Here is a 72,089-nt window from a genome sequence, read left to right as displayed (position 1 = left end):
TCACCACCACCCTAAACAGTTAGCTACCGTGAGAAAATCTTTGTTTCAGAGAGCACACGGACTCTGTGATGACAGACACCTTGCCGCTGAGCTTCAACACGTCAAGCAAGTACTGCGAGACAACAAGATGCAGGAGTATACGAACTAGATTGTGACTGCGGCCTCTCTTACATCGGTCAAACCAAACGAAGCATAGGGACCCGCGTTAAAGAACACATAGCTGACGTGAACACCGCCGCTCAACGAAGTCTGCAGTCGCCGAACATGCTGAAGGTTCCAGCCATTATATTAGATTTGACCAACCACTGATCCTCGCTAAAGAATCCAAATTCCTACCTAGGATGTTTCGCGAGGCTATTGAGATTAAAAAACACCCTAATTTCAATAGAGAAGATGGCTGGAAGATGTCACCTACTTGGGATCCAATAATAAATAAACTCAAGTCCAAACCCAAGAGCAGCGCTGCAAGACATCAAGACACAGTGAGCTCATACTGCGTAGGTCGGACCACAAATAATTAATTAAAATATGAAGGTAGAACGAGCAACATCTTCTGTCAAGACGAACGCCATCTCAGTCTGCCCGTGACCATGATACCTGCAAAGGTTTCGAAACGTCGGGAACTAAAATCTAAAATTAAACCGCGATAAAATCCGTAAAAGTAGTTTCATTTCAAGGTGGACATAGGATCGAAAATGCATATTTAACTTCAGAACATTTTTTTTCGTATAGGATATTTAACGCTGACTAATATTTATTACTACAACTTTTCAAAAAAACTGCTCCTTGAGGTGATTAAAAAATATTGAAAAAAAAAAATTTATGGAAGAAAATCTTTTTTTTTTTCTCCGTTCAGTATCAAAGTATAGCAACCAAACCTTATATTCTGGTAAGTACTTATTTTCCTTAACACGACAACATATAAATTGCTTGCGTATCTCTTCGGCCGGGCCTTGGCGCCTAAGATGCTTCGAAGTTCAAAATTTTAATTATGAATAATCTTATTATAATTAATGAGTTTTTGTATTGAAATTTATCCAAAATATCATTTTAAATAATAAAAGGCCACCGCGCCCCCCATCCGTCTATTAGGCTCGCCCTCTATTACTTGAAGCCTAAATATAACTGGCGAAATAACGATGAATAAATAAAGCGTAAAGGATAAATAAAGCGTGATGGTATGATAAAATAAACATTTTAGCTTATTTTTTTAATATCTTTTTATTTTCATATTTAATAATACAGACAAACTGAATCCTAACAATAATAAAATCACTAAATCTAACACGTTTGTATTAATGGATCATGTTCAGGCTGCAACTCCTGCAGGTCCATTTTTTCGGCTTCTTCTGTTATTACCTCAGGCAACAACAAAAGCTCTTTAACATCAGGAAATAAATCGAATTGCTTTGGGTTGCTGTATTTTGGTCGAATATGGAATAAATATGGGTCTGAACTTATCAAAAAATTATGGAGCAAGTCCTCGTTGGTCTTCATTCGGTTAAATTTTCTTGTGTGATATTCCCGAACTCTTCGAAATTCTTTATTTCTTGCTTCTCCCGCTTCTTCGGAAAGAATGCCAATTCGTAGGAGGCCCAAGTGGTGGCAAATGTCTGCACCGTGTATGAGTAGCTTGTGCACACTTGCGGGCATATAAAACCATGGGTATAGATGAAAAAATATCTCAGCTGTTTCTCTACAATAAGTCCTGAATTTTTCAATATCTATGGCACATCCTGATGAAATCGTTTGAAGAATAACCGCAAAATGCTTTAGTAGGCCTTTCTCAATTTTGGTTATTTCGGCAGATTTCTCATAATCTCTAAAAAACCTTCTGGCTGTGTTTCCGTCGTTTGTGGTTCCAAAGCCTTGCTTCACAAAATCCACCAGTATTCCCATTTGCTTTTTGAATTCTTTTTGTGTCAAATGTTTCTTCGCAGCTTTAAGTTGCTTGTTAGCACCTCGTGCAGTCCATAGCTCAAAGTCCATGTTGTAAGATATGTGTAGAATACACTCCATACAACGAATCCACATATGAAGAGTAGAAAGTCCATATTTAAAAACATCTTCCCGAACGGGTCTTGAGAATACTTCTGATAGCTTGTTCATCTCAGTCGGCTTAGCAAGGCAAATATTGCAGGTAGATGCAGATGAAGTATCCGTTATAATGGTGGCCACTTTTCCGTCGATCATTGTCATATGAAGCTCGTGACTAATCTCTAGCCCTGCCCATTTTGTAGAATCGATGTTTTTTATTTCTTCCTTCAATGCAGCTTCTTCTTGCTTGATGTATTCTGCTGTCTCCTTACAAAACTCGAATTTAATGGGCCTGCAATAATGTGTTGAAGAAGGTGTTGGGATTTTCCATATGGTACTATTATTTGAAACTAATTTAAGAGGGACAAGACTTGACATGAAAACCGAAGAATCACTGAAGTCTACATCTTCACTCCTTTGCTTATAGGTGCTTTGTGAAGAACCTCCATCGAAACCCCATTTACTAATTAACTTCAAACCTTCAGCTGACGAATCTATCGGGGTCCCGTTAATTTGAAGAATCTTCTGGACTGTCAGATCCAATAGGGCTTGAAGCTTCACTCTGGCTCCTCTCTCACTAATTTCTAAATCATGTGGATAGCATCTTTTTTTAGCTTCAAGGAGTTTGTGATACGATGGTAACACTGGAACTTCACAATCTAACAGCACTTTCCTTAAACACAAGTATTTCCATTTTGACAGGTTCAATGATGTATAAAGAAAGACCAAGAGCATGATCTTCGTCAAAAATTTTTTTTCTGTTTTTTAAACAAGATGGCTTGAACAATAGCAACACTATCAGGTTTCTTCGTTATATGGTCAATAACACAAGCTAAGTCATTCGTCCTGTCTATCTTGAGTCTTTCGACTAATGCATAAGTAAGTTCTTCCGGCGAATAGTCCAAAAGAGACTCCGAACGTCTTTTCTTCTATTTGTTGCTGAGATCAACAAAAGGCTTCCTAATCTGAACTTCGGTAGATGTGCCCACAGTTGTTGTACTAGATGTCGACGGAATCACAGCTTCTGTAGTATCGATGTCAGCTGAAGTATTGAGTGACGATATGTTTTCAATAACCTCGTCTTGGACCTGAAAAATATCGGATAAATTAAAAGTAGTGCAATTTGGCCAACTAATGTTTGATTGTAACCATGCAGCATGTCCATTCATGAAAGTCTTCTGATTTCTAGAAGCACTTGCCCATCTGCGACTGATATTACTGATGTAGTTCTTCAAAAAAGTCTTGATTAGTTCTAAATCTTCTGCACATATTTCAACTGGGATATGAAGAATAATAGCTTCATAGAGTCGTACCCAATTTTTCATGTCTCCTTCAACACGGAGGAACATAAAAATGTCTAAGTTTGTAACAAATGCAGCCATAACGAAACTCACAAAACTTTCACACAGTACGGATAATTGGGTATGTTGCTTCCTCAAGGGTTGAGAAACAAGTGCCCTTAATTATTTCATGCACAGATATTAAGATATTAATAGCAAACACGCGCGCAGGTAGTGACTGACAAAATTAGTAGGTACCACATCGCCAATAGCCAATCAGCGTCGTCGATATCTTCGGTGGTGGGGGTAAATGTTTCCTTATCACATGAGTAGTCTCAGTCAGTTACAAGTAGGCAACGAACGAATCCGCGAGTGTCTTTAAATACATCACTAAGAGCTAGTTCAGACATGGCGGAATCCGTGCGGATGCAAATCGCGCGGTTCTAAACGCAAGTGTTCAGACAGACGCGGATGTAAATGCGGAGTGCCGTAATCCGCATAGAGTGACAGCGTTCTAGTCCAATCATGGAAGTCGAAGAAGCAATATGTGTGTACTTGTTGCTCCGTAAAAAAGAAAGAAAGAAGAAACGGCAGTATTGGGTGCATCCAATATTACGTGATCGGCTCACCCATGGTCAGTTTCAGACTTTATATCCAAAATTAAGAAGTTTTGAACCAAAATTCTTTAATTATTTGAGAATGTCGATAAATTCATTTGATGAATTATTAGAAATGATCAGTGAACAAATTGCATCTAATGATACCCATATGAGGTCAAGCGTGGCCCCAGAAGAAAAACTCGTGATTACATTAAGGTAAGATATTTATTTTATACATCAGAATATATGTTTTGTACTATAGAAGACTGTGAGTCGTCAGTGCTATTGCATGATAAAGGCGATGGAGACTCTCCTGGTACGATTGTAGAATATCCTGTAAAATATCCTTGTGGGTTTGAATATTGTTGGTTTTGCCAAAATACTTCATTAGGCGTGTTCTGCTGGCTCGTGATATGAATAGGCGCTGGTAATTTCTGCCCTTTCTGTATTACCTGGAGTAATTCAATTTTAGTAGCCAAACGCTTATTTTCTGGAACTTTTTTAACTCTTTATACAATGACATACAAAAAAGCTTATCATCATCATCTTGCTTTGACATACTTTCTTGTAATTGTCTCTGTATTTAATCCCTTGATTCAATGCTATTTTCTAATATGTCAGCCAATCGCTCTTCTGAAGTAATTTTAGTCTTCTTCCTTTTATTGGGTACTGGTTGTATTTCACGTGCATTAACAAAATTATCTTGGCTTTGGTCAATGTTTTGAATTCCTTCATTTTTGGCTTCATGTATGTTTGATGTCGTTTCTTTGTTTTCTACTGTCTTCTGAAGAAAAGAAAGCCGGTCAAAATACATGTATTTTGAACCTTTACATGCACCAGAACCAGAAGGAATTGATTTGCCTTTCTTGAATTCCTTATTATAAGCATCCCGTATATTCTTCCACTTTTTTTGTAATGTTACACCTGGAACAGAAATCAGTATTTTTAACAAAATTGTAGACTTATAAATACAAGAGCGGTCAAATAATTGAAGACACTCAAAAATTTGAAAAATTTTAAATAAAATAATTGACACTCATTATTTTAAACTAGCTGGTGCCCGCGACTTATAATTAATAAATGAAAAGTTTGCAACTTTTTTAACAAAACGATACAGATCAAGATTATATTGTTTCAGATATCTGGGTACTGGTTGTTCCTTTGGAGAACTGCATTACAACTTTCGTCTTGGCAAATCTACAATTACAGGAATTGTCCGTGAAGTATGTGAAGCTCTGTGGGAAAAAGTCGCAAAAAATGTCATGCCTGAACCCAGCGAAGATATATGGAAGAAAATAGCTACAGATTTTGAAAAATATGCAAATTTCCCCAATTGCATTGGCGCCATAGATGGCAAGCATATAAGGATTACAAAACCCAATGATTCTGGATCTTTGTATTATAATTACAAAACTTTTTTTTCCATAGTGCTGTTGGCACTTTGTGATAGTAACTATTGTTTTTCTTTCATAGATATTGGATCATATGGAAAAAGTAGTGATTCTGCAATTTTTAAAAATTCGGTATTTTATAAAAGATTAATAGAAAAGTCATTACACATACCAAAACCTAAACCAATATCTAACACAGATCCTACGCCATTGCCATACGTCATAGTTGGCGATGAAGCGTTTGGTTTATCCGAAACTGTAATGCGACCCTATGCAGGTAGAGGGCTATCATACGAAAAAAATATATTTAATTACAGGTTATCAAGAGCTCGACGTTATATTGAATGCACTTTTGGAATTCTGGCAAACAAGTGGCGCATTTTTCATAGGCCTATAAACGTTAATATAGACTTTGCCGAAGACATAATAAAGGCCTGTTGTGTGCTACAAAATTTTGTTAGAACTAGAGATGGTATACAGTTTGAAGATACTTTATATACTGGGCCAATGAGTAATCTTAATACATTACATGCAGGAAGGGGTACACCGTCATCAATATTAGAGACAAATATGCTAATTACTTTGTAAATGAGGGTCGTGTAGAATGGCAAGACACAAAAATATTAAAACTTGAGAGGTGTCAAGGGACACCCGGATAGAACGAAGTTGACCTCACTGGAGGCGAGTAGCGAGGCGCGGTATTTGCGTGCGTGAGAATCGTGAGATTTTTTTCCGTCTAGCCCCCTTTCACAACGCGCGATAAGGAACTTCGTTCCAAAATTAAAATTTGTTACAGTTCGCGCCAAATAACTAAACTCAAGATGGCGTCGCGTCGGTTGCACATAGTCACTAGCTACTCCGTTACTATGCTAACGTGATATTTTTCCCGCGCCCGATACTTACCTCCAATCACAATAACAACATTTTTATATAGTTTAGTTATTTGGGGTGGACTGTCAATTACAAAATATGTAAACTACCCTGATAAATGTAAAATTAAATACATACTGACCAAAAAGAACCTTTTTTTCCAAAGAATCCTCATTTTCTCCAAAAATCTCCACCAGCTCCTGCCAAGCTCCGTTTCTAATAATTTTATTGGAATATTCTGCACATTGGATGTCCCACAAAGCCAGTAACCAGTCCACCTCATCGATGAATAGCTCGGTGTCGAAGCGATCCATTGTCACCGTCCGATACGCGCGGCTTCCGCAGAGCAACTGAACGCGCTCTAGGTACGTCAAGTAAATAGATCCGAGCGGCAACCGGGCGAATTCATTTTCTAGCGGTTGAGTGGCGGTAGCCGCGCGGTTTGTCAATCCGCGCGGACAGGTATGAACGAATTTATAGGCGCTAATGTAAATAAGATCCGCGCGGTCTAACCGCGCGATTTGCATCCGCACGGATTCCGCCATGTCTGAACTAGCTCTAAAGTTGCAGACTTTTATTGTATTTTTTTATTAAAATATAATGAATAAATACTTGATAAATGCTTGAATGTGAATATTTTAATTCTTTTAAAGTCAAAAATGATATTTTAACTTCAGCGTAACTGAAAAATAGGATAATAATTAATAAAAAAACCCAATTGAAATTTTGAACTTCGAAGCATCGTAGGCGCCAAGGCTGCAGAGATACGCAAGCCATTTATATGTTGTCGTGTTAAGGACAATAAGTACTTACCAGAATATAAGGTTTGGTTGCCATACTTTGATACTGAACGGAGAAAAAAAAAATAGATTTTCTTCCATACATTCTTTTTTTCAATCTTTTTTTTTCACCTGAAGGAGCAGTTTTTTTGAAAAGTTGTAGTAATCAATATTAGTCAGCGTTAAATTTCCTATACGAAAAAAAATGTTCTGAAGTTGAATATGCATTTTCGATCCTTTTTTCAGGGAGCAATGAGTTTCATCACTACAGCTGTACTTTTAAGCATTCCGGGTTTGCTCCTAATCCGTCACGGATTCATTAAAATGTAACACTCTGCATACTTCCTTCGTGTAAAGATGCGCCTAAAAGTTCTGTTTTCAGAAGAGGATCGACAGAAAAACAACTGGTTATAGTTAGTATTTTTACGATCCAGAACGAAAAATTTTCGTAACATACTGGTTCGTTTAACCCTTTACCAGGCCTCGGACAAATCGTGCAGAAATAATGTTTTTTTTGTAGATTTAGTTGAGTTATAACGTTTGATATGAGATTTTATCAATTATATTTAGAAAATTTGCTGAATATCTTAAAAAAAAACATGTGGGAAAACCTATTCCCATTGCCTGTCTAGACAACGGCTTTTATATCTATATATAAAATAAAAAACGATTGTCATTTTGATAGCAATTTTTATTTTTGTTACAAGTTCAAATGAAAAATGTAATAAGCACGTATTCTTTATTAAAAAAAAATTGAAAAAAGAAAGGAAAGAAAGAAAACCACAAAAACCAAAAACCAAAAAATTCTAAAATAATTAATGGAGAATTTCTGGATTCTGATTTTGGTGGTACAATTTCATGCAAGGTGTGATGCATAATGCTACCTTACAAATTTCACATTCATACTTTGACCGCTTTTCTTGTTTCCTTGTGCTACAAAAGCGGCACCGTTTGTATGTGGACAATGCTAAAAAATGACTTCCTCTTTGCCCCAACCTTATTTCATCCGGGACTCCAAAAACACCCCCTTTTTTGTTTTTGTATACCACCGGATCTTGTTTTTTGTTTGCGATGTGGTCCGATTTTAAACTTCTAGCTAACCGTAAACGGAAATCGCGATGTATGTTTTTCCGATTTGGATTATTGTGTTTATATAAAATATACGCGTTAATAATGGCACTCTCAAACAAGAACCAAAACATCCGGAACCAGGATTTTTTTGATCTGCGGCCAATTGAGTAGGAACTTCGATAGTGATCAAAGTGATCCACACCACCCATACTCCTTGTGTACTCCGCGATCGCAGTAGGACAAAACATGTCTTTCTTTTGCCCGTTCTTTTGTGTTCTCTGGATCACTTCCACTTTAGTTGGGTTAACTGCGGTTGTTAAGACATAAACTTCTTTAGTGTCTTGCCATTTGATTACAGCACAGGGGTGGCAAAAGCGGTATGTAAACTCCCCAGGATCCAATTTGTTTTCTTTGACCTGTCTTCGTTCTTCAGGTGTTTTAGGTCGTGATGGACGCAGATCTTTAGGTAGGCCTCTTCGATTCATTCGCACTGTTCCAGTTGCCAAAATACTTCTATGATAAAGAGCTTCCATGAGAGCCAAAGAGGAGAAAAAGTTGTCGAAAACCAAATGTGTGTTTCGTGGTAAATTCCCTCCAAGTTTCATTACAACTCTGTAACCTAATCCCTCCTCATTGGCTTCTTGGTCTTTGCCTGTGTAAATATCAAACTGATATAAATATCCAGTCTTGGAATCGCAACGGCACCACGCCTTGAACCCTCTCTTTATGGGCTTGGCCGGCATGTACTGTTTCTTACTGTCGCGCCCATTTCTTGAAAAGCATTTTCTTGAAAAGTCCTGTTGAGACAATCTAATAGGGGTCTTATTTTTTGCAATTTGTCGTGATCTTTGTGATTCTGGGGCAAATGAGTTGAATTGTCGCAAACATGTAGATTTTCTAAATTTTTTTTAAATCTCTTGCATGTCATTGTACCACTAATCTCTATGTTATTGTAAAAAGGATCTGCGCTCCAATAAAGCTCTATATCAGACTGAGGATTTATTCCCATTAGAATGATTATAGCTAGGAATGCTTTTAGTTTTTTTACATTGGTGTCACGCCAGAATTTGCTTTGTTTCATGCGCGCGTATTTATTTGTGTATTCGACGATCATTTGAATAATCTCACCTGGAAATAAGTTACTGAAATATTCAATGGGGAGACTCTGCAGGCTATATGGTTTAGTAGGTTCTAGTAATTTGTCAAATTTGAACTCGTTAAAATTTTCAACATCCATGTTCTATTTCGTACTTGCAAATCAGTATAAGTTGGCACGTTAGCGGGTGAGCTAGAGGATGGTGCAGGCAATCGAACACAAGGTGGCATTTGTTCGTCAACAGAAGGAGTAATCATTTCAGGGTGATCAGGTAAGTCAGGCAATGGTACAAACGAAACACAAGCTGCCCTTTCTTCGCCAATAGAAGGAGTAAGCATTTCAGGGTAAGCAGGTAATTGAGGCAATGGTGCAAACGGAACACAAGCTGCTCTTTCTTCGCCAACAGAAGGAGTAAGCATTTCAGGGTGAGCAGGTAAGTCAGGCAATGGTGCAAACGAAACACAAGCTACCCTTAGTTCGTCAACAGAAGGAGTAAGCATTTCAGCCAAGTCACGGGATGGTGCTTGATGTGCATTTTCGTCTAACATTTGTAATAACTGTCGGTTTGACATACCCTGAATTTCGTTCAGTCTTTCGTTGAATGGTTTTGGGACATAATCTAAATATGGGTCTTCATCTTCTTCTTCCTCCGATGAAAACATTTCGCTTAGTATGCTTTCTAGCTGTTGATCGTTCATTATCTGAATAACAAAAAATAAGAATAGAATAACTAAAATAGACTGACAAATAATGACGAACAAAGTTTACCACTACCCACATTTTATATTTTGATAAATGACCGTCAGTAAATCCTAAATAAAACCCGCGGTAAAAACCTAGTATAAAGTAAAGTTTTCAATTCACCGGGCAATGGACATAATAACTCCCACAAAAATTAGGCATTCACAGGCTTAGGTCATATGGTTCCCCACATATTTTATTTCGTTATATTATGATATTTTAGAAGTTTTTACCTATAATTTATGGACAAATCACTAGCAAAACTCAAATTCTACAACATATCAAAAAATTGTACGACTTACCTTTCTCCGATTCGCCATAATGTTTAAAAATACGGTGCACTTGTCACAAAAATGTTCGTTCAGAGACTGACCACAGATGAAATGGCTGCAAAAGTGACATTTGCGTTTCGTTCCACTTTTTTTTTTGTGTTATTATTGGTAATATTTCTGTTTGCGTTTTTGACAGATTGTGGGTAGATTTTTTACCAAAACCTGTTAAAAATATTAAAAAATCTACGTGGGAAATGCTCAATCCATAGCCTGGTTAAGGGTAGGAACGAAAGGCATCGTAAGCCGAATTGAACATATGAACTGAACCAGTACGCTCTAGTTTAAAATTATTGTCGTGACCTTGTAAGGTATCCACAGGAAGAAGGTATTCAAAGTGAAGGTTCTGGCCTTCCAGTCGTGGGAGATCATCTGCTCCATTACTAGCGTCGAAAAATTCATCATCATTATGACTATCGCTAGCTTTCTCTCGTTCAGCGTTTCTCTCATCATCTTGCATACTCGTCTGTCGTCTTCTTAATACATCCGTCGCCAAAATTACTTTACTACTTAGACTTCTCCGTTCTTGGTTCAATGTTCACATTGGAGAGGTTAGTGTTCATAGCTTACGCTCTTTGGGGCAGGGCTAGCCATTCTTGTCGATGGCGTAGTTTGTAAAATATCTCTCCATTTCTGTATAGTAATCCCTTTATGTCAGTGACCACAGTGTCACCACCCCTTTTTCCTGGACTCTTTATTCCTATGTATGCTTATATCTTTAGCTTAAAACTCAGCACTGATTTCGAGGCTGGATTTTTCAATAGATCGTGATTCAAGGAGCCTCCCCCTTATGCTACGAATAAATGGTTTTATGCATATGATATGCCAAAATACCCAGCGGAGCGGACAGGAACGGGTAGGAAAATATATGATAGATACCAACATTAAATATTTACTTAAACTGAAGATGGTCACGAGGCGACGGCTTGATTATCTCTTTAAAAATAATGCAATACAAGCAAAAAAGTAAACTTTATCCCGTTATACTTAATATTAGTTTAGACTTAGGAAATTCTGGGAATGAAGTCACAAAGTGCTAATAATATACCTACTTATACCTATTCTGATTAACATAAACTTTATTTATTGTGAAGTAGCGTTTAATAGCTGGATCTTAAAGTCCTGACTTACTACAGACACTACAATATCAAACAAAAATAATACGATATGTGTTAAATCTTGCGCCAATGCGACGAAATTTATTTCGCTTTCAGCATATGGATTCGATGTTCCCGACACGCTAGAGTGGGCATTGTCGTCGGTATCTGTATTTTGTTTCATTCGACGTAATTCCTTATCTGCCTCTTCGTATGTAGGTATAAAATTTCTCTTAAAAACACATTCGTACGAGTTCCATTCTGGTCCTAGACTAGAATGACGGTCTTTTATTAATTTACATGCATATTTTATATTTTTCAGTGGCCAGCGGATAATCCCTTTCGATTCCCACAGCGTGGGTATGATGGTCAGTTTAGGTACATCGTACTCGATTGTCTGTACTATTTTCAAAGCCATAATATTTCGTTGAAAAAAAAAACTAAATTCTCACACAAAAAATGTCCAGCTTCAGACTCTTCAAATGTCGTAATCCCTTGTATTCGTCGTCTAGTGGCGATTCAATGTCATTGAGTTGACGTAAAATCTCTTTTATTTTTTTCAAATAGACTTCCATTGAACTATTTTTCGACAGCTTAGCTCTGAAGAGGCTACGCAGCAAAGCTAGTCTTCTGCTCAGGCCACGTCAATCGTAGACGTTTGGCAGTATTTTCTACGCTTCATGTGCACTCTTCTCTGTACGAAGTTCGATCCCCGCGTATCCACGATTGCTTGTTCTGAGTCTGGGTGTCTTTGTGCATGTGATTTGAATGTTTGTGAAACCTCCGGAGATACAAGGATTAAATTCCTTAATGCAGGAGTCGTGTTATTTAAAAACAAATCATTTTATGTACCTTCCTTAATTCCTTAATTAGTAATCTAGTGTAGTTTACCCTTTTTTCATTTACTTGTTGTTATCACAGAAAGATAGTTTTAAAATCGCATCTTTTGTGTAATGAACACACACACCGTTTGAAGTGTTTGAAGTACAAGAAAAAAAAAAGATTTCCATTTTATAGCGTACAAGAAGTGGTGAAAATGTTTGGGTTATTCGTCAACTGGACACGCGCACTGGACACACGTGTGATCAGTTGGTGAAACTCAAAATTAATATAATTAATTCTTTCGTCATCTGGACACGCCACGTTTTTAAGCGTGTCCAGATAGTGTAAATTAAATTAAATCACAGTTGACGAATAACTCTTAAATGAGAAAACAAATATTTATAGATAAAATTTTCATTTATTAAGAAATTAACTATTATTGAGTCAGGGAAATTAAAAAGCTTTCTTACATTAAATACACATCAATTTCGCTTTTGGCACCTTTCCCCACAAACTATCAAGTTTCCTTTTTTGTTAGTTATATTATTATAAATGATCCACGCTTTAACAACATAGGTACCAAAAAAAACTCATACGTTTTCCGTAGAACTAGACCCATACACAAAACCGGTATGGAGACTAATTTATATTTGGGATGCGCCAAAATGTAGACTTTGGATTGCTTTATGTGTCTTGCATCATTTCAAGTTCCAGTTCTTATTTCTCCGTTCTTAATTTTCTTGCTTTAAGTGTTCTGTTAGAATTTATTCCTAAGGGCAGCTTCTTTCTGGGTATTTTTCAATATGTTTTTAAACAATTCTAATTTGTTTTGCAGAACTTTATCCTTCAAAGATATCTTTGGTCTTCTTCGATGCAGCCATATTGATGTTGTGAATTTAAACAAGTAGGCTAACATCCACATCCATAGCAGAAAAACCCTATGAAAAAACAGATAGTGCACCATACGTAACACATGTTCAAAAAGAAGTTTCATTACCTAACGACGCGCGAAAATTTGCCGAAGGTGATGGATGCAATCCTATCACCTTCGACAAATAAAAAAAAAACATTCTCTGGGCTAGTTCGAGGAGTCCCAGCAAAATGGTCTTCAGGTTTCACCGTCCAACGCTGCCTCTTTTCTTAATACTTTTACCCTTCCCACCAATCATGGACTGTATAAAACAGTGGAATTATCGCAGCCTGTTCAGCAAAAACTAAAGACTCACCGGAAGAACAGTGGTCAATATTTGTCCCCTCGCTAAGCGTATTTAATGGGGAAAATAAAAATATCTTTCCGTACGTCCCGGCGTTTTTCTTTACTTTATGATCGTACCAGTACGTCCATTGCAGAAACAGTAAAGTTCCAGGACGTCCAGTGGAATTATTCGCTTTAGAAGTAGAATATGTCTCCTGACGCACATATGGCTCAGAAACCTATTAGTGCTTTTCAAGTGCACGTTTCCTGAACCATATGTGGCTCAGTGGACAGTGAACAAATGTATCAATTGTTCCATTTAAGCGAAGGCAATGGAAAACGGGTGAACCTTGAAGGTTTTGTCTGAAGTCTGGGAGTCAGCATAGCGAATCTTATTCCATGTTAGTTCCCCAAGTCTTTGGCATTTCAGACCCTGTTGCTCTAAAATTTAGTCGGATTTGCTCTAGGTACAGCAGGCTCACAATCTTTAGTTGACGGTGAGAATATATCCCAATTATTTTTGTTCTCCTCAGGTATTTCAGTATTGGGCTTGGGGCTCTCCAGACCAAATCGCCGGGTTTATTTTCATTGTTATTTGGGCTTATCATATCATATAAGTTTTGTATCATAATCTCCATCCAGGGTCGTTTCTTTTTGCTGGGCGAGAAGGTGATGATGAGTAGCATCTGCTTTTGGGGAGATTCTACCCGGTGATGATGAATAAAACTGATCACTTGCTGGTTGGATTGAATTTTCTTCCGATGACGATGATGCATGTCTGGGTCGCTTTCGCTTAAACTGTTTAGTTGGGATGTTTCGTCTTTCGGAGCCAGAACTAAAATAAGTTATGATTCTATTTTTGTGTGACTCTACATCTGTTGTCAAAGCGTCTGATATCTGGAATAAACAGACGCTCTTAGTGACTCCACTGCCCTTTAGAATATTTCTGCTTGCTGCGACGTATCCAGAACCCCTGCGGATGGTATGCAGGGGCCTGGAATCAGCGCCCACAGTACTAATGACGACGACGGAGCCGTCGAGATCCCCCGCCCAATTGGGGCGAGGGGCAACATAATATGGCTCCGCCGCCACTCCGATATCAATGCTCCACTGCGCCAGCGACTAGAGGAAAAGATCCTGTGCGCCGGCGCAGTGGTTCAGGTTCCCATGGAGGAGGAAATGTGGACGGACGTTGTCCATTATTGTTCGTCCATCCGTTCCTCCTCACAGTGGTGCGCCTGTGATGTGACCGCATTGGGCACTTTCCCCAACGCGGCCATTTTCTTCTTTATTAGTGCCAGGGGAGCACATCTCCGGCTGCCCATCTGGTGGGCGGCATTACGGCCGAGCTCGACGCATATGGCGCAGTTGGCTGGCGCCTTGCAGTCCACTGCCTTGTGCCCGGGCATCGCGCAGCGGTAACACAAACCGCTGCGGTCCGCGGGGCACGTGCACACTGGTCTTGTGTGGCCTAGTGCAAGGCAGCGGAAGCATTTCATGGGCCGTGCATCGAGTTGCACGACCCGCGCCGAGCTCCATCCCACCAGAAACTTCTATGTTTTGGAGGTGACAAGCCTCGGGGCCACCTCCAAAGGGCACTTTAGCACGGTGCTGAACTTAGCACCGGGGCTGGGCCTCAGCTCCCCAACCTTAATTTGGTCAGGAGTACACTGACCTTGACGTGTGGCGACGTCAAGGATGTCCTGATGGGTGACGGACTCGTCCAGGTTCGTTACCCGGAGCTCCGCGCACCTGACAGGCGTGGTGACCCTGACGTCGTCACCGTATTTGGCCCGCACCTGTTCCGCCATATCATTAGCCGCCTCCCCACCAATGTTCTTGGGGAGCTAGGGAAGCATGATGAGGACGACGGCAGCAGTGCGGGCAAGACGCTTCCGTCGTTGCTCCCTTTTCCGCCGCGTCCTCCCCGACTCCTTCTTCGGCCCCGTCGGCTTTCGCTCCTCCTGCTTCTTGGTGGGAGGGGTTTTCTTGGCCGGCTTCACCGCCGGCTTCTCCGGCGCCTTAGTTTTTGGCGCCTTTTTCTTCTTGTTGGAAACTGTGGTCCACCCTTCCTCCACAGTCTCGGAAGTGCCCGCTACCGGCGCCTCTTGTGGCGTCGGTGCCAGAGCTGGCGCTTCTTGTGGCGCGGCCTGCGGGACAGTTTTCTTCGCCTTCCCCTTGGCCAGTCTTGGCGCCGGTTTCGGTGCTGGCTTCGGAGCAGGGGCCGCCTTCAAAACCTGGTTGTACCCAGGCTTGGGCCCACGGCTCGCAGCCTCCGCCTCCGCGCGTCGTCTGTCCGCCGCAAGTGGCGGACGCATGATCGGCTCTGGCGGGAGTCGGCTCATAACCCCCGCCAGTCTCGCATCCAGCATGGTGCCCACTGAGACCATCACGCGCTGCATTGCCTCATCGTCGAGGGATGCTGGGGCAGTCCGCCTCTCCACGGACTTTCCCTGCGCCTCCTCAAGCGCGTTCAGTCGCTCCGTGAGGCGTTGGTTCTCCTCAAGCAATCTTTCCAGTCTCTTGTCGCTTGTTAAGGCACGGACACCGCCCTGGACGCCTCCACCGCATCCTTGAGCTTCTTGATGAAGCTGCCCTTTATGTTCTTGGAGCCGCGCGCCACCTCCAAGACCGCCATCAGGCCGCCGTCAATTTGCTCCTTGGCGGAGGAAGGGTCGAGCGGCTTGAGTCCAGATTTCATAAGATCCTGGACCGCCGTCCTTTCGTCTCTCTTCCGCTTCTCCTCCTCTTCTTTGGTCGAGAGGTCGTCGGAGGGCTTAGCCGATTCAGCGGCCAGCCTCCGATATTCCTCCCGCTGTCGGTGTAGACCGACGTAGCGTCCGTGGGTGACGCAAGCCCGGGACCGCGATGACGAGGCTAATGAGACCTCGCTCTCACAGTCCGAAGCGGCGTACGCCCCCACAGACCTTTCCTCTTCTGAAACGTCCCGCCTGGGACGCTTCCGATCAGACCGACCGGATGAGCTGTCGCGGGAGTGACACGACAAGTGTGTCTGCTCTGCGACCTCCACGGACTCCTGCTGCCGCAGAGGCGACCTCGTCACCAAGACTTCTTCTGCACTCAGCCCAGAACTGGACCGAGTCGTCCTCCTTCCTCTCACGTCCTCCTTCAGTACGTCAATAGTACCTAATCGGACATACCTAATCTTTCGCTAGAAATATTATAATTACGAAGCAACATATTATGGTTTCTTTTACATAATTTACATGGACCATATGAACATTCATTTGGCAAATGGCTATCGGTACGAATACAATTTTGACAAAGTTTTTCATTTTGTACAATTACGTATCTATCATGCACAGACTTATTTAAAAATTTAGGACATGAATACAAGTACTGATCACCGCCACCGCAGTCAACACGAACACGTCTTTGTTTATTATCCGAGTTATATTTATTATGAGCGGAATTAGTTAAGTATGAATGTGTGAGAGGTTGCGAGTTTATGTTGCTAGATTTATTAACGTATCTTTCGTTTTGATTGTAACTTGACTTACTGGAATCATTATTCTTGTGCTTAAACGATGAAACAACTTTTACATTATTTGACTTTATCATTTTTAACATATCGGCACGATTTCTAAGAAATTCTAGTAGATTATCTAATTATATGTTATTTGAATCATTTTTAGACAATAGGGAACCTTTATGAGTTTCCCACTCGCGTTCTGTGGACTGATCAAGCTTAGAAACAATTAGGTAAACGATTTACGTGTCCCAAGAATGGGTTGGTTCGTTTAACGACTTAAGTGCACGTAAATTACGTAACGTTGAATCTATCAATTTTCTAAGGTTGGTCTAACCTTGGTAGCATAATTACTTGTAAATCAGCTGAGTAGTAACATGTTCCATTGAATTGTATATATAGGTAATGAATTCGTGCTTTTTCGTATTTTTCTTGATGGTTACGATATCGATATGGTATAACTCTCACATTGCTCACACTCTTCATTACCCAACTGGGCAAAAGATATGTTCATATCAAAAGATATGTGATATTTAAGAATTTCCTATAGATCATAACGCTGACTGAATTCAATAGTAGCTCAAGACAAAATTCAATAATTTGAGAAAACGTGCAATAAAGATTTGAAAACCAGATCGCGCGCACAAAAAAGCTCTTACCAACTGTATTTTATGGAATACATAATTCATGTTTGGTTTATAAACATCTACATTATACATTATGCAAAAGGTTTTGAATTTTTGCTAGATATTTTTGGTGGATTCCGGTGAAAAAACTTCAATGCAATGAATTCCTGGTTTCTGAGAACAACCTTTTATTTTAACCAGTCTTTCTTTGAATTTTACTATTTCCTTTTTTGTTTGTCTTCGTTATGAAAACCCATTTGCATGGTATGGAACGTTTACCATCTGGCAGAGTGGTAACTTCCCATGTGTTATTATGACAGAGAATTGTAATGCTCATGCATTTGGACCTGAAAAAGCTTATTTTGCAGTCAGTGGATCTGGAAACTCCGTAACAAACATGTTATTATTATCTTGCGTACAGGAAGTTTGAGTTGAAAAATGACGTAGAAAGATGAGGAAATTGAAAAAAAAAAAACAAAAATTGTCTCGGAAAGATCAGGGCTTTGTCATAAAACCCTCAAATAAATAGCTTTCTATCTCGTCTGTGTCACTAGTATTTATTATTTGTTTCTAACGTGTCCACAACTCTCGCTGAAAATCGATAAAATTGAAATACATGCGGTTATAAAATACTTTTTCTTGAAAAATTTTACTACTGAACAAATTGTTTAAGTGTTACGTGAGACATTATTGGAGTGTGTTCCTTCGTATTCAAAAATGGCTCAGTGGTGTGCTGAGTTTAAACGTGGTAGAACATTGGTTAACGATGATCCGTGCACGGGCCGCCCTTCGACGTAATAATGACTTTTTTTTGGGACAGCCAGGACTTGATAATGATTGAATACCTTGAACAAAGAGCCACTAGTTCAAGTAATATCTGCGCAGAACAAATAAAAGAAAACACGTTAGGAAAGCGACGAGGAAAACTGACGAAACCGTTTTGTTTCATCAAGACAGCGCGCCATGCACAAGCCTGCAGTATGCGTATGCCTGCGTGTTTTATTATCAGTCCCTGCCTAAATATCAATAGGTACCTAAACATTATTTAATAACTTGATGACACTTAAGTCGGTAAGTTGTGTGGATTAGGTAGGTTGTGGATGTTTGAAACTTAATGAAATTTGGCACAGATATAGATTATTTATAGTCTGGAATAGGATATCGGTATTTTAGTCTGGCAGTATGTTCCGTAGGGATAACGCGGCAGAAAGCTGCTGGCAGAAGCTGGTACGTTATATATTTGTGATAACCTATTCGCGGACGGATCAACATTATATGAAAAGTACCTACATATGCGACAGTGCGAGAGTGCGGCTTGGAGCAGACGCAGACTCGGTGAAGCCCAGTAGCATTAGAGGAATTTAAATTTGATCATTTTGAAAACAGAATCCGTGCACATGGTGACACAGCTAGCTGTAGAACGCGTTGCATTGACTATTGGTCGACGGTTTATTGGTAGGTAATAAAACAAGAAGCTCTAACAAACTCGGCTTATGTTACAATGATCACAAGGTTGAATAATAGTAATAGAACAAAAATGGACAAAGGCATTTAATGTTTTTAACTTTGCCGAGCACTGCAAGCTGTAACAGCCCCTACGAGTACGTCACTCGACGTGAGCTGTCTTATAATTGTTTTACATAAGGACTTACAGTACGATCGACATTACCTTTGCGATGAATCAGCATATTTTGATAATGTTCTCTTATTCCGTTTTAATTTGTTGAGTTGGGCATAGGTTAGTAGGTTAGACAGGAACGCATTGACTTCTTAAAAACTGAACCTAATAATGAAATTAACTTTTGTTAATGTTAGAATGCTTTTACCTGTAACTATTTAAATGGATTGTCCATTTTTTTGTTTCAGGAGGATATTATTCAAAATAGGAACTTTCGTTTACTATCAAAGTATCACGTTACTGTAAAGAATACGACGAAATTCCAATTGGTCAGCCTAATATAAAAACCTACGTTACATCTACAATTATATCCGGATTATAATTGTATACGTACGTACTTGGAAACAAGAAATACAAAAACGGAACCTACTGGGATAATTGAAAACGACAATCACCAAACTAAAAATAATAAAAACGCAATTCAACCTGTTGAGCAATCTACTGAAATTTTAAAAATACCATCGGAAAAACACATACTTTATGAACACAAAGACATGTCAGCAGCAGTTCCTAATAGCGAAAATATTTTTGAAAACCAACATTGGCACCTGAATGAAGTAAATGGAGATATTTATTTAGTGGAATTGAGAAATGTTACACTTACTAGAATAACAAAGAAAATATGCATTTTTTAAATCAATGGTTCTGCCTGCCGTTCAACTTCCTTCTGTTCAGTAATAGCCAACCGGCGTGGTCGCTGAGCTACAGTTGCGTATTATAATTCGCAACTGAACTGGCGAATCTTTAACTTTCTGCGGCTTATAGCTGTTAACAAGATGCATCACTTGGTTGGTAATATGTTTATCAATATCGCTACCTATTGTATAAGGAATATCTGTAAAATAACAAGTCATGCGTCCTATCCAGTTGTCATCTAATGGCAAAAACATTATATTGCCGTTTTTCATAACTAATGTAACATTTTTGAAGAATTCTTGCCCTATTATCACACCATACGGCATAGAAACACAGTGCCGGTTTTAACTCTACCAGCGCCCTGGGCGAGATTTCTACAGCGCCCTCCAACTGCAATTCAAAGCCATACGAAAAAAAGGAAAGCATATAATGAAATAACCATTTATTAAAAGAAATAATTATGTATATATTACAAAAAATAACTAATAAAATTTTACTTTTCTGGCCTTTCTATCAGCGAACTCTTTTATAAGGTTGTCAATTGACAAAGTTGCTAAGTTTGTCAATCTGATATTGTTGATCGAAGATAGGGTTTTATCAGTTTCAGCTTTGAAAAACTCTGCTCCCCACTAGCAACCGTTACAGGTATAGTCACTAATATTCGCAATGCTATCCATACATTTGGATACAATTCTTGTAATTTACGATCTTTGATAAAATTTAACAAAAATGGGAGTAACATTATGATCAGGCAAAAAGGATATCAGTTTTAAAAGTTCATCACACAACATACAATCATCTATGTCTGATTTGGAATCTACAGTTAATTTTAATTGGAGATCACTACAGACCTTGATCGGGTTTTTCTGGAATCCGTTTAATATTGTACAAAAAAGACCAAGATTTCGAGTACTCATTTAGCTGTTCGAACCTTTCGTTGACTGAAATTAATGTAGTGTCCAAAAGACAGTTGAAAAATTCAACCTCATTGTTTTTCTGGAGAAATTATAGTGTCATCGCGTGCAATTTCACCAGCTTGACGCTTAATACGTCGAATTCTTGTTGTAGCTCGAAACACAGGTCTTCAGCCTACTCCTTCGCAGTTAAAATATCGCTTTTAAAGCCTGTATTTCTGTAGTCTCTCAAGAAATTTGTGCATTTTTCAACATTTCTGTACATTTACCAAGATCCATGTCTGGTGACTGTAGAGATTTACTCACGATATTTATTTAAAAAAGTATATCATACCAAACAACCAATGAGACTATGAAGCTGAAATCTTTTCGCTATTCGGCTAGAGTGCCTCATGAGACACTTGAACATCAGTTTTCTGAGTTTCAATCGCCAAAGTAATTAAAGCATGTTAGCAATTAGAGCGTGTTATGGCGAATCACCCTTATGTACATTCCGTGAATCTATTATGTCAGCAGTTTAACAACACGTGCTTTTTAAAAACTTTTTTTATATTGTTTGTTTATTTTAAGAGCCTCTGCAAGCAAAAGCATCACGCAAAAGAATAGTGAATATAACCGCCGAAGAAAAAACTTTGTTGGTACAACTGATTAAAAAGAGACCAATTGTGGAATCGAAAGTAACTGATCGCAAGTTGGTCGCCAATAAACAGGCAGCATGGGATTTGATTACACAGTTTAATTGTAATGCCAATGACGCTGCAACGCCCATCCACAGCGGCTGCATCCCGTTCCGCCGCATCTATGTTCTATGTCGCCACTCTAACCGCATCCGTATAAGTGATTGAGTCGGCTTCCGCGAATACCCGTTGACGAATAACATCGCTTCGTAACCCGCACACGAATGGGCCCGTAAATTTTCGTTTAAATTGTCGTTGAATTTGCAATATCTTGCGAGCTTCTTAAGCTCGGCTATGTACATGGCTACGTTTTCATCGTTGGCCTGCCTTCGTTGTCGAAACCGATTAACGTTTCGCTAGCCCTGATGACGTTGGCTCCAAATGCTGATGCAATAACTCCAAAGCCCTCAGATGCGTCAAATCCGCAGGTTTTTTAGGACTAGCCAGATCACTCAATAGTCCATACGCCTCATCTCCCATTACGGCTATTAACGTAGGTAATTTAAAGGCATTGTTAATTTTATTTTATACTTTAAAGTACATGTCCAACCGTTCCACATACACCGACCACGATTTTGTAGAAAGTTATCTCTGGATCTTTCAACCTATCTTTGAGATCTAGCAAAACGTCGCGTCGAACTTGTGCGTAAGAAGCAGCTCATCCTGGATAAACTTAATAATACTGACTTACACATCCCTCAAACATTAATTGAACCATTTGCGACGCAACTGCCGAAAATGTTCATGATACAACAGTTTTTGAGCCTTCTCCTGGTCCTAGCGCATCATCTATGATCATTTCAAATATTCCAGAAGCTTTAGATTTTTCTTCAGATGATGTAGATAATGATCCCGATTACGTCCCATTATCAAAATAACAAATTTACAGCCTATTGCTACTCCATTTGAGTCTATTTCTAATGAAAACGTGGAATGGTATGTGAAAAGAGAAATTGAGCCTGAAGTGGCCAAAGAGTCACGTACAAGAAAAAGAAAGGCTGATCAAAGTTCGTGGGCAGTATCAATTAATAAGAAAAACAGAATGTTAGGCAAAGAGTACATAGGCTTAAACAAAATTGACAACCTTATTCAGAAACAAAAAAGACCTAAAAGAGTAATAGGTACTAAATGCATTTCAGCGTTTTGTAATAAAAGTAAAGTAATGTTTTGCTCACAATTAACTGAAGATTTACAAACGCCTATTTTTTAAGATTTTTGGAGTAATTCGTGGCAAGAAAAAAAAGTATTAGTTAGTTCAATGATTGGCAATGTACCTGTTCGAAGAGGGAAGAAAGGACAGAACTCTAGACGTTCTAATACTAAATTTTACTATCTACAAGTCAATGGGAGGAAAGAGAGTTTGCTTGAAAACGTTTTTAGCTACTTTAGGTATAAAGGATTGGACTGTACGCTATTGGCTAGGCGAAGGAAGAGGTGATGTTCGCTCTAATACAGAACTTACAGCAAATTTAAATACTACCGCTACTCAAGATTACAGTATAAGCAAAAAGTCGACCGGACGGTTCGGAGTCTGGTGCGATCGTCTGTTGTGTAGATCGCACCGTGCAGTTCGTGGTGCACTCCGCACCAAGTTCGATCGTCTATGAATACTTTTAGACTCAAAGTGACGGGCGCCATTACTACTACATGTGCCAATCAATGTTTCTAATCAGAAAATTTAGAATGCTATCTCCAGTACCAAAAACGTGGTGCAAATCAGACGCGTTAGAAGAAAATCAAAAGTTATTGATGGTTTTCAGGTGACTCCCACTCTAACCGTCTCCTTTACCTTTTTCTGTCCAGTCTTGCCCGAATCCATAGATCTCAACAGCTAACTGTTTTGAAGTAAAGCAGTATAATCCACCAGTAAAGCAATGCCTGCGATATCCAGGTATGGCCACATCGGCAAATTTTGAAAAAACTTAGAACGTTACTCTATATGCGGTAATAACCACAATTTCAAAACATGTACCATTAAAACTAAAAACGCCATCTGCGTGCATTGTCAGCGTCAGCATATTGCCATATCAATAGATTGCCCAGTAAAAATACAATTACAATACAATTTATGTCTCTCTTAAATTCAGAAAAAGTTCTCGACATTTTACTGACTTCAATAGTTAAAATCATATCACTAAACAAATTAACCAAAAAGAGATTAATTCGAAATCTATTAAAGACGTGCTGATAGAAACATTCAATGTGGAAAAACATAACCTTCAACGACTTTTGTCCACTTAGTCTTAGCGTCTTCGTTATCTATGTTATGTTTCACAGAAGTTTTTTTTCCCATTTAATCCACTCTGATTCCATTCGGTGGACCGATGACTTGAAGAAAGTGGCTGGTAGCGGATGGTTGCGGGCTGTCCAGGACCGGGATGGTTGGCGCTTTTTGGGGGAGGCCTACGTTCAGCAGTGTACGGCAATAGGTTGAGATGATGATGATTCCATTGAAAATTGCATTATCATACAACTGTAGAGTAGGCAGGAGGAATAGCGCTCACTGGGCAATGGCGCTCACCTCTGTATCTCTGTCTAAACGGAAGGTAGTAACACGCCACGTCGCGTAATGTGCGGGGGAGGGGGCGTCTAACAGGCAGCGCTGCAAACGGACAGTGAGTCAGTGAGCTCGCGTCATTTGCCCGTGAGGTACGTTTCTTTGTTTGCGGCCGCGCTGATATAATTTTTTGGTTACGTGTTTTTATCAGTAAGTACAAACTCTTATGCTGATTTCATTGTTACTTTAACTTTTTTGACAGTAAAACATTGTGTATGTTTTTTTTTAATTTCAAAATGACCCTTTGGGGTTGTACCGGTCACGTGAGCGTCATTACCCCTTAGTGACTTATTTTTTTATTGTTGTAGATATGCCAAGAAATCTTACAAGGACCACCGTTAAAGCGGCTTGGACCGAGCAAGATCTCATATATGCTAAATCTGCGATTGAAGGAGGTATGTCGAAAAGAAAAGCCGCAAAGCCTTGAGAGATCGACTTAAAAATGAAGACATGAGCAACCGAAGGCTAGGGCGCAAGCCTGTTTTCACTCAACAGTAAGAAACGGAAATTGCTGAACAAGTTGCTGGGTTCGCTATAACTACGGAATCAATGTCACAGATTTGCGTAAATTTGTTTATAGATATGCTGAGCTCAACAATATTAAAAACAATTTTGATCAATGTAGCAAAACAGCAGGGTTGGATTGGGTACACGCCTTTATGAAACTAAATCCTTCAGTTTCTATACGCAAAGCTGAAGCGACAAGCTTAAATAGAATTTCTGCTTTCAACAAAGAAGAAATAACACATTTCTATGATAAACTTGGCGAGTTAATGAAAGTAAAATTTATTTTACGATTTCACATCTAAAGCGAAATGCATGCTAAAGAGTCAAGAAATTATTGATAACGATGTTAAAGTATGTAATAAGACGTCTAGTATTAAATTACCCACTATTACATTGCCTTCCTTCGACGGTTCATTTGAACAGTGGTTAGAGTTTAGAGATACCTACATTTCCTTGATTCATAATTCTAAAACTATAGATAATATTCAAAAATTTCATTACTTACGTTCCGCGCTCACTGGTTCTGCTAGTCAAATAATAAAATCGTTGCAGTTTACCGCTGAAAATTACGCGATAGCATGGAGTTTATTGGAGAACAGATTTAATAATAATAGATTACTCGTTCAAAACCATGTTAAAGCTCTGTTCTCATTACAGTCATTACACAAAGAATCTGCATCTCATATTCGTAAATTGATAGATAACGTACTAAAGAATATTCGCGCCCTTAAAGGTCTAGATGAGCCCACGGATCAATGGGATACGTTAATCATATTCCTTATAGTTACTAAGATGGACTCAGCCACCGAGAAGGAGTGGGAGAACCATAAAAGTGCACTCTCTAAGTTACCAAGTCACGCTAACAAAAAATTAACATTAAACGATATGATTACATTTCTTACCGATAGGGCGGACATGTTAGAATCCATACAAAGTACACATGAGTCTAGTAAGCAAACGTCAGAGGGATTCGTAAAGAAAACATTATCCCATCAATCTAAGCATGTTAGCTCACATAGCTACACCGCAACGCGTAATAATAATAATAATTCGTATAATAAATTATCGCAAAAATATAATTCTTACAGTGATTCCAAACGTCAGCATAGGTGTAATATGTGCAAAGAAAATCATCCACTTTATTCGTGCAGTAAGTTCAGTGACCTTCCTATGAAGGACAAGTTATTATTCGTAGACGAAAACAAGTTGTGTAAAAATTGTTTGCGTGGTGGACATGCAGTGTCTCATTGCTGGTTCGGCCCTTGCAAGCTATGCAATCGTAAACATAATTCGCTTCTTCATGGTGAGTGCTGTGATAACAGCAATACGTCAAAGTCTGTAGGTCCGCAGGACGCGCAAGCGCTAGCGTCCGCAACGTGTGGCGAGTCCGAAGCGACGACAACGTCCAGTGTACACAGTACCGCGCTACACAGTGCGTCAACTTCAACGCGTTATCAAGTTGAAAATGGGTATTTATTCCAAGAGCCCGTAATTCTTTCGACTGCATTATTAGATATTTTAGACAGTGATAACAATTATCACACTATTCGTGCAATTTTAGATAATGGCAGTCAACATTCGTTCATTAAAAAATCGTTATGCGATAAATTAAAAATTCGTTTGATACAGTCCACAGTACAAATCGCAGGGGTAGGTAATTCGGTAACCCAATCTACACAATCTTGCAAAGTGCAGGTGCGATCTAAAAATAAAGAATTTAATACGCATTTAAATTGTCTCGTCCTTCCTTGTATTACTGCAACGTTGCCTTCTGTTGCTCATAATGTCGCAAAATTGATGATTCCGAGTAATGTATCACTCGCCGATCCTACATTTTATATGTCCAAGAATATCGATTTATTAATCGGCGCTGATAGATTTTGGGATCTTTTAAGTGAAGGATTAATTCGCCTTACAAACGGCCCATACCTACAAAATACTAAGTTAGGTTGGGTTGTATCTGGTGTCGTACACACAAAAGGTTCATCCGTTAATCGAGTTCAATGCAATTTTACGCACACGTACGACCACGTAGATATTCAATTAACGAAGTTTTGGGAATTAGAGGAGATAAGTTCACAAACTTCGAACATGTCTAAAGAAGATAGTATTTGTGAAAATTTATTTATAAAAACAACTACACGTGATAATGACGGTCGTTTCTCTGTGCGGATCCCATTAAGCGAATCAGCTGATCAACTAGGCGACTCGTACTCGCAAGCCGAGAGTCGGTTCCTCGCGCTTGAACGTAAGTTAGGTCGCTGCACACCGAGTTATAAGAAATTATACTTTGATTTTATGCGTGAATATTTAGAACTCGGTCATATGACAAAAATAGATACTTATCCGTCTCCACATTATTTCTTACCGCATCACGGTGTATTTAGAGAAAATAGTACGACTACAAAATTACGAGTTGTGTTTGACGCTAGTGCTAAAACTACTTCCGGTCAATCGCTAAATGATATCCAAATGATTGGTCCGTCTTTACAAAATGATATTTTTTCCATTCTTTTAAGATTTCGTCAGTACACATATATTGCCTGTGCAGATGTCGAAAAAATGTACAGACAAATACTAATTCAACCCGATCAACAATATTTACAATTAATTTTATGGAGAGAAAACCCGCTCGATGCACTCGGTGTATACCGCCTTAACACAGTTACCTACGGCACGGCGTCCGCGCCATACCTAAGCATGCGTTGTTTGCAACAACTTGCGTCGGAATGTACTGATAACGACATCGCTACTATTATTTACAAAGATTTTTACGTAGACGATTTAATTACGGGTTGTGATGATAAAAGGGAATTATTAGACATTTGTAACAAAGTTTCTAACGTGCTAAATCGGGTTGTTTCTATTTACGAAAATGGTTATTCAATTTCGACTTGTCAACTTTGAATTTAAACGCATCAAAGAATTTATCTCTAGGCGAGTCTTGTCAAAGTAAAACTTTAGGTTTAGGTTGGTTTGCCAACACCGATGAATTATATATACGACTAAATTTAAATTTACCGAGAATCACGTTACTAAGCGCATTATGTTATCGGCAATCTCACAAGTTTACGATCCATTAGGTTTATTAGCACCTATTGTAATACTTGCAAAAATATTATTACAGAAATTATGGACTTATAAAATCGGATGGGACGATCCGGTACCTCACGATATTTTAATTAGTTGGAAAAAATTCGTTGATACTCTTGATTATTTGGATAAATTACGTATACCACGTCAGGTTATAAATAGTAAAATGCAATATATAGAATTGCACATATTTACGGACGCCTCTCAGAATGCGTACGGCGCCTGTGCCTACGTCCGTATGTACTCGGGTAACAATAACAAGGTGTCCGTAGCCTTATTATGCGCTAAGTCGAAGGTCGCGCCCGTCAAACCTATAACTATACCGCGTTTAGAATTGTGCGGAGCATTATTAGGCGCAAAGTTGTACACTAAAATTATTAATTCACTTCGTTCGAATTTCACTACTGTTTATTTTTGGTCGGATTCCACAATTGTGCTAGGGTGGCTAAGAATGTCACCTAATACTCTTAAAACATTCGTACAAAATAGGGTAGCTCAAATTAATGAGCTCACAGGTAGTTTACCATGGTTACACGTAGGAAGTAAATCCAACCCAGCTGACTTGGTGTCACGCGGGGTCACGCTGGACGCACTGCGCACAGCTGATATTTGGTGGCGCGGCCCGGCATTTTTACACGAACGATTGTGTAATTTTAGTTATGATTATAGTTGTCATAATGTTAATTTTAATGAGTTGCCCGATACTAAATTAACGACCACACTGTTAGTACATCAAGTTAATAAGAATACATTTCCATTTGAGAGATTTTCTTCCTTTATTCGTATGAAACGTGTATTTGCTTACATGTTACGTTTCATTGATAACGTTCGTCATAAAATAAAGTTAAATCGTAAATATGGCCCGCTTCAAGTAGATGAGTTAAACAAATCTATTATTAAATTAACTCGAATGTCACAAATTCAGTCGTTTCCTGATCTTGATATATCTTCAAAGGGGATCTTAAAGGGTAATCGTAATATATCTGGTCTTAATATATTTGTTGACAATAATAACATTATTAGAGTAGGAGGTAGGCTAGATAATTCTTTAAGTTTTTCATACAATAAAAAGCACCCCATTTTGTTATGTAGTAAACATACTTTTACACGTTTATTATTTCAATATGAGCATATACGCCAACTACATGTAGGTCCTCAACAACTGTTAGCTGGTATACGAGAAGAATGGTGGCCCCTCAGAGGTCGTAATCTGGCCAGAAATGTTGTACATACATGTGTGACATGTACACGTATTAAAGGTAAAACTATGTCAGTACAAATGGGTAACTTACCTATAGAAAGGCTAGAACCAGGTTATCCATTTATAAGGTGCGGTGTAGATTATGCAGGACCCATGTTTATTTTGAACCGTAAAGGAAGGGGCGCTAAATTAGAAAAATGTTATATTTGTTTATTTATATGTTTCTCTACGCGTGCAGTTCACTTGGAGTTGGTGACTGCTTTGACAACTGATGCATATATATTAGCATTAAAACGCTTTATGTCTAGACGGGGTAAACCCTCTGAAATATTCTCAGACAACGGTAAAAATATTGTTGGAGCTATGAAAGAACTTACACATTTTTTTAAGGAATAATTGTGATAATATAATTGAAGTTTTAGCTAATGATGATATAAAATTTAATTTCATACCACCATATACACCGCATTTTGGGGGATTGTGGGAGGCAGGAGTTAAGTCTTGCAAGTACCACATACGTCGTGTTATAGGCAACGCGAACTTAACTTATGAAGAGTTTAGCACGATATTGGCTCAAATCGAAGCCGTCCTAAACTCTCGACCCATGTATCCACTGTCCGCAGACCCAGCTGACCTTCTTCCCCTCAGCCCTTCTCTGTTTCTGATTGGCCGACCGCTCACCGCACCGGCCTGCCCAGGCCTGACGACTACAGCTTCACATCGCCTGTCCCGCTACGACCGCGTGGAACAGATGCGGCAGCAGTTTTGGCAGAGGTGGTCAAAGGAGTACATCGCGGAGCTTCAGACAAGAACGAAGTGGAAGACACGCAGAGAAGAATTGGTACCTAATACTCTTGTACTAATCAAGGAGGACAATTTGCCGCCTCTCAAGTGGCGCTTGGGAAGAATCCTTCATACTTTTCCAGGGAAGGATGGCCTGTCACGAGTCGCTGACATCAAAACGGCGACAGGGACGGTACGAAGGGCATTCTCTAAAATATGTCCTTTATTATCGCAAGAAGAAGAAAAAACTACGAGTTCACAATAATCATGCAGTTATCAGTACTTCGTTGGAAGCAGGAGCTTCCAAGGCCGGGGGCATATGTTAACGCTACTGCTAACGCCATCTAGTGGAAAAGGATTAAGATACGAGACACCCTCTATCGTCTGGCGGACGGAGACGCGGCGAATGATTGTGAGCGTCGAACGAGACCGGCGTGCAGCGAGCAGCGAGCTCTGATTGGTCGCCGAGGAACTTCAATTATTCGCTCCTATCGATCACTTCTTTTTGACATCCTTCAATCAGCAACTGCGGTGGTAGTCGGTACACCACCGTAACATATTATTCGCCTTACATAATATTTTTCTGAATGTACTGTATCCATCATAATAAAGTATTTTTATAAGAAGCCTAATAAAGAAAAAATTCATTGAAGAGTGACCTGATCCTCACACACAACACACAACAAATAGTTTTGAGAGAACATACACTATATGTATGTTCAAGATGGGATTCAGCAGATGGATACATCTGTGATTTATGCCTCCAAAAGTAAAATCTTTCTTTTTCTTGTTTGTCTTACCTTTAATAAAAATAATAGTTTTATATTATAATAATTGAAACTGATTAGACATCGGAGAATTTACTATGTATAATTGTTAATTGAAAAAGGCTAATCTTACGTACACATGGGGATAATTGATGCTAATTTGTGATTGTAGACTTTACTTTTATTGTATAAGATTGATCTCTTTAATATTGCTTTAATTAAAATGTGTCTTACTTGTTATATTCCAGTAAACATGTTTGTGCGTCATTACCCCGTACCCCCCTGAGCGGCATTACCCAAAGCCAGGGGCAATGCCGCTCAAACATGTTTTTTTTTAAATGTTATCTTATTACCAGTAGCTCAAAAATGTATGTTTTTGTTGTTAAATTTTTGATTACTAGATAACTCAAGACTTTGTTAGTTTTCTTTATTTTGATTTATAATAAGTAATTTAAAAAATACACTATGTTTTCCTTAAGTGAACGCCTTTCCCCCTCCCTACCCTACCAGTTAACACTAGAATATTCTAAAAATTATTCCAAATTTACAATTGCTATCTTTATCAATTGGAAACATCCACATTCTTTGTTGAAGTCCTTAAACCACTCAAACGCTCACTCACCATTTGAGATTAAACCAGTGAATTTTCAAGCACAAAGTCGTTTGCAATTTTACCACAGTTTGTGTTTCAGATTTTCTTTGCTTTTCATCGAGTAATATCTCTAGTGGTTTCTTCAATGTTTTATTTGAGCTTTTAATTAATGATTTTGGATCATTATCTCTTCCAGGTAAAAATCGTTAAACTGTGTATTTTGCTCTTCATCTAAATATCCCCTTGATATTTCATCAGTTAAAGTTATCCATATTTTCCTTTTTTATGTCTTTTATTCAATGTTTTTGTTATTACGGCATTGTTAGATGTATTTGTTATAAATTGTTGTGAGCCTCGTTTTGTCGTAAGACTGTTACAAGCTGATATTCGTCCGTATACCAAAAGTTAGGCCATCTGCTGTTCCTATTGAGATTATGCAAATAATGTTTGATTTTCCATCTGTTGTTGTACACAATCATCGTAATAACTCTCCTTTTTTCAATTTTTTTTAATATGGCTGAGGTGAAATAAAGACGTACTTGCTTTTTCACATCAAAGATAAAGATAAAGATAAAGATATATTTATTTGTAGAAACATATGTAACATTTTACATGGAAATGTAGATGGTTAAATAAGATTGTAGTTTCAATATGTTTTGCCATCATTGGCGTCTAAATTAAATAGTGCATTGTTGTCAACACAGGTTTAAAATTAATAATAAAATTCACAAATAAAAAATAACAACATTATATCTATAGAACAACTTAAATCTATTAACAAAAATTATTAGACTTTTTCATTTAAAAAATCCTTTATACAATAATAACATTTCACATCACAAATTACACAAGTTTTAATTCAATGAACATATTTTAAACAGAATAGCGTGAACTCAAAAACCTCAAATGTGGAGTATGTTCCCACCTCAAATATCTGGGTATGGACAGTAGAAGGAATAGAACTGCTAATAAAATAATTGCTGCATTTCATTATAGATAGTATAGATTTTCTTTTTCGGATCAATAAAGAGTCAAGGATGCTGCAACGTAAACTCTACTCCAGATGGGTTTGAAGCAGTATTTAGCAGGCCTGTCTAGAGGCCATGTCCCTGGAGCAAATCGTGAGGATTATTGCCACGCTTTGCATTAAGTCCTCATTCTAAGTGGGACTAGCAAAGAACAAATAAATTGCGAGCTCTCTGAGATTCCGGACATTGAATTTACAGCTCTTTTAGACAAAAACGACCCCCGAATAGTTGGGGGCTACAATTGTTGGATATTTTGGTGGAAAGCAAACAAACTGTTATAGATTCACAGAGATTTATTTAAAACCGGCAAGAGCACATTACAAGCTTGAGAGAAGAGAGCGATGAGTGATTGACAGCTTGCCAAAGTGAAAGACGTCATTTGACGTATGACAGTTAGGAATGCGTTTACCAAGTACGTTACAATACAAACAAATAACTATACTCCAACACTGGCCCTTAAACACATACATAACGATTTAATATGAATTTAAGCCTATCATATCAATCATCAATAAAATGCACTATAAAAAATACCTACTGTGTACTTATACAGTTAAACTAACTGTTACATAAGTGTTACAGAAGTACATAACAAAATAGGTTAATCCTTACAAACTTATTAAATTTTAAAGTAAATAATTACTGAACAGTTTTTCATGAACACTAAATACATGAATCTGACCCATACACAACATATTATAACATTTTATACTACAAAACCAACAACTACTAGTTTGAAATATAGTTATTTTAACATTAAGTTCACAAATTTGCAATGTGTCTCCTTACAAAGTGCTTTAGTTAAAACATCAGCTAACATATCATTTGTTGACAAATATCTCACTTCCACAATATCATTGTTAACAATTTCTTTAATAAAATGATGACGTATGTCTATATGTTTGGTTCTGGAGTGAAACATAAAGTTTTTACACAGTTTTATAGCCTAATTAAATATACATATTTTAGGCGTGATACCAAACAAACAGTGATTTCTAACATAAATTTCCTTATAAATAAAGACTTTACACGTGTCGGACAGCGCCATGTACTCCGCCTCTGTGCTTGATAGAGCAACAGTGCGCTGTTTGCGACTTTCCCTAGATACTATTGAGTTACCTATACAGAACACATACCCAGTATACGACCTGCGATCATGATAATCTGATGCCCAGTCTGCATCAGCGTAAGCAGTTATATTCAACCCGCTTTTATAGAATGTAAGACCTAAATTGATAGTTCCCTTTAAATACCTTAAAATCCTTTTAGCGGCCTTCCAATGACTTTCTCCAAAGCAGTTGTTGAATTGGCTGAGGTAACTGACTGCATGACTGATGTCCGGTCTTGTTATAACAGCTACATACATCAGTGAGCCAATCAAACCTCTGTAATCATAGGTATCATTATTTTGACTCTCCTTGGTTAATTTTAAACCAGTCTCCTGGGCGTACAGGCTTGCATTCCTCCTTTCGGTATTTCTTCAGTAATTTTTCTATGTAGTTTGACTGATCTAGTGAAATATTATTACATTTTCTAGATAGTTTTATTCCGAGGATGTGTTGGGCTGGCCCTAGATCTGTGATATCAAATTCATTCTGCAATTTACGTTTTATTTCCTCCTTTCCTTGGAATTCTGGAGAAATAAACACAATTAAATCGTCCACATACAGAGCTACTCGTATGATCATCATTGATCGATTGTCATTGTTGTCATATGTGAAGTATTTTATTTTATTTTATTAGGTTTGGAAAACATACAGTTTTAACAGCTTACAAAAACAACAAATTAGGGAACTATTAACCAATTACATGTTTTCGCATTTAAGTATCTATAAAGAGCATGCTTGAAAGAGAAAAGGATATAAACTATAAACTTATTTAGTATTTTAGTACATAAAAAACAATAAACATTTACACTATGATATTACTAGCGCAAGATACAACAGTTGTCGAACCAATGTTTTGTTAGAAATCGATTAAATACATGAGGCTTAGTAACGAATAAGTCCAGTTCAGAAAAGTTGATGAGCTTATTATAAGACTTTGCGCATCTTACAAAGAACGAATTCTGTCTGTAGTTCGTGTAGCAACGGGGTACGCTAAGAAGCAGGAAGGGTGTTCTAGCAGATCTAGTAGGAGCGCGTAAGTTAATCTTGGAGATAAGTTGCGGGGCGTCGATATAAGATTGTGCTAATTTGACGAGGAGAGAGATGTCTGATATTTTTCTTCTCTCCTCAAGAGGTAGTAAATGGTATCTTTTGCATCTCAACTCATAATTAGGGTCATAGGTTTTGCACTTGTGCTGCAAGTATCGCGTAAAGTTTCGTTGAACAGATTCCAGTCTAGAGGTATAGATGTCATACATTGGATTCCAAACCTGCGAACTGTACTCAAGTGAGCTACGAACAAAGGAGCAATATAATATTTTAATTATTTTGGGATCTTTAAACTGAGAACAAGACCTTTTTAAGAACCCCATGGCCTTGTTAGCTTTATTTACTATCTGATCTATGTGCTTCTCATAGGTCAGTTTGGAATCATGTATAACACCTAAATCTCGTATATAGTCTACTCTTTTCAGCTGGTCATTCTTTAAAGAATATATGTGGGTCGTGATGTTGGCTTTGCGAGTAAATGAGATTGTGTAACATTTAGACACGTTGAGTTCCAAATTGTTTATCTTACAATAATTTTCTAGTCTCTTAAGATCCTGTTGTAAATAGTAACAGTCTCCGACATTATCTATGCGTTTAAAAATCTTCATGTCGTCTGCGTAAAGCAGGAATAATGAATTCTGAAAGCAAGTGTGGATGTCATTTATAAAGATGTTAAACAACAAGGGACCGAGAAGCGATCCTTGGGGTACTCCTGAGGGGACACAATACCGCTTCGACACAACGCCATTGACCACAACAGCCTGGGAACGATTTTTTATATAAGATGTTATCCAACGATATAAATTACCATGAATACCTGCGCAGAGAATTTTTTGTAAAAGAATATTATGGTCAATACGGTCAAAGCATTTACTGTAGTCTGTGAAAACACAATCCACCTGTCCTCCATCGTCCATACTTGCTGTAGTGAAGTCGATAAAGGACAGCAGGTTGGTAGTAGTCGAACGGTTTTTAAGAAAGCCGTGCTGTTGCGGAATAAATGTTGCAGAAAAAGTGCTGTAAACTTGCGTGTAAATGATGCGTTCAAGTATTTTACCAAAGAGGCACAGTTTGGATATAGGTCTGTAGTTTTTGATGTCACTCTTAATTCCATTCTTGTATACAGGTGTTACATACGCAAACTTCCATATACTGGGGACAGTTCCTTCCGTAACAGAGCGCGTGAAAATAATCGTCAGAGGCTTAACTAGTGCTTTGGCACACTTGACGATAAATAGTGGCGGTACGTTGTCGGGACCGGCGCCTTTTGTGAGATCTAAAGATTCTAAGTGCCTAAGCAGGTGGTTTGGATCTATTGTGATTTTGCCTATGTTTAGTGCAGAGTCAGTATATGCATTGACTGGATACGGGGTAGAAAAATTTCGGTCTGAAGCGGAAAGGAAGTTGGACTAGAAGTAGGACGCAAAAGCGTCACCAACTTCATCATTTGTGTTACAACAACGACCCTCAAAAGATATATTGGAGGGGATAGTGTAGGCGCCCTTTTTGTTGGATTTTATGAAGGACCAAAACATTTTTGGATTTTTTATAATGGAGGCTTCAGTTCTGGTTATGTACGACATATAGCAATCTTCCTCGATTGCTTTAGCTCTGGCGCGAAGTAGTATATAAGAATTGTAGTCTGATGTGTTGTCATAAATGCGGTATTTACGAAGGTATTTGTATTTTTCCTTAAGTATTTTTTTTCAAACTTGAGTTATACCATGGTAGGTAGCTTGAAGGATAAATAGTTTTGTGAGGTATATACTTAGTAATTAAACTCTGAAGGTATTTATAAAATAAATCAACTGCATCGTCTAGAGAGTTGCCAAGCAAGTTGTCTTCCCATGAGTGCTCGTCCAGTAAGGTATTAATACGGTCGTAGTCCCCAGATTCATAATACCATTTCAATCGGGGATAAGGTTTTAATGGTAACTCAAAGTGGTGTCTCAGTACGATATCAAGAGATTTATGATGGTCATCTTCCGGAACAAAAGGGCTGGGACAGGCACTAATACTTAAATTAACATTTGATAAAACTAAGTCCAAAATTCTTCCCTTGGATTTGTTACAACAATTATTGTACTGAATTAAGTTGCACTCAGAAAGAATGTCAAAAAAGTATGTTTGGGATTCACCCGTTATACCTGAGGGTTGTAAACAGTTACCAATACTTGACCATTCTACATTGGGCATATTAAAATCCCCTAGTACTATGAAGGTGTCATCGGGGTTTGAGTTAACAATAAGTGAGAGACTATCAGAAAAGGATCGCAGTTGTGTCTCGTAGGTGTTCCCCAAATTTTGCTTGCAAAGGTAAATAACACAAATGTTTATCTTATGTACAGTGCGGTTCTTCTTTTTTAAACTAATTGTAACCCAGAGATCTTCGGCTGGTGACGACCAGTCGGAACGAACTTCAGCCGATAGTTCTCGTCGCACGGCCACCATCACACCACCTCCTAAGGTTTGTTTAGTTTTACTGTAATCTCTGTCCCTACGCCAAACTAAGTACTCACTACCAATCAGTTCAGAGTCGCTTATACTGTCCAATAACCAAGTTTCTGTTATCGCGATGATGTCATAAGAATTTAAGAATACATTACGTTTGAATATATTTGTCTTTGTTCGCAAACCCCGCGTATTTTGATAATATAATTCAAATGAGGCCATTTTTATAGACGAAAAAATTTAAAAGATTAAAAGCTAATAAAAGGATTGTAAGCCTACGCGCAATTATGTATAGATTGATAGAAATCGCCCCGAGAGAGGAACAGTGAGTAATTATGCTAGAATGACGTTCTAAATAACGATATAACTTAAATATAACACCACAACCAATAATTAACGTAAGCATTAGAAAAAGTATGCGCAAGTAAGGTAGAATTAAATAAGTTGCTACACGAACCGAACAATAACTTTTAAAAACGACGGTAAATAGTAAAATACATTCGCCAGATAAGCGGCTCGAGTTTGCGGTGACGCGGGCGCAAGCAACAATGGCACCTATGTCGCGGTACAATACGCGCGAGTGAGTGGTAAATTGCGTGCGCTGCAGTAGATGACTACGGTCAAATGGTTGTTCGACTAATCTGTTGTGAATCACTCGAAACGTTAAGTAAAGGTGAATATTAAAAGTTATAAAGAGGTTAAACATGGTTCTCAAACTGTGCACAAGTGTTCTAAATAGATGTGAGATGACTACAGTTGATGATTTGCAATTTTTAAAAGGTCTTCCTCGCATTTTATAAAAAATGTAGACGCAGTGTCCGACCTTTTTGCCATGATCTTGCAGTGTTTTACCCAAATATATTTAAAATTATTTTCTTTCGCAAGGGCTTTTGCCTTGTTTAGAAGTGACTTATTGCTGGGAGTTAAATGGTCATTGACGTAGAAGTTGGCAGCCGAAGAAAATCCTAGATTGGATATGTTCAGCAATTTACTATTGCGCGCAGAAGCCACGAATTCCTCCTTGGTATAGCGACTGTTAAAAGCAACTACGATCGGCTTATCTACGTTGGAGATGGGAGTTGGTATACGTGCAATATAATTTATGTCCTCCCTTCGTATAGAGATGTTGCAAAGGTTTCCGATCTTCTGTGCTATATCATACAAATTTTCATCTTTTTTCTGCGGTATTCCTTTGATCTCGGCATTATTAGCTCTTGCCCATTGGTCTCTGTCACGCGATTCTCGGTTTAACCTGTCAATTCCCTCTTGGAGTATTGGTATTTGACCCGCCATTTTCTCCATCGTGATTACCTTTGACTCGAGAGACTTTACTTTTTCGGAGAAACCGTTTATTGAGTCGTGGGCCATCTCAATGGAGTCCTTGAGCCCGGAGAGCTCCAGTTTGATGGATTTCACGTCTGCAACCAACGCAGCCAATGGAGCCAGGTCAAGGGCAATCTTGTTGAGCTGTTCCTGCATTTTGTCGAGCTGGCTAGGCTGGGGAGATACAGGCAGAGAAGGGGATGTTGACTTACATTTTGGGCAGCGCCAAGCGTTCTTCCTACTATCACCGAGTCTTCGGTAACCAACTTCAGTGACTCCAGCGCATTGATAGTCATAGTGTTGATTGCAGCCACTACAGAGCGGGCCGTCGGTGTGCTCGGAACCACAACTAGCGCAAGTGAACATGATCGAAAAGTTTTAAATTGCAACTGGAATTATCTCTTTAAACAAACAAGCGTGCGCTTGAGGCAAGGGCCTGACAGTTACTGGATACTACTACTGTATGCACATGATTCCGAAGATAAACGGCTGAAGTCCAATTTATCACATAATACTTTAGTGATTTTATCATACCAGGATTTGGAAGCCTGCTTTAGGCCGTACACTGCTTTGTTTAGCTTGTAGACCATATTTTCACTCCCCGGTACTTCAAAACCCTCCGGCTGTTCCATGTAGACTGTTTCCTCTTGTTCTCCATTGAGAAAAGCGGTCTTCACATCAAGATGATCAATGGACATGTTGTATTCTGCTGACAATACCAGCAGAATTCGAATTGTCGAGTATCTCACGACAGGTGAGAACCTTTCTAGGTAATCTATACCATATTGTTGAGAATAACCTTTAGCTACTAAGCGAGCTTTTTTGATACTTGCTAAGATACGGCAATCAGGGAAGATAGCGATTGCAGTTGCTTCGGCAGGAATTGCTGCAACTCTCTTGAATATATATCCGTATCTTAAGATCAACGGTCTACGTGCTCTATTCGGAAAAATGGGCCTCTTGGTAAGTTGCTGCAAGACGCCTCGTCGGTAATATGGGATAACTGTACCATGAGTCATAGAGCTCATGTGGAGGCCGTGGACCGTATTTTAAAAAGACTTCCGAAGCTGTGCTAATGTCGTGGGTGGTATCACTTTTGTATACGTTGCTGGGTGAGTGCGAGGTCGATGTAAGTAGGTGGTAGTGGGCCCCCCATATGTCGCAACGCCTCTTGCTGCTGCTGTGCCGGACAAAGCGCATCGTCTAATTTGACAACAGCCAAAAGAGGCAAATTAAACTCAGAAATAAATACGAGTAGGAAACAGGATACGTACGTAAATATAGTCTTGAGTAGTCATATTGGAGACAAACTAGCTACTATGACACTAAACAGAAATGAACGGTGAAAAGTATTAGTTGGTTGTTACCTTGGGTTACGCACTGAGTTTTTCCCACCTGACTTGTTTCGAGCCATTCTTCTACGCGAAGATTTAATTCGCTTCCAATTTTGTTCAGTTCGTAACTGTGATAGTGAGCTGTGGCTCTCCAGTTCAGCGAGAACGACGGCCAGTTTCTTGTCAATTATATCCATTTGTAGCTGCGCTTTTTGTTGAGCGGCATCCAATAGCAGTTGCGCCCTCCTCGCCTTCACCGATGACGATACAGAAAGGGGTTTTACTTCGCGGTTTCTGCTGCCTTCAGTTTAACAGATTTATTTCTGTAAAAATAAGATACAAAAATGTATGTAGATGCTACAATGGTAAGATGCACTTTATGGAATTCACTAAAAAGGGAGGTACATACCTACCTGTCGTCGTGGAATTCTAATAAATGTTCAATTTTTTGCAATATATATAAAACACTTTCCTTAGATAGCCTATATCGTATGAAGAAGTCTTTTTCATCATATTTATGGAAATCCTTCGATCTTTCCCGATAAATACGTGGCCGCCTTAAGAAACTTCTACTACTCATTAATTCTACATCTTCTAATGCTTCTAAAGCTTCACAAGAGTCATGATCACTGAGCATTTTTAAATCTTGAAAATCTTGGTCGATCGCTTTTTTGAAGTAAATAACGTCAAAATACTGTCACCTAAGTGTTAGGAGGCCGACAATCCACCACACAATTATGAGGGGCCCGTTTATGCTTTAGGTATCACTTAACCGTTGGTGAAATGAAAACAGTCCCTTATTTTACTTTAGGTTGACACTTAAACGTTAGGGGCTATTGGTGAAAACGTTCTCTCTAGGACCAAACAGAAAATTTTCAACTTTAGCGTAAACTTCTCTACCATGTAGAAAATTAAAAATCCATATTACTATTTTTTTGGGTATTCCTAGCAGCATTAACTCTTCTGGCAGTATGTGAAGGTTGACATTATTAAATGCACCAGTGATGTCAAAGAAAACTGCAAACAATGGGTTATGTTGTTTAAATGAACTATAAATATCTAATTGTAAATGGGATATGCTCTCTCTAGACGATCGTCCCCACAGAGTACTTTTATATATATGAAATAGAGGTCCAACTCAGCGACCGAATTGAGCAAGTCAAGTAGCTCCCTCTGTACGCAGGTTTTGGGAACTATGCGTCACTATAATATATACATATAGCTTTGGTTATTTTATAGGTCTAGGTCACTTTGTTTTGTTTTGTAAATGTTTTTCAATAAATAAAACAATGATAGTCTTTAATATTATTTCTTTCTTTCTTTTAAAACATTTCATGAACATTTTTTTTGCTTTAATTTTATATAAATCCGTATCATCATCACACTCTTGTGTGTTTCGCACTTCAGGAAATCAAATTGGACGTGCATAAATATGACTGCTTTTATTAAGTCTTTCAAATATTTTTTTCTAAATATGTTTTGAGAATAGCGTCATTTATATCCTGCAGATTCGAGATACAATTTAAGAGAGAGTCGCTGGGACTGCAAAGCCATTTTTTATTTGCATATTCTCTATATTTTAAGTAATCGTGTTCCTGATTGGACATTAAGTTTTTTTTACATTCACTACAACCCTTGAAGACTTTCTTTTTAGCGATTTTAACAAAATATCCGCTCACATATTGTAGCCCACCGACTACTCGAGGGTCACTTTTGTCTTCAAGGGGTGTAAATTCTATATCAGGAACTTTATCGAGCTCGCAATTTATTTGTTCTTTGCAGCCCTCGCTTGTGATGAGAACTTCATGCAAAGCATAACATTTATCCACCTCACAATTTGCCCCAGGGGCATGGACACTAGAAAGGCTGTTTATTAATAAGCTGCTAAATGCTGCTTCAAATCCATCTGGAGTAGGGTTTACGTTGCGGCATCCTTGGCTCCTTATTGATCCAAAAAAGTTTTCAATTGGATCCTGATTAAGATGCCGCAACCAAACCGATGTTACTCCGTACTTGACAGCAACTTTTTTTAAAAGCAGTTCTATGCCTTCTAGAGTCCATACCCAGTTATTTAATGTAGGAACATACTCAATACTTAATGTTTTTTTGTTAAAAATTTTCATATTTTTTAAAAATATTTTGGATTCCGTCCAGGTTTTGCGGTGTACTGAGTTAGGCGTCGCAGTTCCCAGAAGAGGTTTGCTATGCTTCTTCCTTTTGCCATAGCTTCCATTCACGGAGTCAAAAAGCTTGTCAAAAAACAAGATGATGTCCGCGGTACTTTTAGCATCTTCGGAAATTATTCCTTTATCTGCAAAATAAGAATAAATTAATAATCATATTCCTCACACATTCACACAACTAATAAACATGCTTATATTCGACCTCCTAAGTGGCAAGCAGATACACTAGTTACTATACCATCTGGTCATCAAAAAACCACTAAATATTAATAAATCTGAACTGGGAGCGTGGTGAGAGTGGTTCTTATTTATGTGAAAACTTTTTAATTATACCAGCTACGAGTTAACTACTTCATGCACCCGAATAAACAGTAGCATTTAGTCTTCCTCGATAAATGGGCCTCAGATTAGCATGTTCAAGCAAACATACAAACAAATTCTTCAGCTTTATAATATTATACATAAAACTAGTATATATGAAACAATGCAATGTTAGACATTAGCTACAAACCACCATTTACCTGCTAGGTAGCCCATATTTGTTGCTACAGTTTGGCTGAACAGCTGCGTAGCAAATTTCACCTTCATCCTTGGAATTTTGCAAGGAATGCAGTGGGAGTCCGTCAATTTTGGCACCAGTCTTATGCCTTTGTAGCCCGGGCTTTCTTGGTGCAGTGCAGTTATGTGTTCCCACTTTGCTGTTTGAACTTTCTTATCTTTTTCATACTGTATTTTTAGTGATTAAATTATTTCTTATACACTTCATTAGGTGAGGTGGGTCATACAATGGAATGATCTCCTGATTGTTTACAAGAATAATATTTCCCTCAGGTTCTTCCAATTTTCTTAAGACAATACCTCTAGTCTCTTGCAACAGGTATTTAATGCAGTTAACATTGTTTGTACCTTGGTCGCACACTGTTGCTACCACAATAAGGCCAGCTTGTTGAATTTCCGTAATGACGGCCTTTAATTGTTTTGCCAGTTCTGGTCCCTTTGTTGCAGACTGAGAAAATGTGTAGGCAACAGGTTGCTTGTAATTTTTTACAAGTCCTCTTATCATAAAGACCTGCGCATGATCCGCATATTCAGGCTGTGTATCTTGCCCATTTGTGACAAACCCACTAACTCTGTCTTTCCCTTCATTATATGTCACATTGGGTTTCAGTGACATTTCATCGAAAAGAACAACACATAATTTGTGTTCTGGTTTAATTTTTTGAGCGGATTTTTTTATTTGCGCCATTGATAAAATAATACAATGTAATTCCACCTTTATGCATAGAAATGTATTTTTTGCAGTTGGTAACACTAGCTCTAGTATTCTGAGACTGAAGTAAAAAGGTTGACGTTTAGTTAAATAAATCACATTTCGTTGCAAATATAAAACTGCTTTATTTATTTATCACAACAGGTTATGGGCCCAGGCACATAACTCGTAAAAATAAATAAAGTAGGAAGTTAAATTTACTGTAAAAATAATACTCGCGAATCGTTGGCGGCAAAACCAAAAGTGAGGTTATATTTTTTGCGCGGCGATCGGAGTGGAAAGATACTTGTGTGAAGTAAAAAAACAAGGAAGGCCAGCGAAATGGAAGTAAATCTAAATAACAACAGCTTGATGAAGCTGGAAGGAGCTAGCAACTGGAACATCTGGAAGTTTCAGACTAAAGTTTTACTACGTGGCCAAGGTTGGCTTGAGGTCGTAGAAGGCAGAGCGTTAAAACCCGAAGATCCCGCTGAACAAATTTCTTGGGAGAATAAAGACGCGAAGGCACAGACAATGTTGGTTACAAGAATGACTGAAAATGTAATGTTAAACGTTATTTCATGTTCAACTGCAGCTGAAATGTGGAGGAAGCTGCAGAGTGTTTATGAGCAGAAAACAGAAACAAATATCCATATGATTCAACAGCGCTTTTTCCAGTACAAATTTGAACCGGGCACTGAAATGTCTATATTCTTATCAAAGATCCAACAACTACAAAATCAACTAAAACAGCTCGGAGAAGAAGTGTCTGACAAATTTGTTATAACTAAAGTGTTAATGTCGTTACCGGAGAAGTATAAACATTTTGTATCAGCTTGGGAGTCAGCCCCAGACGATAGACAAACAATGGATAATTTAATTGCAAGATTACTAGTAGAAGAAGAAAGGGTGAAGGAGAAAAATGAACAACCCTCATCTTCAGGCTCAACGGCTTTCCTGGTTAAGGATAAAAAGAATCTAAAGTGTTTCAAGTGTAACAAGATGGGACATTTTATTAGTGAGTGTAGAAGTAATAACAATTTTGTTAGAAGTGAAGGACAGAACAACAAGTGCTTTTTTTGTGGAAAACTTGGACACAGCAAGTCGCAGTGCTGGTTTAAGAAGAATAAATAAAATAAATAAATAAATCATTTACCAGCACCAAACAGGAGTCAGTAATTGTTGGTAATGGTGCAGCGATTAGTGTTCTCGGTTATGGACAGATGGCGGTGGAGGTAAATGACGGGAGTAAATGGGTTCATACAACCATAGATAAAGTGTTGTTTGTCCCGGAATTAAAAATAAACCTATTCTCTGTGAACTGTGCATCTGACAAAGGTTATGTCATGTTGACAGATGAACAATCGTGTAAATTCTATAAAAACAATAAAATTTGTGCAATTGCGAATCGAGTTGGAAACTCATACTACTTGGAATTACGCTATAACTATAAAGCGGCTTATGTGGCTGAGAATGTTAAAACAACACTACAAGAGTGGCACGAAAGATTAGCACATCAAAATTTCGAGTATGTAAGAAAAATACTGTTGAAAAATAACATTGACGTAGAACAATCTTCGGTTATAAAGTGTGAGAGTTGTTTAGAAGGAAAAATGCATAGATTGCCTTTTGGAAATAGTGAAAGTGTCACTACGAAAACGTGCGAATTAATCCATGCAGATACCTGCGGTCCTATGGAGGTTACGTCAGTCGGCGCGGCGGGTCAAAATACTTCGTAATTTTAAAGGATGATTTCTCAAACTATAGAACTGTGTATTTTGTCAAGAATAAGTTCGAGATAAAGAACTGCATCGAAGATTTTGTTAACAAAGCAGAGAATGTAACTGGAAATAAACTAAAAATATTCAGATCTGACAATGGGCTGGAGTTTATCAATAAGGAGGTCAAAGAGTTATTTACTAAACACGGTATAATACATCAAACAAGTGTACCCTACACCCCTGAACAGAATGGAAAGGTAGAGCGTGAGAATCGGACACTAGTTGAAGCTGCTCGTACTATGTTGAATGCATGCAAAGATTTGCCGAAATCACTGTGGGGTGAGGCAGTGAATACTGCTGCATTTGTTTTGAACAGGACCGGAAGAAGTAAAGACAGTGAAAAATCACCCTATGAGGTGTGGTCTGGAAAAGGTTTTGATATTCATCAATTAAAACCATTTGGAACTCCAGTGTATTCCCATATTCCGAAAGAGAAAAGACAGAAATGGGATAGCAAAGGCGAAAAAGGAGTATTGGTCGGATATGGAGAAACTGTGGAAAGGATTTAGAATCTACTTCCCACAGAAGAATAATGTAGAAATTAAGCGAGATATAGTCTTCTTACAAAATGAAGAAAAAGTAGAAGTAGAGTTGAATTACACACAAGAAAATGAAAACGGAGCTAGTGAGTTGCATAAAAAACCTATAGTAACTACATCAGCTGATCTTGATGAAACTATGGAGCCAGCAAGTATGTCAGAAGAGTCTGGAACCGAATATAATCCTGGTGAAGACAGTGACAGCTCTTTAGAATCAGTTGTTGAGGTACGTGAAAGAGAACCTAGCAAGCGGGTAAGAAAACCACCTGTTTACTATCAATGTCAAAATGTGCATACCCAGCAGAATGAACCGGTTACATATGCAGAGGCCATGAAGAGGAGTGATAGCAGCAAATGGATGGAGGCAATTGATAAAGAAATGCAAACACTAGAAGAAAATAACACTTGGGAAATATGTGAAGTACCAGAAAATCAAAAGGTTGTAAGTAGTAAATGGGTATTTAAAATTAAAAGGGATAGTCAAAATTTACCGCAATATAAGGCAAGGTTAGTGGCAAGAGGGTTTGAACAAGACGATATTCTGGACTTAAATGACTGTTATGCTCCTGTTGTAAAACTGTCAACGGTTAGGCTTTTTATAATAATTGCAACTGGGCTTAAATTGCCAATAAGTCAAATGGATGTGACTGGAGCATTTTTATATGGTAATATTAATGAAAATGTTTACATAAGCTTACCAGAAGGAGCATACTCAGGTAAAAATAATGTTGTGAAATTGAATAAATCTCTGTATGGTCTCAAAAATTCTCCAAAATGTTGGAATGTTAAATTTAATACCGTTATGCTTAATGAAGGTTTTGTAAGATCAAAATGTGACTCTTGTCTCTATACAAAGTGTACTGAAAAAGACCAAATTTATTTACTATTATATGTCGATGATGTTCTCATCTTTGGATCAAATGACGGTTTAGTAGAGCAGGTGAAAATTGTATTAAATAAAGAGTTTAAAATGAAAGACTTAGGATTTGTAACTGATTACTTAGGCATAAATATTAAACAAAATTTAGACACAGGAGTAACTGAACTGAGCCAAAGAAAGTACTTAGAGAGTGTATTAAAACGTTTTGGAATGGATGATTGTAAGCCTATCGGCCGCTTTCTATATTCGATCCCGAATCTAAGATTCCGATCAATCCAGATTTTACTCAATCCCTCGATTGAGCTTGAATCTGCATTTCATTAATCGATCTCGTCTCGAAATCCATCGAAAAAAAACGGATAGATCGCCCTGCTAAACGTTTTGTTTTACGCATGTGCAGAAAAAGTACTTCAGCGATTATTAATGAGTAAAATGGTGGCTTTTTTCTTAAAGCTTATCTATTTTATGTATAATCACTAGAAATTGCACAAAATACAAAAATAAAAGATTGGGAAGTCATACTGCAATTCTACCTGAAGATTATAAAAAGCATAAACGACTATAAACGTTTATTGATGAGCAACGGAACGTCAGTCAATCGAAAAGTTGTCAGTCAGTTTGACATTAACATAATATATTTTAAAATCGCAAGTTTTTTGTTGTTTGTTTTTCCGATGTCTCAGTTATAGAATAAATTATAAAAGAATAAATTATAAGTTATAAAATACAGCGGTAATATTCAAGCGCGCTCAGAATAAGTTCACGCACCATCTGTACAAGAAACTGTATGGGGTGTATCCGTTCTACCTACTCATGGATCTCACTCTGTTTGTTCTGGGGGCCTAGCCAACATACATGCCTTTCGTATAGAATAGATTTCTACAAACGTTAACGCCACGGCGTTTGAAACGATAGAATAGAATAAGTAGCTAGCCAAATTACATTGGCGAAGACGATCGCTCATTCTATAATCAATGTAGAAAAAACTTATTTTTTTGTCTATGGTCAGCGTTTTCAAAAACGTCAAATGAACGTCAGGCAGGTTCGTGACGTTAGTTCGTAATAAAATTTTTAGCGGGTGAAACTTATTTGAATGTAAGTATAAGAATATTGCAGTTTGAGTTTTATACTCGGTAAAAAAGTATGCTACAAGTTCATTTTACTATTATAATATGAAAGTGAAGAATATGTTTACGAAAAATATGCTTATAGGACACGATTGGTTTAAAAAGTATAGTAATACGTGGGTATTTTATGAACAGACATTATTTTTATTTGAGTTTTTCCTTTTAGTTTATTATCGTAACAGTAACATGGAGTCCAGAGCTCGAGCAAGCCCTGAACAGTTTTCAGCGATCCTGGAATTTATGGAAAGGTACGTTTTTTTTTTATAAAAATGTAGGTAGTTATATATATTCATTTGTTGCTTTAATTTGACCTTTTACCTATCAAAAGATCCCTTATTTCTCTTAATTTCTTAATAACCATTCTAGCCACGGTGACATATCATGGCCCCAACAGGGTCCTCAAGGCCGAATAAAGGCAGACCGCTTGTGGCATGAACTTGTTCAGTCGTTAAACTCCATGGGTGGAGGAGTAGTTAAGCCATTGGACAAATGGAAAAAAGTAAGACACAACCAGTTTACTCAAATCGAATATAATAAACACAATAGTAAAATTCACTAAAAAATACAACGCAGGTATGGGCGGACTGGAAAACCAAAACTAAGAAAAAGGCGTTGACTATGAGACGCGAGGCTTCTGGTACTGGTGGTGGTCCCAGCAGCCGGCTTACCCTCACCCCTTTAGAGGATAGGGTGCTAGGGATAATGGGGTTAACTGCTGTTGTTGGTCAACCAGGAATAGATGAGAGAGGATTTGACGTAAGTTCAGTCTTTGGTCTTTGCTTATTTCAAAACTTAATTTTTAAATGTAATTTGCAACAAAAGTCCTTGAACAAAATTATTCAAATTAACAATACACCAAAATCTGCCATAAGTAGCTGTCAAGACTACAGTACAAAATAAGTGTGACATGAGACATTTACAAAAGTCGCCGAATATAGCTATTTCAATAATTCCTTAACATTAATAACTGTTAAAGTTACTGAGTAAAAATGTACTTTGAATGTTGAGTGTGTTAATCATATAAACTTATGAAAATTAGTCAAAAAAGTTTTGTGGGAAGTATATGTATACTTTGATTTTGGTTTTTTTTTTATTTTGTCACATACAATTACTTGTCACATACAATTAATATCAACTTGAACTACAAGTTATAACCTAGCTACTACTAAACTAACTCATGGTTGAAATATCTTTTTGATAAAAAAATAACTTTTCTTAAATTATACAACATGTTAACAAAATAATGCAAAACCTTTGTGATGTTCATCATCAGTTATATAAAATGACAAATAAAACAAATAATAAATGATTGTGAAACATTATTTTTCTTCTACCATCAATTATTTATTTTTCCACTAATCACTTAAAAATAAATCGTTCAGAAATCATGAATATTATATTAGGTACTTATTTTAAAATATTAATTATTTATTTTCAATATGTATGTATGTATAATATTATTATTAATAAAATAATATTTTATTTTTGTTTTTTACTGTTCTACAATTCACAACATTTAATAATTAAGATTATAATATGTTCAGCAATGATATTAATGTTTAACAGTTAATGATTTAACTCTTTTCACTGACTTCTGTAGTTCTGTTATAACAAGTTATTTTTGTAGTTCACTTTGATTATTAATTTATGGTAAATAATAATTTGATGTGATTTAATTTTATGGTTGCAATATTTTATTGAATTTATGATTGAATTTTTTTTTTATAACTGTCATATAATTAAAATAGATTTGACATTGTTTCTGCGTATATTATATTCAATGGTGCATGCCTTAACTTAATTTATGTTATATGAAACTATTAACATGCCGGATACGACAGAATATTTGGACGTTTTAGCAATATATGTAAAACCAATTTTAACAATATTCTGACAAATAAATTTATTATTATTCTAATGATTAGGAACTAATGGAAACAAATTATATTCATGAACATCTGTTGCTGACTGTACTACTGCTTATATCCTTTTCATTATTTTTATATATTTTCTAGGCCCCACCATCTACTGACACTCTAATGCCAGCAACTGGAGAAGCAGTGCAAAATAATATGTCCACTCAAGGTGCAGGTTATTTTGATCAGATATTTATATAAGATAGGGTAAATACCTAAATACCTTTATTATAAAAAAAATAATGAATTACAGATTCATCTCCATCTGTAGCCCCTTTGTCGCTACCTCAGCCCTCATTTGAATTTATCTTTGGTCCAACACCAAGTACCCCAATGGTAGTGGAGCCCGGGCCTGAACCAGCGCCTTCTATACCGCCTACGACTTCGCCTCCTGTGACTGCGTCCCGTGGAGCCCCGCGGCGTCGAAGACGTCCAGCCGGCCATTCTCCCGCATCATCTCTCGCAACATCCACTCCTCATCGCCGTGGAGTATTTCGGGCGCGCACTCGCCGGATTCAAACGCCGTTCGAACGAGCCACAAGCGAGTTTGTGGCTATTGAACAACGTCGGCTACAACTGGAAGAGTCCCGTGAGGAGAAGCATCACCACAGGGAGATGGAAAGGCTGCGGTTGGAATCAAGGAGGTTGGATATACAGGAAAGCATGATCAATATTTTAAGCAGGTTGTCGAGTAGTGTGGACCATTTAACCAATGTACTGCCACTTCTTACTAGGTCGTCGTCACTACCTTCTACTGAAATTATTTCTGATGTTTAATAGTGGCATTTAGTCCATTGAAATATTATATTTTTAAATATATTTTTATGTGTAGTGGTGTCAGTTTAATGCTAAAACCAATTTTGTAGGGCTGCCACCCTTGTTCCACGCCCGCCATCTAGGAAATATTCTATCTCTTATACTATTTCATCATCATCCATCATCAATCTCAGTTCTATCCTACTACTATTATAAAGACGAAACTTTGTAAGTATGGATGTATGGATGTTTCTTACTCTTTCACGTAAAAACTACTGAATGGATTTGAATGAATTTTGGTATAGAGTTAGCTGACACCCTGGATTAACACATAGGCTACGCTTTATTACGAGAAAATATCTTATTTCCTAATCACGCGGACGAAGTCGCGGGTAACAGCTAGTCATAATATAAGTGTAGTAATAAGTGTTTTTTTAAATGAGAAACCAGACTGGAGATTTTAAGTTTTATATTTTTGATATGTATAATTTGTTGTTTTTTAATAGTTTATAGCCTAAATATTACATTACTTGTACAATTTTTTTTTTCTTTATCTTTACCGTACTACTGCCTAATATGTCTCACACAGCTGTAAGTTGTAAAAAATAAATAAAGAAGACAGCAATAAAATACAGGTTTTGTTATTTATATAATTTACTAAAAATAATGAGAAAAATTGTCAAAAATTATCAAATCCTGCTTAACAAACAATTGAGTACAGCTCTCCCTTGCAGTAACTCATTATGGCTTTGGCTGCCTACAGAAGCAGTAGATGCTGGATCTAGTGGCGAAAAATGATCCCCATCATCATGTACTGCAGAGAGGTCTTGAGGAATTCCAGCCTTTAAGATTAAATTGTGTAATACACAACAAGCCATGGTTATTTTGCTTGCCACAAATGGGTCATAATGTAAAACCCTGTCCTTAAGAAGGCATCGCCAGCGGGCTTTCAATAATCCGAAACACCGCTCTATACAGTTTCTGGCTTGCACATGTCTTTGGGTATAATTTTCTTCTCTTGAACCTTGGGCCGCATTGAGGATAGGAGTCATTAGCCATGGACGTAGAGGATAGCCAGAATCACCTGAGAAATACATTGTGTTGACTAAAAAGGATAAAATGTATAGTTAACGGTGATACACACACAGACAATCACAACAACACAAACCTATTGTAACTTAGTCCAATGTAAATTACTTTTAGATTTATATTTTATTATAATTCTACTATTGTTTTAAAATATAACTTTATTGTATTTTTAAAATTTTGATCTCATAATACTATAAGTTATAAATTAAGCTACTTCACATTTTGTTATAAATAAGATGTAATATAATACATACTGATATAAACGATATTGTCTCCTCGGAGGGTAGCCTGGTGATCTGTAACACAGGTCTTACCTATCTCAGACACCAGTCTCCATTTTAGTACAAAAATAAGTATTGTAACATTGTGTGATGATGAGAAAATAAACATTTTTATTATTATTATATTATTATATACTTTTGTAAAACATACCTAATAACCATGCTTGTTCATTATTTTCATGAAGTTCACGCATATATGACTCAACAATACTGGATGACCATATATGTGAGTCATGCGTGGATCCACCAAATTTTACATTCACATTAGTTATTGTGAGATTACTATCACATATCTGAAGAACACGAAAAACGAATAATTACTATAATAATTGGGGTTGTGGAAAAAAAATACACATTTTTTAAACTGAATTAATTTTATTAATAATTGTGTAACGTGAAAAAACGTAAAGAATGTTTTTTACTGAATTACGAGCGATTAAAAATTTATAAAATTATATGATACATCAGGTGACTGCGAACGCACCACGAGTGGCCACCATACTTGTGACGTCTTAATGTTTATTTTATTTTTTTATTTATTTACTTCACTAACTTAAAACTATCTTTACCGGAGAAATGATTTCTACAGTCGGAGGAGTGAAAGTAAACCAGATAATTTTACTTAAAGGAAATTATGTATTCGAAGTTTTAAAAGAATTAAAATTACATTACAATTAAAATGGTGATTACTAATCGAAGTTTGATATAATAATAATATATAGAAATAATTCATTTCCGTTCCCACATCGGTATTTGCGTCATTCGTCCACGTTCCGCTGATTTTGCATTTGGAAGTTTCCAAGTTACAGAAAAGGTTGCGAAAGTCGACTCTGCTGGCGGCGCATTAATATTGTTAGGGTTCCGTGCTATGTGCGCTTACGGTTCCGTAACACCTCCCCCCGTAGAACAGCGAGTATGAAAGACATTTGTCGTGAATTGAGCTGGAAGTTGATTGGTCCCAATCCTTTTGGTAGTTTCAGGAACTGAGTATATTGCTTGTCTCCCCAAGTTGTTCTCATCTGAAGTTTCTGGGATTCTGCTCGCTCGTTTCATTCGGTAGTGTCGATATATCAAACCAATGATGAGTGCGCCTGCACTTAATATTATTGCGTATAGAGGAATAGTCGTGTGGTACAAAGTGTAGTCAGTTTCTTCTTCCAAATGTAGGGGTGATTGTAAAGATATCTTGGTGTTGATCTCGTGAAGTTGATCCAAGTTGATCGAGTTCAGGTTCGCCTTCGGGACTGTAGACGTGATAGTGGTGTCATCTTTGGGAATGTCCATCAGTTTCAAGACTTGACCTTTCAGCCGATCGTTGATGTTCGTTATTGTAAATTGTGACGTCTCCAGGTAGCAGGTGTGGGGCAGTATGACCAGGTAACTGCCTTGTAATATTCTGTACGAATCTTGACTGCAGGATATGTGTGCTTTCGTTGGTATGGGAAAGCTAACGCTGTAGTGCTTGTCATCGAGTTTCTCGTAGGCTGATGTCGTCAGGGCAACAGTGACAGAGGTGCACGTTGAGCTCTTCTTCTGGGTAGTGATCAGCTCCTGGATACAGTCTGGAGGGAGCTGTCCTTGAAGATTATGCTTGTTCTCGCAGATATACCAGTTACTTGACTTCGGGCATTCTGCCTCTATGTACTTGAAATCTTTCTTATTAAGGACAAGGAATGGATGGGGTGGAATAAGAACTTCATTATTACGATTTGGGACAATAGATAATTTATACATATCATATGTAAAAGGGAGAATAATGGGGAATTTATAAACTATAACTATGCGATTTCCTACATAATAAGATCCTATCCTAATTATATTAAAATATTCTCTACTTTCTAAATCTATCACCCTTTCCCTGCCATAAAGGTTCGTAACATTATCAATCATGACATGTACGGAATCCAAATTTAAGATACCATGATGTACAGTGGAAGTTCTAATGAAACTCATTACGTTTTCTAATTTATATAACTCGTGAGAAACAGAATCTACGTTATCACCTAGTATTAAAAGTATCTGACCTAAATGAGCATACTTGATTAAATCATCATCTCTAGAAGCTATGCTATCGCTAATTTTCCTAAATAGAGTTTCTAACTGACCTTGATTTTTGACTATACTATCAATAATTTTTGAATAATGTTATACCAATCTTTAGACAAAGTAATATGACTATTAAGCTCGGTTACTATTTTATTTTCATTATCCTGAAGTAGTTTAATAGCTTGGTTATAACGCTGTGCATCTGTATAATCTAAGTTTCCTGTAATGCTTTTTATCACGGAGCCAAAACCGTCTACGAGACCTCGTTTCGCGCGATCGCTTTCAAAGGTTTTTAACTGCTGTAATATGTTATGAAGCTTAGTTTCCAGGTAAGTGACATGAGGTTCAAATAGAGATCTAGTTTTAGTATGTAATTCAGGGCTAAAATTACGTAATTGATTATCTATAGATTGTATGCTATCGCTTAGATCGTGAAGGTCAATGTATTGAATGAAGGAATGGTAATGGGATATTACTTTAGCTGATCCTAACTTGAAGGGTAGAATACCAGGTCCATCGTTAAGACTTTCAAGTCGGATCTCTTGCATTAACACCGGATTTAGAAGCAGGAGATGAAGCATCAGGAATGGCCACATTATCTGGTGTCTATCTGAATCAATGGCTGGATTCACCTCGACCGTAGAAACTCGTAGATTCTCGATACTCGAAATCGGTCAGTCGCGCGGGACTTCGTTCCGATTTTTGGGGAAATCTTCACGCGAACCGAACCTAATCTTCTTGAGTATCCTACCGACTGCGCCAGAAATGATTTCTACAGTCGGAGGAGTGAAAGTAAACCAGATAATTTTACTTAAAGGAAATTATGTATTCGAAGTTTTAAAAGAATTAAAATTACATTACAATTAAAATGGTGATTACTAATCGAAGTTTGATATAATAATAATATATAGAAATAATTCATTTCCGTTCCCACACCGGTATTTGCGTCATTCGTCCACGTTCCGCTGATTTTGCATTTGGAAGTTTCCAAGTTACAGAAAAGGTTGCGAAAGTCGACTCTGCTGGCGGCGCATTAATATTGTTAGGGTTCCGTGCTATGTGCGCTTACGGTTCCGTAACACCGGTAAGTATCAAAGGCGACAGTAAAAGTAACATGATGAAACAATAATATCTATACAAAAATTTAAAATTATACCTACATGTTAAAATATATTATGCTATAGTAACATAGAGATATATTATAGTAATTAGATGTAGCTTGACAATTACAGTGTGACGTCACCGGTCACACTCGCTCGGATTTGTTCGGGAGTTGTCAGCGCGTCTTCGGTAGTGGATTCAAAAGTTGTTTTTTATTTTGATACAACTTTTCAAATATTGCGAAAAAAAAATATGTTTTTCATAAAACTTAACCTACCTACATGATTGTTCCAATTTTCAAAGAGAAAAAGAGATTCAAATACTCAATTATTACAATTCAATACAGTTTAAAAAAAGTTTATAAGTTTATATATTCTACCATTTGAACATTTAAGGAATGATATCCCTTCCTGTTATAAAAGAGATGTTCTTCCTGATTGGGTTTCACTATAGCAATGTGAGTGCAATCTATGCACCCAATTACTCCAGGCAAGCCAAACCTTCTTTGAAACCTGAAAGAACAAAAATATATTCTTATCATAAGAATAGGAACACTTAAATGAGTGAAAACATTTTGTTCCATACTTACTCTTGTTTAATTAAACCTCTTTCTTGCTGAGTTTTCGGAAATACTATCCATCTCGCCATGATAGCAGGGTGGTTTAACGCATCGACGACTTGTCTGATGCATCGGCTAACTGTTCGTTGGGCAACATGCTGGGTAACACCAACAATCCTTTGATAGGAGCCTGTCGCCAAAAACCTAAGAGCGCACAACACCTACAAAGACACAACCGTTATATTTGAATAAATTAGGTTCATACCGGCTAAGTTTGTAAGTTTATTCGTTGCAAAAATTTTTTATGAATTACCTTAACTATTAGAGAAATTTCCTGAGAACCCCTCAAGGAAGTTTTTACTCTTAGTTCTTGACAAAGGGACCAAAACGTAGATTTATTTAACCTGAAGTGTTGCACAAATTCACTATCCGGCATAACTTCGATCGTGCCGACGCACTGACGATTAAAATCTCTTTCCTGCTTTTTAAGCCACCTTTCTTCGTTTTGAGCGCACCACAACATGTTGAGGGAATGCATTATTAAAATGAAACTAAATAATAAAAAAATATACAAAATAAAGCAAAAAAGGTAACAGAATCCTCACAGCTGATTGAAGAATGACGCCATTTACTTTTGTTAACACTAGCTAAGTACAAAGTACCAACGTTTAGTATAGAGTTTCTTTCTACAAAAGTTTACGCCACAGCGTTTGAAACTGTAGAATAGAATAAGTAGCTAGCCATCTTTACACGACGAAGAGAATCGCTTATTCTATAGTAACTGTAGAAAAAACATACGCTTTTGTCTATGGTGAGCGTTCTCAAGAACGTCAAAAGAACGTCAGATTGACAGATTCGTAATTGAATAAGGTTTCATTAGAGTATTTTCAAAATAATAATTAATCTTTCATTGATACAAAGTATTTTTTTTAATTACTTTCTTTAAATTAAACAATTTCAGTTCTTTATAGTCAATGACTGATTTTTGAAATGGGAAATCTATTAGTGTGTCTCTTATGTTTACTTTCATTTGTTGTTGTTTTGTTATAGTTTTTAGCTTTTAGATATAGCCTCATATATTTATTCACCAGTAAAGGAAGATCAGCATATCTTACAAATAAAGATGTATCTTTATATGGGTGTTATCATTAAGCAATGCTTTTTTATTGTTTAAATAATACATTACTTGTATTACAAAAATCTTTTTTGTTTACCAGATCGCTACCCAATAAGACTTGTCGAAAATATAAGTTATGAGTTGTTAAAAAGATAAAGAAAGGTAACACCAATAAAATACAGTTTTTGTTATTTAGATTATTTTAATTATTTAATTAGATTAGGTAACAAGTTTTTTTTAATGTCCAAAATTTAAAATAAATATTTCATAAATACAAATGTACACTTGAAGAAGTCTTATATACTTTTTAACAATCATTTGAGCATGACTCCCCTCCTTGCAGTAATTCAGTTTGGTTGCCAACAGTAGAAGTAGATGCAGGGTCTGATGGTAAAGTGTTATTGTCATCATCATGCACTGCAAGGTCTAGTGGTAAATGGATAGCTAGTCCAGCTTTCAGTGCTACATTGTGTACCACACAACAAGCCTTGGTTGTGTTACTTGTTACATGTGGGTACACTAAATACAGTTCCTGGCTTGCACATGCCTTTGGGTATAATTTTCTTCCCTTAAATCTTGCCCAGCATGGGCACGAGGATACAGGGCATAAGCCGGGGACGTAGCGGACAGCCAGAATCAAAAGAAGTAAATTGTGTTTACTAAAAAGAAACAATATATTTTATGCATATTTATAGTGTATATGGTGATCTTTTTGTTTCCTATTGTAAAACATGCCTAATAACCACACTTGTTTATTGGTAGAAGTGTGTAGAGATAATAATGAAAGAATGATGTGGTTATGAGTATATCATCATATAAGTACGGCCCAACTTTACTAAATGACCGTATGTGAGTTCTGCATGGGTTCACCAAACCTCTCATTTATATTGATTATTGTATGGTTACTATCACAAATCTGATAATTATAAATAAGAACTAATTACTATGAATAATTAAAATTTAATGTATACAGTTTAAATAAAGATTAGTTGCATCTGCCATTACAATATTTTATTATTGATATCCTTTCCTATTATATGATGTTCTTCAACATTAGGTTTTATAATATCAATAAACTATGGCACCCAATCACACACATTATGCTTATATTTAATTAAGTTTAATTAAACCTAGTGTAATGTTTGAATCCTGTAGCTAAGAGCACAACACCTACAAAGACACCTCGCCTCTTTTAGTAAATCCGGAATCTCCAAAGTTAATGTCGTAACGTATCGTGTAATGTTTTAAATCCAAAGTTCAGCCAAAGGGTCTTCTGTAATCATAATCTTATTCAATCTAAAATGTTTGACAAATACAGTCTGGCATACTAGTATATCTTGAATCGTTCGCATGCACTGACGATTAAGGTCTCTTGACCACCGTCTAAGTCACCTTTCTTCATTTTGAGCGCCCCACAACGTATAAAATAAATGCATAGTTCAATTAAAACTGAATATTACAAAACAAAACAGGTCACTAAAAAACAGCCGAACAGCTGATTGTATAATGACGCCATTTTCTGTCGTAAACGTTAGGGTCTCGGCGATCGTTTAGTTTTCTATCGAACGCTACGATTCCGTTTCGTAAACGCTTGTCAAAATTGTAATTTGGCTACCGTTTTGTACAGGATGTAACGATCGGAACTGTCAAACGCTTAAGTTTCTATTCTATCCTTCAAAACGCGTTGACAAGTAGCATACTTGGCTACGACTTTTCTATTCGTTTGATTTAACCACGTGACTTAGCGTTCGGATTTTGTTATCTCCATACAATTCCTAACGTTTCGTAAGCGCTTGTCAAATTGCAGGTTGGCTACCGTTTTGTGTAATTTGTATGGGATTTAGCGATCGGATCTGTCAAACTCTTAAGTTTCTATTCTATCGTTTCGAACGATTTGATAAGTAGTATTGTTGGCTACGACTTTTCTATTCTATTGATTTGACCACGTGACTTAGCGTTCGTCTCCATACAATTAGTAACGTTTCTCTTGGCGTTTGCGATCGCTACGGGTCTGTTGGCTAGGCCCTCTGGGCATGGTTGGCAATAATCAACTGTATATGAGACGGGAGTTTGCACTGGTCGTCTACTTGGTGAAGGTGCTTCGTGGAGTGGAGAATCACCCGGAAGCATTGCAGCGCTTGAGTGTGTGACCGCTACGTGTGGCGGCAGCGAAGCCCGCCACTACTGGTCTAAGAGCCCGTGAACCCCAGACCTTCGTTATTTTATAAAAGCTGAAAGTTTGTCAGCGCATACTCCCAACACAGGTAAGAACGATGGACCATTATGAAGTTTGGGTTATAGTGGCTTAGGCAGGTAAACGGTACTAAAGGTGTGTAAAATACCGATCTAAATTCGTCAAATAATAAAGTGCGATTTTTTGATATTATCTTCAGAATATTATTAAAAATCACGTTATTCATTGCCAGACACTTAACATCGTGGCAACCCCTTGCCAGACACCCTTAATGTTCATGAAATTATAGTTTAACTTACGTTATGGTATAAAAGCTGATTTTTATAAATAATACTTGGGTAATAAGTAGATGATGTTTCCTCATTAGCCAGACATTTTTTATAGTTCCAACCCCTTGCCAGACAAGCATGTAGGGTAGCTGTAGGAGCGAGCGCGAGGCAGTATGTATATGAGTGAGTGCGAGTGAGATGCGTTTGTATTGTTTAGTATTTAATACATGCTTACATCAACTAAAACAATAATATGTGCTATCTTCAATTATTATTAATTAAATATTCGTTATAAATGATAAGAATAATATTAATTATGAATTATGAATGACTCATGCAAATAAACTTTTTGGCGCAGATTTATGTAAATTTTAAAAACATCTTAAGGAAAGACATTCGATGCTACAATTACCTTAAATTGTTAAAAATTTTAATTTATTTTATCAAAAACAGGTTTAAAAAAAAAAGCCAAAAAATAAAATATTTTTCAAAAATTTAATTAAAAATAGGTTAATGATGCTACAAGTTATTACTGAGGATAAAAAAATAAATTGATGACATTACATATTATTATAGAGTATAAAAGACAATATTAATTTATTCATTATCATCATCAATGTTATCATTTTCTTCGTCACTGTTACTCCATTCGATATCTTGGTCTTCTTCTTCTGCGTCAGTTTCTGTAAAAATGTAAAAAAGTAATTGGGATTAAAAGTATTAAAAAAAATGTAAAATGGATTGAAGTAGTTATACCTGAGACAGTTTTCAGTGAATCTCTAACGAAGTTTGGTAACTGATCACCTTCAAACCATTTAAAATGGTACTGATTATTTTCGAGTACCCATCCATTATTCTCGGGTTGATAAATTGTTGGAATTTGTTGATTTGCATTATTCCAAATGCTAGACACATAGTTGGCTCGCAGAAATTGTTGTAGCAGTTCGGATTTACACGGTGGCAGACTACTTGCATCAAAACTTCGTAGTTTTTTACGACTAAATGCTTCATTAATATCTGAGACCTGATACGTATTAATGAATAGTTGAAGTCGTGCTGCATCAAAATCAGTTATCGAACCGACATTAAATATCTCACATATAAACTGTTGAACAACATCAAAAATTCGTTGTCGTTCATTATCATTTTCAAATAATTCGTTTTTACCTAATTTAATGAAAGCTTTTTGATATTCTTCCGTTCTTTTTAATATTTTAAAAGGCTTTAACTTTCCTTTTCGGAAAAATGCGGGATTATAATCACACCCTGTTATAGCATGGAATCCTGGCAAGCTCTTACAAAAAGATTTTCCTAATTTGACATATATCTTCGTGAGGTCTACGTATCTCAAGTTGTTTCCAGTGCCTATCAGCATCCAAATAAGTGAATCATTTTGTATATGGTGCATATGACCAAGCATAATAGCTGCAATGTCAGTGTCGACACTTCTGATCACAATATTCACCCGATTTGAAATACTGCACGCATGGTAGACTATTTTGGTATCAGCCTCTTCATGTTCTGGACATGATAACTCTTCTACAACCCTTGTTACTATATTGTTAGAAGCATTAACAACAAAAGAATGGCACTGTTTAGAATTGATGTAAATAGTTTTGTTTCCGATGAAAGGTATTATTTCATCACTGGCCCAATGCAAAATGAAAAAATCTACCAGAGCTTGTTTAAAATTTGAATTTTTCAATTCTTTTGTAAAATCACTCGGACGTGTTTGATCAGGTCCAGTTATGGTATAGCTCAATTGTGCTGATTCTAAACGTTGAGAATGTTCGTAATCTTTGATCGATGGAGTTAGGTATTGATCAAAAATAACGTCAATTCTTGGCGCTTCGAATTTAGTGACCATTTGTAACATTTTCTTAGAAATGGCTCCAAACTTATTTGGAACATTTTTCATTGTGTGTAATAAAAAAAACCCATCAATTATTACGACATCTATAGTAGTTGGTGGCTGATGCTGGACCTCCTTTTCCAAACACTTCATTAAGGCAGATTTATCCGTCTTACAAATAGTACCATTTAAATGGCACATAGATAAAGGCACATCGGTAATTGGGTATGACAAAATTTTCGAGATATCTACATTGTAATCCATCGAGATCCCCAGCATACGGCCAAACACATCTCGTTGAATTTTTACCTCTTCAATTGCACCACCGATTTGAATTTTCTTCTTTTTTTCCAAATCTTTTGAAAAATTATTAAGAGCTGTTTTTTTAATAGATTTTTCAAATCGACTAATGTCCGTATGGCATTCAGAAATAAACGTATTCCTAAGACAATCACCATTCTTTTCAATATTGAGAAGAAACGACTCTACCAATTCCGAAGCAGCCTTACCGGATGAAATGTTCATTAAATGATCTTTTGGTACTTCCGAGCTGAATGGATTAATAAACTGTTCAAATGTTTCAATAAATTTCTTTAATTGTTTAATATTTTTCTCAATATTGTGCTGATTCAAATCCGAAGAAACATCTTGGTGAGTTTTTAATCCCAATTCTTGGTAAACGTAACTAATTACTGTAGATCTTATATCATGGTTTCGAGCCCATCGTTGACGGGCTGAAATTGAATTCGTAAAGTGTATAACACCTGTAAGTCTTCGTGCAGCATCTGCATTGATTGTCTGCTCTAAAACTAGATCAATTGGTTGTCTTGAAAATTGCTTAGTTGTCCTTTTAATACCGAAGTAACCCCGTTGAAATCCTTCAAATAAATCAGGATGGGTTTCTGCTACTTTCATCAAGTTATCAGTATATTTCACTGTCCATCGAGCATAATTCTGCTGATTACAGATAAAAAATAAATTTGTCATTTTAGGTAAAACTAACTTGAAAAGTTCGAAGTCTCCAACACGTATGCTTCGTGATAGTTGTAGGTAATGATTAATCAGATTAATATAAATTACGTAAAATTGTTGAGTCTTTCCATACTCACCATTGAGACTTCGTTGTTTATAAATACGGTAATTGTTGATCAATTCATTAAGCTCTTCATGTTCAATGTTGAATGATGATATTTTACAGTTTTGTAGTCTGTGAAGTTCTTCAATCATATCATCTGTTACTGACGTGTTACTCATTTCAAGAAAATATTTAAAATGTAATATTTCTAATCCTAATGCCACCAAAGGGTGCAGTCTTTTGCACCGATTGAAATGCTTGCCGTCAAGAAATCCATTTACTGAACCATTCGCCAATAAGCCACTTTCCACCATGACATTTGTTAGTCCACAGTCACTAATCACCTTACCAACTGCCTTGAAATATGCCATCATGATGTGAAATGGTCCTAAATGTATAAATAAATTATCATATGTAGGCTTTTCTGTTGCTTGTATTTGGAGAGCGACTTTGGCGATAGCCAAGTCATATGTTACTTGAATGGATGATTGATTTAACTCTTCAGCAATTTTCTTACTTTGTTGCATAGTTTCTAAAACTACGGAATTACTTGTTGGTGAGGCATTTATCGGAGTCAAATAAGATATTTGTTGTTGCAGAGTGTCAATATCATGAATCCTACTGTTAAAACCAACCCACATTGGAATGTCACATAATTCTAATGCATGACTAATCATCCAGATGGTATCAATTTCTGTATACAATTGTAAATTATTGGGGAGTATATTTTCAATTTCATCGGCCGTTAATTGTAAATTGCTTGTCATTTTTGGTTTTTTTGGATAAGGAATTTCTTCTGAAGCTATTACCTCTAAAGTTCTTCTTCTCCTCTTCTTCTTCTGTGGTGAAGCGTCTCTATTAGTGGGAACCGGTACCTCAGATATTTCAGATTCTTCAGATGTATTTAATTCGATGTTCTGATAAATGATTCCGACGGTATCATGTAAAGTGTCCTTTCCACTAGTAGTTTCAACGAATCGGTCAAAATTATCATAGGCCAGTCCAGTACAAAGTTCAGGTGTTTTTTTAATTTTTTCAGGACATAAACTTGACTTTTCGATGGAAGCATAGGTGGTTTCTGTTTCAAGTTCTTCGACACTTTGATAGCTGATACAATGACCATATCTGTTGACTATATCTATAATTTTTCTGCTACTCGTTAAACTCTTCAGAGTCATACCCAGCATAATATGCTTAGACGTCTTGACTTGACCATTATGAATTCCATAAATAATATCTTGACAGTAAGACCGTACTTGACGAACACATTTTAAGCTACTTTTTCGTTTCTGTCTAGAACCACCTATGAGAGTAGAATAAAAGTCATATAATTCTTGCGGTATAGAAGCTTCACCTGCAACTAAATGCTGTACTGAAAGATTTTTAGATGGTAATTTTTTCTTGTCCATTGTCAAAATAGTTTTTCGTAAGATTAATGCTGCTTTTTGTAACATATTTTCAGATTTTAAGTTGTCCAATACTGTTTCGTCAATCGTCTTCATATAATTGGGTGCTATTATTTTTTTATTCCGGATTGTAAAGAACTTAATATCTTTGGAAAACTTCTTGGCAATTTTTTCTTCAAGGTGGTGTGCAGTAAAAGAAGTATCCATTTCAATGGAATTCTCAGCGAAAATTCTCTCCAACGAATCAGTATATAATTCATGTAAATGTACCAATAAATGACAGCGTCCGTTGTTAATAATATCTTCTTGTATGATGCTACTAATTTCATTTAAAGCTTCTTGATGGTACTCTCGATGATGATGCCAATCACTTTTAACGGATATTTTCGCCGACGAAGATATTTTATTATTAAACTGAATCCTACAGGCAGTATGATAGTATATTTTCGGACCTGAAATATTTTCCAATTTACTTAACAACTCATTATACTCTTCTTGATTTTCGATGCTAGACATTATACGAGACTGGAATTGATTTTTATCACCTTCGTGGAGTGAAAACATTTTTGATCTCACTTGTTTCTTTTTTTTATTGCAAAATAAGCAAATATTTTGACTCATGTCAACACTGGTATTACTTTGAAATGAACTATTTACTTCAGTGGTTGCATTCGAATTTTCACTTAATTCTTCAAGTTCACTAATCTCCACAGCTACCTGGGAAGGTTGAGGTTCTGTTGATTGAGAAGCTGAAGGTAGGTGTGATACAGTTGACTCAGTCAAATGCGATGAACCTGGTATTGAATCGTCTGTTGATGTATTAACGTCTTTAAATGTTTCTTTTTCTTGCTCTCTTTCAACAATCTTTTGAGAATTTTTTGGTTCTGAGGTAAAATATTTTTTCATTAGCCCTGTGAATGATTTGTAACATTCCCTGTGATAGCCACCCTCTGTGTATTCACGTGGAAAAATGATGTCATTGTACTTAAGGTTATGTTTCTTTCGCAGTTTTAAAATTAATTCACATTTTTTCAATGTCTCGTCAGAAAATAATGTTATTTTGCCACTACTTTTGTTGCAAATAACGCAAATTAATGTATCACCCATGACTTATTTTTAATACAAAATCACTTTTATTTAAAAAGTCACATAAACAAATTGTAAACTTATAATCTACGTATCTTCTATCTTCTATATATATAAAAATGAAACCCGTTTCGCGTTGTCACGGCATCACGTGTGAACGGCTGAACCGATTTCGATAATTCTTTTTTTTAAATGTTTGTGGAAGTCCAAGGATGGTTCTTACGGAAAAAAATATTAAGAAAATCTCTCAGAACTATTGAAAAGTATACATTTAATTTTGCATATTTTAAACAACGCGCGTTACGAATGTCAATATTTTTTTTCATACGAATGTCAACGTCATTCACAGCCATAGACTATATTAAAAGAGCACCGTTTGTTCGGAAACGTGGTTACTTAATTAAATTCTATTGCACTATTTTATAATTTCGCATATCCTATTTAGTAATCTGTGGTAGTATCTGTTTCCCTAACTTGACATTGGCGTCATTGGCGAATGGCTGAACAGCCAAGCCAGTTAAAAAAAAAACTGTGGTAATCTGTGGCATCACATCCATAACCGCTTTCTAAGTTTTTGATAAAGTTTGTTTTGTTATAAAGACTAAGAAGTTTTTTGTTTGTTAATAAGTGTTTGTTTAATTACGGTAAGTTGACAGCTTCATATCGATTTTTGGTAACTTTTGGTGACTACATAATATTACAATTTGGTTATAACTTATAATCTACGTATCTTCTATCTTCTATATATATAAAAATGAAACCCGTTTCGCGTTGTCACGGCATCACGTGTGAACGGCTGAACCGATTTCGATAATTCTTTTTTTTAAATGTTTGTGGAAGTCCAAGGATGGTTCTTACGGAAAAAAATATTAAGAAAATCTCTCAGAACTATTGAAAAGTATACATTTAATTTTGCATATTTTAAAAAACGCGCGTTACGAATGTCAATATTTTTTTTCATATTATTTATTTATTATTTATTATTTATTTATGATAGGATGTCTAATGTATGCTGTGTCTGGCACTAGACCTGATTTATGTTTTACTGTGTCTTTGTTAAGTAGATATCAAAAATATGCAAACAATATGTTATTGAGTGCCTTGAAAAGAGTATTGCGCTATGTCAAGCATACTCTAGATTATAAGTTAGTTTATAAATGTAATAATATTATATTGGAAGGGTACTGTGATGCAGACTGGGGAGGTGATCTTACTGACAGAAGGTCAACTACAGGTTATCTGTTTAAATTTTCTGATTGTTTAATCTCCTGGTGTTCAAAGAAACAGGTGTCTGTAAGTTTATCTTCTACAGAGTCGGAATATGTTGCTATTAGCATGGCTGCCAGCGAAGCCTGTTGGCTTGTTAATTTGTTAAATGATTTTAACATAAAGAATGTGTGTCCAGTGCCTATTTATTGTGATAATCAGTCAGCTATATCAGTTGCCTGCACTGACTCTGTCAAACGCTTAAAACATGTTGATATTCGTTATCACTTTATAAAGGAGTTGATTAAAAATAATAAGTTGTGTTTAAAATATGTCAAAACGAGTGATCAACCAGCTGATATGCTTACAAAGTCCTTAAATAGAGAGTTGATAACTCGTTTCTTAGGAAAATGTAGTGTAGGTAACATTAAAGAGATGTAATACTTGTATTATGTACTGGGTTATTGGGGTGTAATTACATTGAGCGGGGGTGATAAAATAATACAATGTAATTCCACCTTTATGCATAGAAATGTATTTTTTGCAGTTGGTAACACTAGCTCTAGTATTCTGAGACTGAAGTAAAAAGGTTGACGTTTAGTTAAATAAATCACATTTCGTTGCAAATATAAAACTGCTTTATTTATTTATCACAACAGCCATCAATTATTTATTGATGCCAGCATTTATATCTGCCATATTTATTAATTTTATTAAAATTTGTCTTGATGGCAGGATAAAGATTTTCCTCAGGAATCTGTATCCTTTTGGGCTTTGTTTGAGCATAGTCAAAGCTACAATTTTTTCCTCTAAAGTGAAACGCCGCCCTTTTTTTTCTTTTTTATGCTCTCTAAATTGCAGTAACGTTAAAATCTTGGATGTGCTAGACATTTTGTCTAGAGTTTCCAGAAATTGTGGATTTGTTGTGATATTTTGCAGGGCCTTGATCTTGACTGCCTGGTTCTTAACCTTGCTACGGCATTTGCTGAGTTTCACACCAACTTTCAAAATTTTCTGATACAGAGCACGCTCACTTTTAGTTACAGCAACCTGTTTGACTGGCTTCTTACTAACACATTTCATATGTATGTTGCGATGCTCTGTAAAACATAATAAGAATTGTATGAATAAAAATTGCAGAACATAATATAAGAGTACTAGTAGAACAGTATCAGCGCTAGTTGTGTATCAAATTATCTAATCACCAACAAAAAATATGTATTATAATATAATATCGGGACACATTTCACACATGGTCGGTTAGCCACAAGGTAAGCTATTGATTAGCTTGTGTTATGGGTGCTAACACAACTGATAAACTTAATATACTTATTATAAATAGATACATATTATAAGACCCAGACCACAGCAAACAAACATGTTCATCACACAAATATTGACCACACCGGGAATCGAACCCAGGACCATCAGTTTGGTAGTCCAGCATAGTGACCATTGCATCAAAAAGGTTGTTAAATATAAATCAGTTGTTTTCAAACCATGAAAGCATAACAAGCAAACTCAGTTTCACAGTTTTTATATTAAGTATGGATGTAATTAGACAACAATTTAATAATTCTTTAATTTTCCCATACTTACCAAGATCTTTCACCACTTCTACATTTTCGCCTTCAGTATGAGAGTGTCTTTCATTCTCTATAAGCCGAGATTGTGAAGTGACAGGTTCTGCAAGATGTCTTTTACATAGGAGAAGTTTTGATGCGCCAATTTTTTGTGCCACTCGTTTAGATCGTTCGACACTAATTCTGCAGTACTCGCAATTTCACCATTATTATTGAAGCGTAGATCCAAATAAAATGAATTTCCAATTCTTTCCGCAACCGCACAAATTTTGTTTGACTTGAAAAATTTGCATGAACTGTCATCTGTCACCATGACATAACCTTTGTCTGTGGCGCGATTTACCGAGAACAAGTTCGTTTTAAGTTCGGGGACATACAATACGTTGTCTATCACTGTTTCAATCCATTCACTTCCGTTTGATACTTGCACTGCCATCTGTCCGTAACCAAGCGCATTTATCGCTGCTCCATTTCCGATGATTACAGGCTTTGGCGAAGTATTTGAAAATGATTTAAATAATGCACGATCCCTGCACATGTGTTCGCTAGCACCAGAATCCACTAGCCACCTTGATTTTTGTAGTTGATGCGACAGATTTGACACGACAAAGGCGTTACGAATACTATTAGTTTTATTTTCACTAGACATTCTTTGTTTTCGAAAACGACACTGTGCTTTATAATGTCCGAACTTCCCGCAATAGAAACAGTTATTATTATTACTCACGTTCACTTCACTATTAGATTTATTGTTATTGTTACTTTTACTGCCGGTTTGATAATGTCCACTTTTACTAAATTTGAAACCTTTTGTTTGTCCTTTATTTTTCACAAAGAATGCAGAAGTTGTAGCTTGCTGTGCTCCTTCGTTCTTCTCTTTTACTCGCTCTTCTTCAATCAGTAGTCTGGCTACTAGGTTATCAAATGTTTGTTTTTCTTCAGGCGCCGACTCCCATGCAGAAACGAAATGTTTATATTCGTCTGGTAACGACATTAATACTTTCGTGATTACGAACTTATTTGAAATTTCTTCACCCATCTGTTTCAATTGGTTTTGTAGTTCTTGTATCTTAGATAGGAAAATAGACATGTCGGTACCTCTTTCAAATTTATATTGAAAGAATCTTTGCTGTATGATGTGCACACTAGTCTCAGTTTTCTGTTCATATACGCTTTGAAGTTTTCGCCACATCTCGGCAGAACTCGTACATGTAATAATATGTAGCATCACCTCTTCAGACATTCGTGTAACCAGTAACGTTTGCGCTTTGGCATCTTTAGATTCCCATGCAGGTATCTCACTGGCTTCTTCAGGCTTCACTTGTTTTCCCTCCACGATGTTTAACCACCCAAGGCCCCTCAACTGTACTGTGGTCTGGAATTTCCATATATTCCAATTTCTGGCTCCTTCTAAATTGATCACATTGACGTTGTTGTTATTTGCCTCCATCCTGACATTGTCCTCTTCCAACTATGAACAAGTATTACTTCTCGACGATGTTTCGCAGTACCCGAGCCCGAGCACCACGCCGCGTGAATAACCTCACTTTTTCCTTCTCGACGATTTTGACTTTGGATTTTTACTAACGTCAATCTATGTGCTGTTATATGTGCCTGGGCATGAACTGGGCCCATAACCTGATGATGATTTTGAATTAAACAGCACTTTTATGATGAAACAAGTTATATATTTTATCAACGTGTACAACCAGTTACAGTATAAACGAAGGAGTGGGCGGAAGTAGAGATGTGACAACCCGGTTTGCCAAACCGAATCAATTCGGGTTGAGGGCAACTCGCATCAAACCGAGCTAGAGTCTATCCAACCCGGTTTCAGTTTGAAACCGCAATCGCGTCAACTCGTGTCCAGTTCGAGCGAGTACGAAATAGATCGAATGCGATGCAATGCGAATAAGCCTTGAATAAGCTGATGCGGGCGGAACGCTCCGCCCGAATGAATAACGAACGGAACCGAGTTATCCCGAATGAAGTTGCTGACGCCGCGCGCCGACCGGTGACGCGACGCGACGAGTTGCATGTCAAATGGTGGCGCCAAATTTTAATTCCGTATTATATTAGGCATTTAATTTTGTTTGTTATCGTATTATATTTTAATTAACATCGTGTTTTCACTAAGTAATACATTTTATTATATTAAGTATATAAATACTTGACCTACTAAAAGTAACAAGTGAGTGTTTAAATCATAAAAAGGTAAGAAAATTCTTATACATTGGTTGAATGTTTTTATAGAAACTTTGGTGTGCAAATACGATGTACGATGATAAACTTTTTACATCAAAAGTTAGGGGTTACAAATTAGATTGGATAGACAGAATAACTTAATTAGTTGTTAAATATAATAAATACAGTGATCTCAATTCAAGTCTCGAGCGCCATATTAGTTGTTTGATGATATCTAATGAAATGTTTACATATTTTGTTTTAACACTTTTAAAACATAGAAACACAAACAAGTTAAATATACTAAATATTTTAATTATTGTTACAGCAGTAATTAAAATTTATTAAGATTTGTTCTTGTAAATACCTATGGTCTTTGTAAAAACATAACCAAATTCATTGTTGTACTTGTAGAAAGAAACAATTAAATTAATTGTTTCTTTGATTTTTTTCCAATATTATTCTTATAAATATTTCCAAAGACAATATTAATTAAATTAATATTGTCTATGGTTTGTAGTGTAGTATGAGTTAATATAATACCGATATTACTTATCAATGTCGATAAATTTGAATATTAACGATATAATTTTATGACATTTTAAGCAAGTATGTACTTTCTAGTTTTTACTGTTTATGAGGGAATAATCTCTTTATAGATTAAGAAGCGGCGTGTTTTGTAATTTAATTATGGCGTAATTTGTTACTATTTAATATATTATTTGTGTATGTAAATTTATTTATTAAAACAAAATAATAATGTTTTTTTTATGTTTTATTTTTTAGAACAATGGCCCCGAAAAAAACGTCTATTGTTTGGGAAGTCTTCAACTCACCAATCGATGGGAAGGTAACTTGTAAAAAGTGTAACTTATCTTACAAATATTCAGGAAACACTAGCACAATGATGTTACACATCAAAAAAAGGCATGTTGACATCACATCTGACATTTTTCCTTCGACGTCTTCAGAACCTATCTCATCATCCCTCGCCTCTACCAGTGTAGCAAACTCACAATCACAAGCCATATCTGCTTCGGTACCAACTAACGACGAGCCCCCAGCTAAGAGGCTAAGGCAAACCAGATTGGCTGTCCCTGCCAAGTTAAAGCCAAAATCGGGAGATGATGCTTTGCTAAATATGGTAATAATGGACTACCAGCCTTTCCAATTGGTAGAAAATAAAGGGTTCCGGAAATTTACTCATACCCTAAACCCGGACTATGTAATCCCTAGTCGTAAGAATTTAGTGCAAATGCTAGAGGAAAAATATACAATTTGTTCTGGACAAGTCAAAAAACAATTACATCACATCGAATACATAGCTATTACCTCCGACATTTGGACTTCTGATAGCAATAAAAGTTTTATCAGTGTAACCGCACATTATGCTACGCAGCTTAATTCGACGCGATTTCAATTTTACTAGTTGTAGCAACACTTCCAAGCTACTAGCCTTGCACGTTATTTAAAGCAGGGAAACAAAAAATAACGACTGGTATCACTGTCCAGCCACATTATCTATGTTACCCCGCCTTGACTCATTGACATTTTCGTGCTCAGAGCCTTCGCACGTTGGTTTTTTAAATTTTTTAAAAAAAGTATAGAATTTTAATAAAAACGTGACAAATGGGAAGAAGGAAGAGAAAATCGAATAAGGATGACGAAGAAGAGATACGCAGAAAGATAAGGAAGTTAGAAAAAAAGTTACATGAGCCGACAAGAAAACGTGTTATGCGTCTACCGTCAAGTTCGAGTGATGAAAACCAGGGTAAGTCCTATATATGATGCGAGATACCGCTATGGGTTTCCTCTGTCATATTAAATTAACAATTATGCTCAAAAGATTATGATGCGAGATACCAGTATGGGTTACCTCTGTCATATCTTTAGAATAGCTATTATTGAATGATAAAATACGAGATACCGAAATGGGTTACCTCTGTTTTCTTATATTCCTATTTTTAAATGTTATGATACGAGATACTATTTTTGGGTTACCTCTTTCATAATTCAGATTAATAAGTTGTCCATAACAACTTTTTATTTGGCTACATAAGATTAAAAGAAAATTTTATTAATTTTTCTTTAAGACCTACCCTCGCTTTAATTAATGGGATTATGAGTTACATATAAAATTAAATGTAACATTACAAACGTAATTTTCAGAAGCCACTCAAGAAGAGACGGAAGATAGGAGAATAGAATATGACACGCTTCATGATATGGTACCGGATACCTTACCTTTTACCACTGATACGCCTGAATATGGTGATTTAATCCAAACGGTTAACACAGGGCCTCCCATTCCTTTAACTGAAGAGTTGCCTGGTTCACCAAAGAAACAGGTCGAGAGTGAAAAATCAGAAACGAATGACTTGGAATTGGAAGGCAGTATACTATCTTTGTTAGGCGAAGCTCCTGAGATAAATACAGACCTAGGACCTCCCGTCCATAAGGATATTGCAGCCCGATGGCGGGAGGTCCTTCAAAAAGGGTTAAAAGAAGTTAACAGGGATGAGATTATAAAAAACTACCCTATACCAAATAACTTAGATTTACTAATACCACCAATATTAAATCCAGAGGTAAGGGCTGCCTTACCAGAGGGGTTAGTAAAGAGAGATCTATCAATTTGCTACCGACAAAAGGAGATGGGTGTGTCATTATCAGCACTTAGCAAATCAATGTATATGCTAATATGTGAGGCAAATAATTGCCTAACTGATAACAAATCTGCAACATTAAAACCTCTAAGCGACGCATGTCGGTTGTTATGTGACTTATACCAGACGGAGACTAAAAGAAGGAGATTATATATAATTAGTTCGATTAACGTAAAGATGAAAGAAATAATAACTGACACAGTACCCGGAAAATATCTTTTTGGTGATAACATATGTGAAAAATTAAAGGCAGCCCAATCAATTGACAAATCTGGACAAATGTTAAAGGCAATACAAAACAGGCCTTTTTTGAACACCAAGAATATAGTTACACCTAATGTTAGGACTTTAAACTCCAAGATCCCATATCGGAGAGGGGCGGCGCGTACCAATATGGGGAGGCAACGCAGGAGCGAGCAGCACCAGCGCCAGCACCAGCGAGCAGCCGCCAGCGCTATTATCGGCGCAGCTCACCACCGCCGCCGCCGCCGCCTCCGGCGTCGAGGCAACGGCAGCGACATCAGCGACGTTGATGCCAGACTTGGAGGTACAGTATGCAGGCCGATTGGCTTTCTTCTCTAAACAATGGGAAATGATAACCAATGATCCGCTAATATTATCTTGGCTAGAAGGTTATAAGATCAGTGGCGTAGCGTGGGTGGGGCGGAGGGGGCGGCCCGCCCCAGGCGGCAGCCCGCGGGGGCGGCAAAATGTCGCCGTTGAAGCGGGTTGAGATCTGATCTATGATTCATTCATTTCATTACACAGTATAATTTTCCATTTTTATATAAAATTTTGCGCACAAAGGATTTTTTAAAATTTAT

At 37.0% G+C, this 72,089-nt stretch overlaps 5 protein-coding genes across 8 annotated transcripts in view; 3 read left to right on the top strand and 2 right to left on the bottom strand.

Moving 5' to 3' along the window:
• Positions 1 to 26,483: 26,483 nt before the first annotated feature.
• Positions 26,484 to 29,734, top strand: LOC113500285. Its single transcript, XM_026881007.1, has 2 exons — positions 26,484 to 26,640; positions 29,217 to 29,734. Exons 1-2 carry the CDS (start codon positions 26,484 to 26,486, stop codon positions 29,732 to 29,734), a joined length of 675 nt encoding a protein of 224 aa, XP_026736808.1.
• A 16,799-nt stretch (positions 29,735 to 46,533) lies between these two features.
• LOC113500092 lies at positions 46,534 to 49,789 on the top strand. 2 transcript variants are annotated; one of them, XM_026880766.1, is made up of 6 exons: positions 46,534 to 46,847; positions 47,046 to 47,127; positions 47,246 to 47,378; positions 47,453 to 47,635; positions 48,895 to 48,964; positions 49,049 to 49,789. In XM_026880766.1, the coding sequence occupies exons 2-6, from the start codon at positions 47,066 to 47,068 to the stop codon at positions 49,570 to 49,572; spliced, it is 972 nt and encodes a 323-aa protein (XP_026736567.1). In that variant the 5' UTR covers positions 46,534 to 46,847; positions 47,046 to 47,065; the 3' UTR covers positions 49,573 to 49,789. The 2 variants fall into 2 exon arrangements, with proteins under 2 accessions (XP_026736567.1, XP_026736566.1); XM_026880765.1 differs by having other exon boundaries at positions 46,534 to 47,127.
• Positions 49,790 to 50,061: 272 nt separating this feature from the next.
• On the bottom strand, positions 50,062 to 55,923 carry LOC113500094. Of its 2 annotated transcripts, XM_026880768.1 has the most exons (3): positions 54,658 to 55,923; positions 51,073 to 54,580; positions 50,062 to 50,635 (listed from the first exon to the last, which is right to left on the bottom strand). In XM_026880768.1, the coding sequence occupies exon 2, from the start codon at positions 52,872 to 52,874 to the stop codon at positions 51,798 to 51,800; it is 1,077 nt and encodes a 358-aa protein (XP_026736569.1). In that variant the 5' UTR covers positions 52,875 to 54,580; positions 54,658 to 55,923; the 3' UTR covers positions 50,062 to 50,635; positions 51,073 to 51,797. The 2 variants fall into 2 exon arrangements, with proteins under 2 accessions (XP_026736569.1, XP_026736568.1); XM_026880767.1 differs by having other exon boundaries at positions 51,073 to 55,923.
• A 2,829-nt stretch (positions 55,924 to 58,752) lies between these two features.
• Positions 58,753 to 63,446, bottom strand: LOC113500089. The gene is made up of 2 exons (XM_026880761.1): positions 58,964 to 63,446; positions 58,753 to 58,890 (listed from the first exon to the last, which is right to left on the bottom strand). Exons 1-2 carry the CDS (start codon positions 63,444 to 63,446, stop codon positions 58,805 to 58,807), a joined length of 4,569 nt encoding a protein of 1,522 aa, XP_026736562.1. The 3' UTR covers positions 58,753 to 58,804.
• Positions 63,447 to 69,802: 6,356 nt separating this feature from the next.
• The window catches only part of LOC113500090, a 9,627-nt gene continuing 7,340 nt past the window's right edge, over positions 69,803 to 72,089 (top strand). The window contains exons 1-2 of one of the 2 annotated variants that reach the window (XM_026880763.1): positions 69,803 to 70,370; positions 70,769 to 71,812. In XM_026880763.1, the coding sequence (XP_026736564.1) occupies positions 70,229 to 70,370; positions 70,769 to 71,812 (1,186 nt within the window). In that variant the 5' untranslated portion in view covers positions 69,803 to 70,228. The remainder of the gene's footprint in view (positions 70,371 to 70,768; positions 71,813 to 72,089) is intronic. The other variant, XM_026880762.1, reaches the window with a different exon arrangement.

The sequence above is a fragment of the Trichoplusia ni genome, chromosome 13 (assembly GCF_003590095.1).
Source record: "Trichoplusia ni isolate ovarian cell line Hi5 chromosome 13, tn1, whole genome shotgun sequence".
Lineage (NCBI taxonomy): Eukaryota > Metazoa > Arthropoda > Insecta > Lepidoptera > Noctuidae > Trichoplusia > Trichoplusia ni.
Note: the sequence above shows the minus strand (reverse complement) of the source record. Positions and strands in the feature narration are given on the sequence as shown.

Bases quoted from the DNA above. Each gene is read 5' to 3' on its own strand.
- LOC113500089 (XM_026880761.1), bottom strand. From the start codon at position 63,446: ATGAAAAAATATTTTACCTCAGAACCAAAAAATTCTCAAAAGATTGTT. The intron at 58,891-58,963 runs GTATAACTACTT...ACATTTTTACAG, and splicing joins TTCACTGAAAACTGTCTCAG to AAACTGACGCAGAAGAAGAA.
- LOC113500092 (XM_026880765.1), top strand. From the start codon at position 46,925: ATGAAAGTGAAGAATATGTTTACGAAAAATATGCTTATAGGACACGAT. The intron at 47,636-48,894 runs GTAAGTTCAGTC...TATATTTTCTAG, and splicing joins TAGATGAGAGAGGATTTGAC to GCCCCACCATCTACTGACAC. The intron at 48,965-49,048 runs GTGCAGGTTATT...AATGAATTACAG, and splicing joins AAATAATATGTCCACTCAAG to ATTCATCTCCATCTGTAGCC.
- LOC113500094 (XM_026880767.1), bottom strand. From the start codon at position 52,874: ATGAGTTTCATTAGAACTTCCACTGTACATCATGGTATCTTAAATTTG.
- LOC113500285 (XM_026881007.1), top strand. From the start codon at position 26,484: ATGTCTAAAGAAGATAGTATTTGTGAAAATTTATTTATAAAAACAACT. The intron at 26,641-29,216 runs GTAAGTTAGGTC...GTCGTGTTATAG, and splicing joins TCGGTTCCTCGCGCTTGAAC to GCAACGCGAACTTAACTTAT.